Source organism: Neophocaena asiaeorientalis, unplaced genomic scaffold (assembly GCF_003031525.2).
Source record: "Neophocaena asiaeorientalis asiaeorientalis breed wild unplaced genomic scaffold, Neophocaena_asiaeorientalis_V1.1 scaffold177, whole genome shotgun sequence".
Taxonomy (NCBI): Eukaryota; Metazoa; Chordata; class Mammalia; order Artiodactyla; family Phocoenidae; genus Neophocaena; species Neophocaena asiaeorientalis.
This window is the reverse complement of record NW_020172779.1, coordinates 9,714,188-9,786,276: the sequence shown is the minus strand read 5'-3', so window position 1 is coordinate 9,786,276 and position 72,089 is coordinate 9,714,188. Positions and strand designations below refer to the sequence as shown.

Below are 72,089 nucleotides of genomic sequence, written 5' to 3'. Positions count from 1 at the left end.
GCTGACGCAAGGAGGACCAGTGGGTATTTGCAAAGACACCAGCGCCAGCCCAGCCCAGCAAGTGTGCAGCACCTAAACACCTCTCAGCTCCTCTGACTCTGCCACTTACCTGCTGTCTATCCTTGAACCAGCTATTTATCCTACCATATGCGTACCAGCCCAGATAATGGATTTTAAAATGATATCTAAACAGTAAAGTGCTGGGCCAAAATTTGGCAAAAACCACACATATTCCTCAATATCGTTTTCCCCTTCTTCCCTAGCTGGAAACATGACTGTTCAGCATAAAATCACATCTCCCAGATGTCCTTGCAGTTAAGTGTGGTCATGTGACTAACTTCTTGCCAATGGGATGTCAACAAAATGTCATGCGGTAGCTTCTGGCAGATTCTGGGACTTTTTTATAGGTAGTTGGTCCACCCCCTCTGCCTCTTCTTCCCACCTTCCTCCATGCTGTGTTTGGAATGTGGGTGTGACAACTGAAACTCTAAATTGGGCCATGAGGACAGTGGTTAAACCCTAGGGAGAGTGGATGGAAGGTAAGAATAGCTGTGTTCCCAAGGACTTTGTGGAGACAGCCGTCATGGCTGTCCTGGACTGGATCACCTACTGATGTTCACATGAGAGAGAAATCAATACCTATTCAAGCCACTCTCATTTTGAGTTTTCTATAATTTTCAGCTGAACCTCATTCTAACTGATATAGTTTGCTATCGTGACTTGACATGCCACATTGACCTTTCTAACAAGGGCTTTGTACAATAGAATGGGATGCACAAATGAGAAAGTCAACTCCCACCACAAACAATACTGAAGGAAATACTGTACAAACTTCTGATAAGGTTATTAGAGAACAGAATCTCCCATCAGCTGGATTCCAAGAACCAGCAACCCAGGGGGTATGAGACCCACGTGCGTAGTAGGAGTCATGACAGAAACCAACCATATTGTGAAAAAATTCATGTAAAATATATTCCCAAAACACCTACCATGCCAGGCCAGATGCTCGGGCTACAAGGGAGCTAAGATATGGTCCCTGCCCACAGGTGGCTCACAGTCTGGTGGGAGACAAACGATGGCCACACCTTGGGGTCTGTACTATAACAGAGTGGTTTGAGATGCCACAGGAACTTGCGAGGGCAGAGACATGGGCATCCTCGTGAGAAAGCAGAGGGACAACTAGGAAGAGTTTCTTTTTTTCTTTTTTTTTAAATTGTTATTTATTTATTTTATTTATGGAAGAATTGTTGATTTTAAATATTGTGTTAATTTCAAGGGTACAATAATGGGCTTCAGTTATATATATTCTTTTTCAGATCCTTTTCCATTATAGATTACAAGATATTCAATACAGAACCCTTTGCTATACAGTAGGACTTTGTTGTTTACTTTCTACATAGTAGTTTGTATCTACTAATCCCAAACTGCTAACTTATCACTCCCCTCCCCTTTTCCCCTTTGGTAACCAGAAGTTCGTGTTCTTTGTCTGTGAGTCTCAGCCATAAAAAAGAAGGAAATAATGCCATTTTTGGCAACATGGATGGACCTAGAGATTCTCATACTAGGTGAAGTAATTCAGAGAAAGGCAAATATCATATGATGTCACTTATGTGTGGAATCGTTAAAAGTGATACAAATGAACTTAGTTACGAAACAGAAACAGACTCCCAGACATGGGGGAGTTTTCTTAAAGGAGATATTGGAGCTCAGTCTTAATGGATAAATGGAAGTCACCCAGAAAGAGAAGAGCAAAAGCAAGAAGGTGTCGGTGGAAACCCAGAGCAGCATCGAGCGGGGCCCACCTGCCACAGGCCGCAGAGAGACACCAGGAAAGAGCAGCTGCTACCCCAGGTGAACCCAGCCAGCCCTTGGAACACAGCTGCACCCCCAGGTTTCACTTTCCAGGGTGACTCAGAGGATGACGCGCAGCGGCTGTGGGCTCCCTGGTGGTTTTTCGCAGGGACAGCTTCTGCTTGTGGGGTCATCACTGGCGAGTAAAGAGACAGACAGGCTTTATAGATGCAAAGTGAGAAAATATCAAAGTGCTCAAAGCAGGAAGCGAGAGGAGCACGTAGAGCAAAAGAGAAGCGAGCGTTATTGATTCCCTTTTTGGAGCCGGTCCGGCTGCCTTCTTGCCTGCCCCCCCTCAACGAAAGGAGAATCTCAATCCCACAGCTACATTCACCACGGAGGTCAAGTGGAATGTTCTTACATGCTCCCCAGATCTTCTTGTCCTTTCTTCTACGCCAGAGCTGAAGCATCGCCTTCCACAGGGTACTGGGACACAGCTTTGCAGTCTCTGAGAGCCCTGCCCTGCCCTGTCCTGCTGCCCCAAGATCTGCCTTCCAGATATCCAGGACACAGCTCACATCTTCTCAAACCTGCTCACACACTCAGCCCCTGGCCTGGTTGCAACTCCACTGAGCCCCCAGGTAAAAATGGTCTAGGTAAAAAGAAGGATAATGCTTGGAAGATGAAAACATCCCTGCCTCACGTACACTCTTATGTGAGGATTCTCCCAGCAACCCTTGTGGAAGGCGTGTTGATCCACCCTGCTCAGAGAAGAAGCTGAGGTTTAAACTCATGCCAGGCACTGTACCACTGCAGCTCTGAGGAGGAGATGTCAGTGTCTGACCCAGAAAGTCCCGTTTTAGCATGGCATGTATGGCTAGCGGACACCCCCCTGTGCTAGGGACCATGGGAGACCCAAAGAAAGAGGAGGCATTGCCCTTACCCTCGGTGGCGAGGACATCTAAAGGCATGCCCACTGTGTGCCAGGCACTGCGCCAGTCACCTAACATGAACCATCTTAAACAGATGATCCCTTCCAGCAGCTAGTTTGAGGTCGGGATTATCACACCTATTCTACAGACAAGGAAACAGAGACTCAGGGAAGCTGAAGGTGATTCATCGAAGATCCAGGAACAAGTAACAAGAAGATTCGGTCCCCAAAGCTATGCTCTTTCGGCTCCAGGAGAGTCCACCACCGTGAACGATGCAAACTCCGGGGCCCCACCCCAGCTTGGCTGAATCAGAATCTCTGAGGGTGGGACACCAGTGATGTGCTTTTAAAACCATTTCTCTTCGTGATTTTCTGATTGGCAAACTGTGAGAACACTGTCCTCTATCAGGGGCCCTGAGTTGGGGACTCAAGGCCTTTATGTCTCAAAGGTCCAGTAATATGAGACAATGAGCCAGGATTTGTCACCAGGAGGCTGTGACATGGAAGGCTGATGGCACAGCTGTTAGAGCGTAGTCTCTGGAGCCAGGTCTCTTGAGTTCGAATCCTGGCTCTGCTGAATCCTAGCTGTGTCACCTTGGGCAAGCCACATTCTTCCTTGTGCCTCAGTTTCCTCACCTGAAAAATTGTAGTCAAGGTAGGACACATCTAGAAGGTTGTTTGGGGGACTGAATGAGTTAACTGTGTAGAAAGTTTAAAACAGTGCCTGCCACAGAGTAGCCAACCAAAATGCTGTTGTCATCGTTCCATCACCAATTGCCCCAAGTGACACAAGAAAGAAGAGGGTGTTTGACACTGTGGTTCTTGAAAGAGCAAGTCAAAGGGCGGAGTTCCAAAGGATCTGGACGGATAGCGAGAGAAGCGATGAAATAGCAGCTCTTTCTTTAGTTCCTGGTCTGGTCTCATGTCACTGTTTGTTATTCCTCGGGAAATGTCACCAAGAGTAAGTCACTGCAGTGGAGACAGGTGCAGGGCTGAATCACAGCCAAAGCACAACTTCTCCAGAGTCTTCAGGCAAAGGAGACGACGGTTAGTTCTCTTTTAAGCTCTGGAAGACTTTCCCCAAGAAGTGAGCTGTGTATGCTCTTGATGGCCACCGGGGGGAGACAAAGAGGACTTAATCGACTACAAAATGTGAAAGGTATCCTTAAACTCCCTGAAGGTTTGGGCTATTTCCCACTGATTTGTTTTCACTCGTGCTATTTCCCCTACTTAGAATGCGTCCCTCTTTAGCCCTTCAACCTGTTGTCAACCTCCCAGCCAACTTCTTCATATGCAACCTTGGCACTGTGCTAGGGGCCAAGGGAGGTACAAAAAGACATAAGGCATTATCCTCACCCTTGAGGGTAAGGGCATTTAAGGAATGTTTGCTGTGTACAAGGCACTCAGCTGGAATCCCTACAACTACAATGAGGCAGGTTTTATATATTCATTTTCAAGACTCAGTTCAACAGGGATAAGATTCAGGGCACTAAGTGCTAAGCACTTTCTGTGAATCAGCTGATTTAACTCCCAGAACTACCCAATAAGTAAGAACTACCGTTATACCCATTTTGTAGCAGAAAAGACTGAAGCTTGAAGAAATTAAACAACATCCTTGACCAGGGACACAGAGCTAACAAGGGGGATGGAATTCAGATATGAGCCCATGGAGTCTGATTATAGAACCAAAGCCGCATCCTGGCCACCTCTCTGGTCCTTCCACAAACCCTTGACTCAGGCCTGTACTGTGCTCTCTCTTCTCTGAATTCTGATCTTATTTACCAGCAATCCAAAAAAGGGATTTGCACTTATTTCTTCTCACACACACACAGGTAAATTCCACTCTCCTATCCCCACCCCACCCCTGCCAGGTAAAAAGTAAGTTTTTTGATGCCAATGACCCTAACTCAACCTTCTTTCTATGAAGCTGCCAACGTTTGAGCACCTCTGTGTCTGGCTTTATCAAGGCCACATTATTCTTTAGATTTGTTGATTACTAGTCTTCAGGGTAACCCTGGGAGGCCAGTAGCATTATCCACATTTTATAGATGGAAGATTAAGTCTCAGAAATTACGTGACCCTAGACCACTGTCACCTAGATAACAAGCAGAATATGCAGGACCCCGAAGCCTGTGATCTCACCATGACCCTAAGCTACTGTCTCCCCCTCTGCCTTGCAAAGAGTAGCACCCAGGGTGAAGGAAAGCCTCAGAACATGAACTTGAAGGCTTCAGTGAAAGTCCCTGGTCAATGATTGACTAATTGTACAGGTCACTTCACCTCCCTGGGATGCAAGTCAAAAGCATCATCTGTTAATTCCTATCCTGGTACAGTTCCCAGACACAGGCGCCCTCCTGTCCTCAGTGTTGCTCCTTCTTTGGGGGTATTCCATGTTTGGGTCCCAAACATTAGTCTAAGAACCATGTCATATGCACCATCAGGTCCCTGGAGCCCAGCCCAGAGCCTCACACACAGAGTGAACTCAGTATATACTCAGTGAATAAACGGACAAATAAACAAAACCACAAATTAATACATCTGGTCCCTTGGGCACTCTGTACCCAGATCCTCTCTGTGAACTGGCTTGACTACGTCCTGCCAATCTCCTGCCCTCAGTTCCATCATGCAATTTGGACAACAAAAAAGCACTTTGTGAACTTTAGCAGGCTATGGAATACAGTAGATGCCTCTCTCTCACTCTCTTACTCTCTTGATTTCCCCAAAATCCATCCTGTCTTTTGAAGAGAATTCCGCAGTCTTAGGTCATCCCACAGTCACTCCCACTTTGGAAGCCTAGAGAGAGCGAGATAATACCTGATCTATCCCTTGAATCTAGGATGCTGGTAAGGACCTAAGAAAAAGTCTGTCTGTCTGAAACTCTGATATTAGATCAGAGATGCTGGAAGGGTGTAGACATTTTCAAAGTAGTGGTCATGCCAAGAATCCAGCCATAGCGTGGAGTTCAGAGGGGCTGTCACTGTGCTGGTGGCAGTGTTATAGCCATAGTGCCCAGGGCTGACCTTGGCTACGGTTGCAGCAGCCCAGCCTCCCTGGGTTCCCAGCCTGGTCCTCCAGCCCTCTCCCATCCATTCTGTGAACTACTCAGTGTACTCCAGTGAATTCTAAACTGAGGCAGAGTCCACTTCTGTCGCTTGAAAACCATGGCAGAAGCTGGCCAGATGATCACCAATGCCATTTCCTCTTTTCCTGAGCACACAAGACCACTTCTCTCAGCCTCCCTTGCAGTTACGTTAGTGGGGTTCTGGCCAAGGGAGCGGTCATCGAACCCTTTGAGCTATCACCATATTCTCTCTTTCCCTTCCGCGGGGACTTCAGAAGCTACGTGGCTAAGAAGAGAGCATCACAGGATGGGAGGAGCTATGTCCCCAAATCATTGTGTGGAGAAGAGACACCCCAGACAGCATCAAACCATGAAATAAATCTTTCGCTGTTCCACCACCAAAGTCCGAGGGTGGTTTAGGACGGGACATAGAGTTTATCACTCTAACTAATACCATCAATAACCCAGACTAGTTCAATCCATATTATCATTAAGGTTGCAATTATTAACATGGCTCTTCTTAATACCGTGTATATTCGATAGGTACTTTATTGCTAGGAAATTGTGCCATTTTTAGGCACAATTTTAGGCAACCAATAACTTGTTCTTGGTTTTCAATGATGTGCCTCAACTTATACTAGGTGTGGGGATGCTCGGTGACTAAGATGTGACAACTCAAAAGGGAATATGGGTGCGATTTGTCTAATACCCAGCACATAGTACGTGCTAAATAAAGAGTAATATTCTCAGGAGGCAGGAGAATGTCGTGGTGAAGAGGATGATCCCTAAAGTGAGACACACCTGGATTCAAATCCCGGCTCCTCTACCCAACTGTGGGAACCAAGACAAGCCACTCTGCTTCCCTGAGCTGCCCTTTCCTCCTCTGTTAAGTGGAGAAATTCATTATTTCTTCACTAAATACTACACATTTTACTAAAACCTATTATTTTTGGGGATTAAGAGAGACAAAATATGTACATCCTAGATACAGCTCCCAGCACAGAGTAATTATTAGAAAATAAAATATTCACTATTATAAGGTATCCTAATACTGAAATGTTACTCAGAAGCAAAAGTCTAAAGGAGATTTACTTCTCCGGACATTTTTATTTCTTACACAGATACCACAGCTGCTTAAGTGCTAGTGAAGTGTTAACAGTGTAGAATTTCTGGCTTGTTTACTTGCTTCACCGAGGTTTGCTATCTTTATTAGGTGCTGCATGCATCAGTGTGGGTGTGGGCAAGCCCAGCAGGTGCCCCTGTGTTTTCTCTTTAACGCCCACAACGAGCAGTTGGGAGGGCAATTTTACCTCCCAAAATAAGGAAAATATTAACAATCCCAGCAAGCAAACATTACTCTGAGAAAAAAACGTGTCTTCGCCAGGTGAAGACATTCTATCGATTTGTAGATTCTGGGGGTCTTCAGCCAGGTGACAAGTCTTTATGGAACCAGCAGCACATTTCATCTTTGTGAAACACCAGCAACTGTTTATTGAGTATTGGGTACTCAACACGCACCATCCCATTTAATGCCAAAAATAACCATCAGAGATTGAATCCATTATGATCCCAGTTGGAATGAGGTTTAGAGATTTAAAGCAACTCGTTCAAAATCAACATCTAATGAGTGGCAGTGACTCCCCTCCATCCTGTATCATTAGCATCTCACCCAACACCGGGTACACTTAGAAGCAGACACATCTCTTTGACTTGAACGCTCCCTCTTTTTACCTTAAATTTTAACGTTAAGGGCTGTATACACCTGTCAGTGCAGTTATCCAAATTCAAGCTCATCTCCCTGACTTAAGCATCTTCCAGCTGGTCTGTGGGATGCACTGCCCCTACAGGTCTGGCCTTGATGGGCTGGTGCAGTGGACAGGGTACAGTTTAAAAACCTCACGTGCCCAGGTCTCACTCTTGACCCCACCACTTATTAAGTCACATCACCTCTGCAGCTTCAGTTTCCTCATCTATAAAATGGGTATATTCCTACCTCACAGTAAGCTCTGAGGATTAGGTGCAAACCCAGCACAGGCCTAATAAACATAACGCATGCTCCCTAAACAATGGCTCTGTGTCCCTTCATTTTTGCCTTTGCCAAACTTTAGGCCAAAAGATTCGCAGCCCAGGGGAGCTCCCAGCCAATCAACAATTGTTGTTGTTGTTTTCTATACCTGGGTAGGGATTGGGGTGTGGGCAAAAGGTGTGTTATGGCTTTAGGACACATGGAAACTCCCTGAGGAATCTGTTACAAATAAAGAATCTTGGACTCCACCCTAGAGATTCTGACTCAATAAACCTGGATTTTTCACCAGTTTGTAGGGCATGCTGACACAGGTAGTCACCAGACCACCCTCTGAGGAACTCTGCCCTTCAGTCATTCGGTTCCAGCATCACAACACCCACCTTATCTTCACACCATCTCAATATCTTTAACTTATTTTTTATTCATCATGTTTATTCCCATCAACATGCCTTTGTAACTTTCAATGAATCTATTGTTAAAGCATATTTTGTATCAGTTCCTGAAACACAAATATATTGCAAGGAAAGACAACAGGCTGTTAAGGGGCCCCAAAGCCAGAACTGCCTGACTGAAATCCCATCTCTGCCGCTCCCCGGCCACGTCAGCTCGGACAGGCTACCTAAGGTCTCTGTCTCAATAGGCCACGTGTCCAAGGGGTAATAAGAGCAGATACGTTGCAAGGCTGTAGTGATGATTAAATGTTTTACTATAAAGCACTGACAACCATGCCCAGCACATGGTAAGCACTCACAAAATGTAGTTATTCTTATGATAAGAAAAGAAATATCGCTTGCTACAAATAGAAAATAACCACCAAAAATATATGCATAACTGTGAAACGTCATTAAAAGCTCATCCATAAACCATCTAACGTCACTTGCGTATCGGCAGTGGTATACATTCCAGGTTTAGACAAGCGTTGCTCATCCATAAACCATCTAACGTCATTTGTGTATCAGCGGTGGTATACATTCCAGGTTTAGACAAGCGTTACTCCAGAAAGTGTCAGATAGCATGTCAGGGAGGCCATCACGGCACAGACCGACTTGGAGGTTATTTTGGTTCTGTTTCAGACCTAATTTTGCATTTCCAGTTTACCTGAGAGCTGCATATGTCTACTAAAAATTTCCCTTGGCCTCCACTGTTTTGGTTCATCTGGAAGCACCTGGAAGACACTGTCTCCCAGGGATTAGGAGCTGATGTCTGTTCAGTGGGAAACAAAGCCGCCTCTCAGAGCAGGTTGCTCCATACCAGGATCATGAGGACGCTGTGCTTCATGAGGCTCGTTTATCTACAGATCTCGACGCACCTCAAAACACTCAGCGCTCACACCATGACCCTTTTGGCCCAGAAGCGTGGTCCCCATTCTGCAGGTGGGAAAATGGATAGAAAGGGCTATTAAGTGACAACACTCGTAAGTAACTGAGAGATTAGGTGGCTATTTAGCAAACATGGAGATGTGACAAGAGGGCAAGTGGTGACTCTTAAAGGTCCAGGCCTGCTGGGCCTTCCCACACATCTGGGACAGAAACACACGCTCAGCAGAAAGCTACACGGTTCCTTCTGTGGTTGCCATAACAGGGCGGGGCGAGTGGTTGCCGGGGAGACGGGACAGGGTCTCTGGAGAGCGTTGCAAGAGTCGGCCATGCAGTGGGCATTTCATAAGGTTTTATTGGATTAAAGGGTAGAGGGGATGCTCTAAAAGGAGCCCAATGTCTCTGTCTCATCCAATTCCCCATCAGAGGAGTGATGATAAACACAGCAGGGCGCAGAGGGTAGGGCGGATTGGGCTGAGAGATTTATGACCCAGAATGATGAAGAGGTGTGGAGACAGTAACCGGAAAGGCGGCCAAGGGCATGGCCGGCATCAGATCCAGGGAGAATGATGAAGGCTGGGATACAGGAGCTACAGATGAGGTTCAAACTTTACGCTGGGAAGTTGTATATATGAAGAATCATCAAGGACTTCCCTGGTGATGCAGTGGTTAAGGATCCGCCTGCCAACCCAGGGGACACAGGTTCGAGCCCTGGTCCGGGAAGATCCCACATGCCGTGGAGCAACTAAGCCCGTGCACCGCAACTACTGAGCCTGTGCTCTAGAGCCCATGAGCCACAACTACTGAAGCCTGTGCGCCTAGAGCCCAAGCTCCACAACAAGAGAAGCCACCGCGATGAGAAGCCCGTGCACTGCAACAAAGAGTTGCCCCCACTTGCCGCAACTAGAGAAACCCTGTGCACAGCAAAGAAGACCCAACGCAGTAAAAAATAAAATAAACTTTTTTAAATGGTTTTTTTTTTTAAAAAAAAAAGAATCTTCAGAATGCTCATTTCGGGAATTTGTCCAAAGCAAGTAATAGGACAATTATTTAAAGATTTCTAGGGGACTTCCCTGGTGGTCCAGTGGTTAAAATTCCGCATTTCAATGCAGGGGACGCGGGTTTGAGCCCTGGTCGGGGAACTAAGATCCCACATGCTGCGGAGCAACTAAGCCCGCGCGCTCTAGGGCCCACACGCCACAGATAGAGAGAAGACCATGTGCTGCAATGAAGAGCTGACACACCACAGTGAAAGATCCCGCATGCCACAACTAAAGACCCCATGCAGCCAAATAAATAAAATATTTTTTTAAAAAAAGATTTCTATAAAATTATATAAAGATATCTCTAAGGGACATTGTTTGCAACAGTGTCATTTATATTAACAAAAATTTAAACTAATCTAAATATTCAAAATTGGGAATCGCCTTAAAGAGGTTCTGGTACACCCACCCTATGCAACCATTAAAAAATATATTTAAGGATGTTTAATTATATAAAGAAAAGATTGTAAACAAGTGAAATGTCAGGAAACAAAATAATAAACTATTCATAAAGATGTCAAAGGAAACAGAATTCTATGCTTCAGAAAAATTTAGAAGGAAATACTGCAAAAGTATGTGAATAATCTGGGTGGTGGAATTAAATGTGATTTGAATTTTGTACATGCACTTTCGTATTTACTGAAATTTCAGCAATAAGTATGTGTCACTGTTATTTTTAAGATGCTAATTTTTTTTAGACTTTTACTGTGAATGTTACTGGGGCTTTAGTCTGGGACTTGCTCCCCTGGGAGATAGCTATGTGGTTCTAAAACAGATCCACAGACTTTAAAAACTCTCCATCTGTTGGCTGGATACTTCAAAGGATCCAAGTGGCCAAGGTGCTCCCAGACCTCTGAATTTATGAAAGGCATCACAGGGCATGAGAATAAGCCCTGCATTAGGAGTCAAGAAACCCTTAACCCACTCCATGATCTTGGGCAAAGCACTTCCCCTCCGATTCCTCATCTAAAGTGGGAATACCAGTGTGTACGCTGACGACCTCAGAGTGCCATAATTAAAAGGCATGCTCACCTGGGTGTTGTCATCCAATGAAGATAATTAGCATCCTAGACCTTGACCCAAAGAATGACCTCAGGGCCCACCCTTGGTAAGGTTTGCCCATCTATGTTCACCCTCTCCATCAGCCACCTACTGAGAGCTAGTGTTCACAGTTGTGACCCTGGAGTCACATTCAGCTCCCGGAGGACCTTCTGAATCATCCCAGAATGACTAAATCAGGAGTGGAATCCTCGGAAATTTATAAAGCACCCATGTTCACCATGGTGACTCTCAGTGAGTCAGGATGTCTTAATTTAGCTGAAACATCCCACCCCAGATCCAAGTAGATTAATATGAGAGAGCCATTGCTAGCAGGTAGTGGAGTCTACTGGTTGCTTTGAAGAAGAGTACCCACATTCAACTGTTGACACACATTCGTGCGGATCTGGGAGCTTTATCTCTCTGTGGAGCCCTTCCTCTGAGGACTTCCTCCTGCTTTAGTCTTTCATACGGCATGGCTTCCTCTCATAAAGTGGCCAGTGCATTTCTAACTTCATAGAATACTCACTCATGTATCAGCGTTGCCTGATAGCCTACACATCTCAATGTCTCCAGGCTAACAGTTTCTAAAAAATAACAGTGGAACACTAGTTACAAGGAATGATAATTACAAAAAGATTGTCCTCAAGTCACTTTGGGAAGTATACTTTAACAGCAATGTACAATTATAGAGGTCACTGTGATGACCATGGATCATTTTTCCATGGCCAGTCATGTGGGACTATTGGTCCAGGGCACGCTTTTTGGTCAACACTGCTTTGAGTCCCTGGGATGTCTAACGGTACCCAAGCTGGGTTGTCTTTGGAAAGCTCCTGTGTGACTCTTACTGCTTTTGCTAAATATTCTTCAAGGAGATGCCTTTACAATTACTCTGCACTCAGACCTGGAGAATACCCAAGGGGTTCCCTGTCCGCCTTTGTCCCCAGGGAGCCATGCTTCTGAAGCATCTTCAGTAATTAATTCACAGATGAGCCACCATTACTGCCCCACCACACATGTACACTGCTGTTCTTGTTCATGGACTAGTGCTTTTGTTTTTTTTCAGCCATGCCCTATGGCTTGTGAGACCTTAGCTCCCAGACCAGGGATGGAACCCATGCCCCTTGGAACCCAGTAGAAGTGCAGAGTCCTAACCACTGGACCACCAGGGAATTCCCTGGGCTAGTGCTTTTGATTGGTCTTTTCTACTTTGTACAATTGTCTTGCCCGCAAATGCCTATGCATAAGCGACTTGTATAACCTCAATCGAAGCATCAAACCTTGAAACAATCGCTGGATAAAACTCAAGGCCTCAGTGCCATGACACTGGGAAACGGCTTACCTTCTCTGGCCCCATTTTCCTCATTTATAAAAGAAGAAGGTTGAACTTCTTTACTTTCCTTAACTCTCTTCAAACTTAAACTCTATTCATTTTCACTTAGCAGGATTAAGCAAATCCTCAGAGCTGGGAGGAAAGGAAAGGGGGTGTCTGCCAATACCTAATACTACAGTATACAGAAGAGAGGGCCTGAGTGTCTTTGGACAAGTTTGATAACTTCTCTGGGTCCTCATTTATTAATCTGTAAAATGGGTATAGTTATACCTACCTCACATAATTGTTGTAAGGGCTCATTGAGTCAACGCATGTATTAATGCCTGAAATTTAACAATTGACCAAGCCCCTCACAAATAGACCGGACATTGGCAATGGAAAGAAGAGTAAAACATCACTGGATCAAATCACATCACTCCCTATCCCAAATATTGGCCTTGGCTTCCCATTGCCTGAAATTCACACTCTCAGGCATGGCATTCAGAGCTCTTCACCCTTTAATCGCAAACCACCTTCCAGACTTATTTTCCACAACAGTATATTTTTCCTTTACTCTATTTAGGTTAATGTAGAATTCAATTTCTAGCTGTTCTTACAACGAGCACCTCTGTCTTCGTGAAGATTTTCCTTTCATTGCCAACTTTGAAGGATCTGGGTTGAACTTTATTAAAGGAACTGGAAACTCTTCAGCTGAATCCCAGACCACCTATACTGTCCCTTTTCTCTCCCCATCCCATCTCCTCCCAGCCTCCTAAATAGGTCTTTAGGTACAGGGATTATTGAGGAATGAGATTGTTAGAGCTCTAGAGGACACTTGGTCTCTGGCTCTGGGTACTGGCCCACTTCCAGTTATTTTAAATCATCATCGTCATCATCATCCTCTACTTACAGCTATTTCCAAATTGCTCTTGAAACTCATTTCTCCTCTCCCATGATTCTGGAGTACAAATCTGCATGTCACACATTCACATGTGTTGCTCTTCTCCTATATTGTCATAGTGAGCCCATTGTTCTGAGCTACCAGATTTGTGTTCTGATTCTCTCCATCAAGACGCTCTCTGTGTCTCCCTTCTCTATGGCAAACACACAAATTAAAAAAGCAGAGGGTCTCTGTCTTCACCCAGGCCATCGATTAAACTCCTGAAGGATGCATAGCAGGGAGTATGGTCTTAATATCCTCTCCTAAGGCTCATGTTGATTCGCTAGTGAGTACATTTAGTGCAAATGGTTATTCAAGTAACTTAGAATCCATGCAACTGTTTTAACATTCACCACTCATGACCCCAACTTGTCTAAAAAAGACCCCAACTTACCCCTAAAAGACCCCACTGAAGGCCATGCTGAAATCCAGACACTGCTCATGAAGATATCATGAGACAGCTAGTCTAACCACCATATTCCAAGAAAGGCCTTTGGCCTTAAGTGGTTGGCATATTGGTTGGCATATTGGGCAGGATGGAGCAGACTCTTCTGCAATAACAGACAAGTTAGGAAATCTCCGTGGATTATCATAACACTTTATTTTCCAGGCGTAAGAATTCGAGGATGGGTCAAACCGTTCTCCGTCTTGTTATGCTGCATCTGGAGCAGTGGCCTCTAAGGCGGCCACGGCAGAAAAAGGCGCCATGCCAGCTCTTTCCCTTGCTCTCCATCCACGAGCAGGAAATAGCCATGTGGCTCCAACCCAAGTCGAGGGGACCTGTGAAATGTCGGGGAGAAAATGACTCGTGGCACAAACCAGCTCTGCCACAGCTGGGTATGTTTCTATGTGTGATCCCATGATCCTGTTTTCCCTCTTCTGTGCCGGGAAAACTTGATCATCCACTTTAGCCTATGTAACAGTTCTAGAATCCTCCACACTGAAGTCTTTGGACAGATTCCATTAGCACCAACCGCAAGAGTCATAAATGCCAGCACGATAACCTGGATGTTCCAAAATATTGCTTAAGAAGTCCCTTTCATGTCACTGAAACACACACACACACACACACACACACACGCGCACATGCAACCATCTAATCATCTGGCCCCTGGAGGATAAGAAGTCTCAGTTCCCAAACAGCAAGCTTGACCAAGTCTGATTAATGGATTTCTGAAGTTATTTTTGTTTTTCCACCTACCCTTGATGCTATGATTTGCCTGTGGCAACATGCGTGTAGATTAATGAGGCTTTCAGCAGCTAGTTTAAAAACGTTCATTAGCTTAATTATCCACACCTTCAGAGGGAGGGCAACTGGGGACTGTCAGGACACAGCAGAGCGTCTGTGCCAGAGAAGAACACCCGCTCCATGCTGCTCAACGAGAACGGTCTTCCCTGGAGAGCAAGGTGAGGAATGGGGGATACGAGTACGCAGAGGCACAGAAGACAAAAATGACAGGATTTCGTGTGATTTCCCAATTGCATGCTGAATGTGCCTTAAGCACCTAGCACGGGTGATCCTTTGTAAGCAAGCACCTCCTATGCTTCTAGTCTGCTTTATCCGCGTGCATCAGACAGATGCATGAAACCAACCTCTCCTAAAAGTCCATAGCAATGGAATGTATGGATTCTTGCCAAGATCAAATGATAAAACCCCAAGTCCTCCTACTTGTGGACTGATCTGACTTTATGTCTCAGTTGTGGTCAGCTCCCACCTTGGACCTAGGACTTAATGACTCAGAGCTGGCCCAGTGCGCCTGTGTGTCATGCTTTGCCTCCAAAGTCTCCCACTCTGCCCCCCAAGGACCTAGTCCTACTTCTAAGCCCCACGCCAAGGGGTAAGTTTCTCCCATTTCTTCATGCTGCCCCTCTCCTGCTGAGATCTCGGCCTATTCCCTCTCCCAGTCTCCCCGTTGCTATGCTCTGCCAGCTAGGACCCATCTTTTTCTTATCATCCCAGACATGGAGCTTTCACCTTGGCCTTCACACACAGTGGCTTACAGCACTCCCTGCTAGACCCTGTGCAGGACAGAGATGGTCCCGTGGGGTTCATGGGGCTTAGGAGATAAGACTCAGACATGGAGAATGATGACTAAAGGAAAGAGAGCTTCAGCACCTTGTAAATCAGTCTTCCTCAAACTTGCTTAAGCATAAGAACCATCTTCTAAAGGTATAACTTCCAAGGCCCCACCCATGAAGGCTCTAATTCAGAACACCTGAGGCTTAGACATCTTGTTCAAATGTCTTAACAACTTAAAAAATTGTTAAAACATTTTTAACAAGCACCCAGGAGACCTTTATTATGAGGAAAGTTTGGAAAACACTACTAAGCAACTATATGACAGTAGTAGTGACTATTGATTAAAACCTCCATCAGCCAGCCAAGGTGCTAAGAAATGTACATATATTGACTCATTTTAATGATCTCAACAAACTTTTCCATATAGGTGTTAAATTCCCATTCTGCTAATGAGAAAACCCAGATCCAGATACATGGACTAATTGCTCAAAATCATACATTTAGCAAGTGGCAGAGCTAGGATTCAAAACTTCATCTCCCTGACTCCTGACCCACGTCAACTAAAATAACTTGTTTCTAAAGACTAAATGCTGGTGTAGGCCAGTGGTGTCTGAGCATTTTTGATCTAGCACCATATTGATAACAAAATTTTGAGCATGCACCTCCAATGTATGTGTATGTATTTTTAATTTATATATACATACTATTATTCTAATATACTATTGATATTATAAAATATATACAGCAATTCAAGAGAATTAAGCAATTTTAGTAATTTTTATTTTACTTAGCAATACCTAAGAACTTTTTTTGCTTTCCTGAAAAATCACTGATAATAATAAAAAAATTTTTAGTGAGATCAACGTGATTTTGCTTTCCTAGTTTTTTTCAGTCTTGGTTGAATCTTTATGACATAGTGATTAATAGTTTGGTCTTAAATTCAGTTTGGTCTGACACCTGCTTTTAGTTGCTGTCATTGTGGGAAAAGAAACCTCACAAAAATATGTAGATTCAAATGAAATAAATGCAGCATGATAGACTTATTCCGTCATAATACTTATTTCTCAATTCCATCTACCAATTTATTGGATTTAGAAAAAAAAAAAAAACTAGTTCAAGGGAATTCCCTGGTGGACCAGTGGTTAGGACCCCGCACTATCACTGCCAAGGGCCCAGATTCAATGCCTGGTAGGAGAACTAAGATCCCACAAGCCACTCAGTGCGGCAAAAAAAAAAAAGCCAACCTAGTTTAATATCCAATAACAATTCATTTAGAAGCTTAAAACAGGCTAGAATATTCTGTTTCAATCTTTTCAAGAGTAGAGGTATAGGTTATATACGTCATTTTTAACAATGTTAACACTGGAAATGATTCAAATCTTCAGGGCTCAAACACTGTCTTCACCTAAAAAGTATCTTTTTCTTCTTTTCAATCAAGAATAATATGCATACAGGAAAACGTATGTAACATAACTGTCCAGATCGATGTAGCTTTACAACGTGAGCACACCCGGTTAAGGACACAGATCAGGAAGCATTACCTGCAGCCCCGTCATCAAAAGCCCCTTTGTGCCTTTTCCAGTTATTTCCCCCCACCCCCAAGGGCAACCACTCCACTCTCCTAACTTTCAGATTAGTTCTGTGTGTGTTTTATTTAACGTCATATAAGTGGAATCCCATAGGAGGCACCCATTTTTGTGTCTGGCTTCTTTTGCTCAAAATCTCATTTGTGGGATTCATCCATACGACTGAGGTTGTCTTGGTTATTCATTCTCATCGTATGTAGTACTGTCTTGTGTGAATACACAACAATGAGTTTATCCATTTCGCTTTTGGTGGGTGTTTGGGTAAATTCCAGTGTTCGAGTATTAGGAAAACTGCTGCTATGTGCACTCAGAACCATCTTTTGGTAAACACATGTTTGCATTTCTGTTGGGTATATCCCTAGAGTGGAATTGCTGGGTCACTGTGTTTGCTTTTGTTCTACTTTTGTAGATACTGCCAAACAGTTGCCGGAACAGGTTCCATGAATTTACGTTCCCTGCATTCTAGGTGTCCCACATTCTTGCCCACTCTTGGTATTGTCTGTCTTTTTCATTTTAGCCATTTTGATGCATGTATGATGGTATCTCATTGTGGTTTATAAGGTTTTTTTGAAAGGCAGTTACTGTCTCATTCATTATTAAATCATGACACTTAACCTGCAGGGACAACTTATATGCGTGCTTCTGTTTTTTCAAATGTATCTATTATAGCTCACTCCCAACAGTCCCGTGTCAGCCTTGAAAAGGTCAAATAATTTGAAACCCCTGATTTTATGTTCATTCACTGTTTCAAATACTTTGCCAAAAGAGAATAAGAGAATCTCTGCTTGAGCAAAATATTTTCAGGTGCACTCCCTATCTAATTACACAGTATTGTAAAGATCCTGCTACACTTTAAACTTCGTGCCTCTGTACAGTGACTCACATCAGTGAAATCCTATTTTGCTCTGTGCTTTTGTGACTTTAACCTCCTGGCTTCAATAGCTTGCTATGGAAAAATGCAGCAATAAATTTCACATATAGTACTAGCTGGTGAAATTTACCTTTTTTTTTTTTTTTCTTTTCATTCCAGTCAACATAAATACCAAAAACATTGCTTAAGAAATGTTTGAGGGCTTCCCTGGTGGCGCAGTGATTGAGAGTCCGTCTGCCGATGCAGGGGACACGGGTTCGTGCCCCGGTCCGGGAAGATCCCACATGCCGCAAAGCGGCTGGGCCCGTGAGCCATGCCCGCTGAGCCTGCGCGTCCGGAGCCTGTGCTCCGCAACGGGAGAGGCCACAACAGTGAGAGGCCCGCGTACCAAAAAAAAAAAAAAAAAAGAAATGTTTGAAATTTGTTAAGAAATTCATTTACTATTGAAAATGTATTTTTTCTGGTATCTCTTTCCTTTAAGAGCTGACAAGAAAGGGGGTTCTAATGTATTTCATTACTGAAATGAAGAATCTAGAAATAACGTAAGCTAAAATATGTTGGAAACATTTGTACTTTCCAAATTGTAATTTGGAAAGTAATTGTATTGCAAACCTCTCACACTGAATTACTTAAGTTTTCTTCAACTCTTCAGCAAAAGTTCTATGCATCTGCCAACAATATTTAATGACCAAGGAGTCCATTGTAATATATCACTATGTACTTTTTAGATATTTCTTCAGCCATCTCACCATAGCAAGAGTAGCAAGGGTTTGACCGATGGATTATGACATTAAGTAATAAGTTTAAAATGATCACATTTAATTCAATTTTATAAAGGGCTGGGTTGAGTATATTATGGCTTTAACCAGTTGAAAAATTTTCTAAATGTCTTGGCGATTGCAATGGCTTCGCCCATTCACTAGCTATGTCAACACACAATATTCACTCAAGGACGCAGTCATCGTTAATGATAGTGGACCACAGACCCTATTTCAAATATCAGTCTTAATAATTTTTTTAAGTCTTTTGACCAACTTTGTGATTGATATACTTAGACGGCCATTATTTTTCTCTTGTAATTAGCTGAAAAGCCACAAACGCTAGGGGTTGCAGATGGATAGAGTCAGCCATGCTCCTACTGTTCCCTGGGTTGGCATCATTAACGTGGTCCTCAGCTTGCAGTTTCTTCACAGGAATCATTTCAATCGCTTGTCCATTTTGTGAGGATTAGTTAAATTGAAATGAGATCTCCGAAGCTGTAAATCCACTTAACAGGACACAAGAGAAAAACAGGCAAGGTTTATAGGAGGCGTACAAATTCCCATTTCAGGAAGTCTCCTCTGAATAAGGAGTGTTCCCCCGCACTTCACCATGGGAGTTTCCAAGGTCAGAGCTCTCAGGGTTTCTAGAAAGCATCTTGTCAGCCTCCTCAGGCGATAAATGAGGAGTTGGAGGCATCCAGAGGAAGAGTACAGACCATGGAGACTGAGGCGGGCTCTGGTGGTAGACAACAGAGGTTCAAGCCCCAGTCTCTGCCACCTCCTCTCTGTGTATGCTGGAAGAAATTATGCTGCCTCTCTAAGCCTGTTTCCCCACACAGGGCAAACGCTACCATTTGTAAATTATATCTCCATAAACCCATCTTTAAAGGGAAGGAAGGGAGGGGGGAGGGAGAAAAGAAAACATCAATGCTAAAGTCTGAAATTCAGTAGAGATTGTCAAAGGAGCCTAGAGGCTTCCAGTGAGTAGCATTTCTGTCTTGATTACCTCTGTATCCCTGGCATGCTTAGCACACAGTAGATGCTTAAAAGTTATTACTGATTGTAGTGGGTTGAATGGTGGCCCCAAAAAGATACGTCCATGTCCAAATCCCTGGAATCTCTGAATATGACCTTATTTGGTTAAAGGGTCTTTGCAGATGTAACTTAAGGATCTTTATTTATTTATTTTTGGCTGCGTTGGGTCTTTGTTGCTGCACGTGGGCTTTCCCTAGTTGCAGTGAGCGGGCTTCTCATTGTGGTGGCTTCTCTTGTAGCAGAGCACGGGCTCTAGGCACGCGGGCTTCAGTAGTTGTGGCACATGGGCTCAGTAGTTGTGGCTGGTGGGCTGTAGAGAGCAGGCTCAGCAGTTGTGGCACACGGGCTTAGTTGCTCCACAACATGTGACATCTTCCTGGGCAAGGGCACAAACCTTGCCCAGGAAGGTCTCCTGCATTGGCAGGCGGATTCTTAACCACTGCGCCACCAAGGAAGTCCCAACTTAAGGATCTTGAGTTGAAATTATCCTGGAATATATCCAGGTGAACTCTAATCCAATGACAAGTGTCCCTGTAAGAGACAGAAGACACAGAACGCAGAGGAGGAGCTCATGTAAAGATGGGAACAGAGACTGGAGTTATGCAGCCACAGGCAAGGATGGTTAGAGCCACAGAAGTTAGGCAGAAGCAAACGGGGATTCTTCCCTAGAGCCTGTGGAGTGACTGCAACCCTGCCAGACACTTTGATTGTGAACTTCTGGTCCAGAACTGTAAGAGAACACATTTCTATTGTTTTAAGCCACCAAGCTTGTGGTAATTTGCTACCATAGGCCTAGGAAATGAATACACCAATCCCATTGGCTTCATGTGACCGTGCAAATTTGGTATTACCTCATCCAGCGATTTCCAAACTTAAGTTCTGCAGAGCCCTCTGTGGCCCCCATGATGCAAATTTGTATTTAGAGGTACTTCTAAGATTCTTTGTAATTTAAATATTCTGCAGCTTAAAAAAAACTAAATTAGGGAATTCCCTGGCAGTCCAGTGTATAGGACTCAGCATTTTTTACTGCATGGGCACGGGTTCAATCCCTAGTCAGGGAACTAAGACCCTGCAAGTCACGCAGCTTGGCAAAAAATTAAAAAATTAAAATAATCTAATCAACCAACCCCAAATCTTAGCCAACTCTAAATGTTAACACAGAAGATCAGAGAAGTTGCATAACGTGTCCAAGTTCCCCTGCAAACAAGAGGCAGAGCTTCGGTCAGTACCACCGCCTTCTTCCTCCCTCTGCAAGGCTCTGCCTGTTCCCCGAGGAACCACCAGTACTCCAATGTCCTTGGAAAACAAAGAGGAAAATACCAGCTACACTCCCGTTATAGTGAACGACAAGGCAAAGATGCCCTTGATTATCAGCACCACCATCCAGCATTCAACTACAGGTTCCAAACCCTGTGAGAAGTGGGGATGAAGAAAGAAAATGCAAAAAGAGAAAGGAGAATTCAAGTAGTGGGAGCTGCTGACTGTCCACAGGAGATGTGAGGAAAGCGCCCATCGTATTGACACCTGTGAAGGTGGAATATTCTTCCACCATGGACTGAGCATTCAGCTCAAGCTGCTGTCACTTTGGAGTCAGACAGCAGTGAATTCCCACTGCGGCCCTGTCACTTAAGTCTGTGTAACCTTGAGCAAAGTTAACTTCTCAGAGCCTCAGTGCCCTCTGAGGAAATAGCTACCTTGCAGGATGGTTACAGAACGAAGGTTGCAAGAATTAAATGACATGACACAGCCTAGGGATCTGATCCAGACTCTGGAGCCAAGCTAGTAGACCCTTGCCTCTGTGATACTGGCTGTGAGTCTTGGACAATTAGCTCTCTGTGCCTTAGTTTTCTCATCTATACAATGGGGTATGCTACCTGCCTCCAAGGGTCATTGTGAAGGTTAGAATAAGCTAATAGTTATAAAGTACTTAAACAGTGTCTGGAAGAATAGTGCTGTATGAGCATTTGTAAAAACAACATGAAAATGTACCTATGGAAGGGGAAGGTTTTTCTCACCTCCTCACAAGAAGGGACTCCTAAGTGACTTAGAATTTGGTAAAAAGACAGAATTTCGATTGCATAAAATGCATCAATGTCAGTTTTAGCAAGAGAAAAGTTTGCTTCTCTGACAGATGCTCCACTCTAAGAGTCTGAAAGCTCCCTCTCTGCCTGACTCTGCCTGTGGACAGAAAGAGACTTTGATAAAAGTCTGAGAGTTTGGTGATTGGCTGACAGTGAGAATGCTTTCTCTCCGGTGTTGAATTGTCACGTGCCAGTCTTTCCAACACCACGGGCGTAAGTGAGGGGCGTGCACATGCACAGCCCCTGGCACAGCACAGGTGGTGAGTAATTCTCTCCCACTGATGCGATTAGGGTTACTCCAGGCCTGGGACCAGGCATTCCTGGACTGTGGCCGCAGGTCTTGCTAATTTGAGCCTAATTCCTGTGACACTGGTTTGCAGGCATCTAGCTCATGTCAGCTGATCACTGAGCACTCTCACTTCTCCTGACAAAAATAATAATAGTAATAAACACCAAGTATGTATCCAACCCTCTGCTGCTAGGCTCTGGGAACACAAAGATGAGCTCATGGCAAAACAAGATTAACGAACAGAACATTGCAAGTCCTGTTAGGTGGGATCACAAAAGAGACACTGCAGCTAACCAGGGAGTGAGTGTAGAACAATTACGGAGCTCTTGCTACGTGCTAAACATGACTCAAAGCGTTTCCCTTTATTAACACATTCCACCCTTACAGTCATTCAGTGGGGTAGATGGTACGACCCTAATTTACAGTCAGGGAAAATGAAGAACAGAGAGGTTAAACCACTTGCCTAAAGTCACACAGCTAATAAGGGTAGAATCAATGTGCATCCAGATAGTAGGACTCCAGAACATGTGCTCTCTGCCCCTCAGACTGGGCTGAGGTGGCTCTGGTTGGTGACGCATTGCATTTCACCTTTGTGTTCTCAATTCCCTTAGCATTAGAAAAGAGAGTGGGATCTGCCTAGAATGCCAACGCTGGACTCCTGTCCAGAGAGAGGAACTCATCTTCCCCTAGGGGCCCTGCTGCTCAAGGTTATTACTGTTGATGAAAAATGTCACCTGCCATGTAAGTAAACAAAAAATGTTGCAACCATCAAGCCAGCAGCCACTGTAGCTGCCCCCAGCTGTGCACCCTGAGGGGATTCGGGATACAGAAATGTAGGATACTGACCCTAGGTAGTGAAGGTGCACATCAAAGGAATGATTTCAATGACTCCAGACTCTTGCATCTTCCCAGACAGAGAAAATGCTAACTTCATTAACTTGAGAGGTCTGCTTTTCTTCAATTAACAGTCATTTTTTGATGTTCCGGCCACCTGGTTTTTGTTGCAAAACTCCTGTGTATCCTGGCTCCCCCTTACCTCTTAGAAGCAGTCCATCAGAGCCATCTGAGAGGCTGTCTTCCAGACTTCAGTCCTCAGAAAAATCCGCTGAATAAAACATAGTTCTCACACTTCAGGTTGTGCTTTTTTTTTTTTTTTTTTTTTTGGTGACATTGGTATATGTAGGTATGTAGGGTGAAATTTCAAGGACGATGCTTTGATGGTGTAGCCGTGACGCGCATTCTAACAAGATCAGACTGACTAAGGCCCAGTATGATCAGGCCTTGTACCTGATTTCACATCCTATTTTCAGCCCACAACTGGAGATGGGTGTTCATGTCCCCATTTCACAGATAAGGAACACAGAGGATTAGAGAGGCCTAGTGGCCTGTTTAAATCATACAACAAACAAGAGAACTCCAAAGCTCATGCCTTTTCCACTGTGCCACATAGGCCATGGAACCACTAGAGAAAAGCCTAGAGCCAGATAATTCAGAGCTTCTGTTGCTTAAAAGGCCAAAAATCTGAGGGTGAGGAAAAATAAATAACCATGATAATAGTGGCAGGTAACATTTACTAAGCTCTTCACATGCCATCCTAAGCACAGTATCTCATTTAATCTTCTTACCATCGCCGTGACATGAGTTCTTTTTTACACTTGTTTTACAAATAAGGAAAATAAAGCTCAGATGATAAATGATTTGCCCAGTTTGTATGTGGTGCAGCAGGAATCAGACCCAGAGAAGCCTGGATCCAGAGCCCTTACTCTCAGTTCCTCTTGCCTTTGCAGCCAGAGATGAATCCATCTAACAGTCTCAGCCTCTGCACGGCGGGGTGCCCTTGGATGCCATACCTCTCTGAGAGTTGGCTTCTTCGGTTGCAGGTGCAGGACCCATAAAACCTACCTTCCAGGTGGTAGTGAGGGGCCACTGAATCAGGATCCCTGGGGCCTGGGGGCTGGGCATGAGCACTGTGAAAACTCCCCAGGTGATTCTGAGAAGGACTCAAGGTTAGGCTCCATCCACTGGGCCCACATGCGTTGTAGAGTGTCTCACACTTTAACGTGATACGGATGTGCCTTCTGGCTCAGCAAGTCTGGGGTGGGACATGAGGTTCTGCATTTCTAACCAGGCCTCCTCCCCCACCCTGAGGCTGGTGGACCACACTTTGGATACAAAGACTGTAGGTCCTGGTGATGATATGAATTTTATTTTACGTGCCAGGGAAGCCCCTGCAGACTTTTAAACAGGGGAGTGTTACCATCCATTCTACCACATGCAAGGGTCACTTCAACTGCTGTGTAAAGAGCAAAGCCCTGGGTGATGGAGAGGTGGAAGGCTACCTAGAGGCAGGAGGCCCAATGTCTGCCGTGGTCCAGAGACGATGTAAAAGGACTCCTCTCCTCTCTTCCAAGGAGGAATGGATGGGGAACCAAGCACGGCGCCCATGCCCAGCCCAGGAGGCCAACACTGTGTAGGGATGGATGTCATCGAGCCCGGGAAGGGGCCAAGAGTGGGCACGCTCCACTGGCCTCCTCCTGCTTTCCACCTTGGCAGCCTCTAGAGAAGAATGCTTCTTTGGGCGCTGGGTAGACAGCTTTCTCTCCTCGGCTACTGAAGGGCCCAGTCCAAGAACAACACACCCTCTGTGAAGACCCAGCAGGCAGGTTGGAGCGTGGGATCGAGATTTTCCAGAATTCCACGAGTCTATCTAGACCTAGTCCAGAGCCTGTCACGCTGACCAGTGGCCCTTCCAAAAGGTCCAAAAGCCCCTCGGCCTTTCTCGCCCCTTCTTTTGGGTGCTCAGATGAGAGTTCAGAGGGAAAGGATTTTGCTTCCAAGGTGTGGCTGTGAGGGTTCCATAAAAGACTCACCTCTCCAGGCTCTGCATTTTCCTCTGGGCCGGGTGAGTCATGCTGCTGGAAAATGACAAACACGGGTAAATGAGATAATAGGAATGACACGGGTGACTCAGCTGACATCGACACCCATCTGGCAGGGCTCAGACGCCCCACAGAGGACAGGAGGTTCATTCGGGAAAAGAGGATGATTGCGCATGAGGGATCCACTCAGCACATTTTTTTTTTCTTGTCCTGGTTACAGACAGCATTCACAAAGTGCTTCTTTCCACCAGGAGCTGCCTGAGTCTGACAGGCCCCGGCATTACTCACAGGGGAGGGGGGGTCACAGCCCGGAATCAAGGTCCAGGGATGGACAGATGTGCGCGAATCTTCCTTTGTTGCAGAAAACGGCAGCGCCCTTCCCCCAGAGGGCTGGTCTAGGCCTCATTTTCTCCCCCAAATCCTCCAACAGAATGAATTCGGACACTGGGGTGTTTATGTGTAAAATAAGAGGGTTCTGGGATTTATTTTAAAAATTCTATTCCCTACTCTAAAATCACTGGGAGGTGATAGGTGAAATGAGACTGGCAAAATGTTGATAATTGTTCAACTGAGTGAAGGATGCATGGGTCCATGAAACCATTCTTTCTACTTTGGGATATGTTTTAAGTTTCCATAATAAAAAAATGTTTGTGGTTTTCATTTTAAAGAGATTTGGTTCAGTCACCCCTCATTAGCCTTTAAGCTTCTGGAGCACCAAGATCATGCTGGGAACGTTTGACCTCACTTCCCCTCATGGGCCTCAGTTTCCCCAGAAGCCTAGCCGTCTCCTGATAAAGGAGGAGGCATTGGTTTCTCTGAGCCCTTTTCCAGCTCTGCTTCCCTGTGAGCTGATCATCTCCGTGGATTCCAAATTCTCACCGCCCCCCGGGCACCTCAAGCTCGTGTTTTCATAGCAAGTTTGTGTGACCTGTGTAGTTTAGTGGTTAGAGAAGAGATTCTGGAACTCCAATGTCCAGATTAGAATCCTGGATCAACCACGTCCTAATTATGTGACCTCAGACAACTCACTGAATGTCGTGAGATGTCAATTTTCTGATCTGAGAAATGGAGATAATGATATACACCTCATGGGGTTATTATAAAGATCCAATGACCTTAAATTTGTAAAACATTTAAAACAAGTAATGTTCAATGAAGAAAAGGGAAAAGGCTTCCCTGGTGGCGCAGTGGTTGGCAGATGCAGGGGACACGGGTTCGTGCCCCGGTCCGGGAAGATCCCACATGCCGCAGAGTGGCTGGGCCCGTGAGCCATGGCCACTGGGCCTGCGCGTCCGGAGCCTGTGCTCCGCAACGGGAGGGGCTGCAGTGGTGAGAGGGCCACGTACGGCAAAAAAAAAAAAAAAAAAAAAAAAAAGGGACAGGCTGGGAGATTAATATGTAGGCTGACTTTGGGGAATTTTAGGAATATTGGGTGGTCCTTTGGGTTAAGAGGAAAGGACCCTTGGCCACAAGGCTTCCCCAGGCAATCTGGAGGGTACGATTATAACAGATCCTGTCATCCAGAGGCCTTGGAGCAGGAGTGGGTCTAAACTGCCACCATAGGGTCTGTAAGATACTGAAGGGGCCACAGGGTGCAACCCACAGGTAGGGAGCAAGGGAACTGGGCTTTGGGGCCAAGCAGGCCTGCATTCAAATCCTAGTTCTACCCGACTGACCATGTAAGCCTCAGGCATGTCCCTAAATTTCTCTGAGCTACAGTCTCTTCACTTGAATTCCATTTGAATGGTGACACCTCCCTTAAGGTGGTGTGAGGATTAAAGGATGAAGGTCTATAGACTCCAGGCTCTTAGGAGGCGCTGGAGCTGAAAGTACCATTTCTCATCCCTTCTTCTCCCACCAGGTACTAGGGTGCTTCTCCCACTGGGTGCTTATTCCCACTAGATAATAGATAGAAGGAACTGTCAGTAGAAATGAAAAAAATTCACTTTATTTAATGTAAAGGTGTATTTCTCTCTTTAGAAATGGAGACTGCCTCGGAGCAGTGGTTCATATCGCATGTTAGAATATGGATATGCCATCTGGATCCATATTCTAGATAAGGGGAGTTTTTAAAAAAAAATCCCAATGCCTGGGCCCACCTCCAGGGAATTCTGTTTCAAGTGGTCAGGGTGACTATGATGTACAGCTGGGTTTGAGAACCAAGGCCCCAGGACCTCCTACCGCCCACCAAAAGGAGCCCACCCACATAGCACTCACGGGTCAAGGAAGGAACTCTCTCCAGCAGACAGCTGAGAAGGCAGTGCAGGTGACACACGATTATATCTCAATATTATCTTGAGTAGAAAATGGAAAAGGTCTTGTTGAAAAATCCGTTTGCTGATATGTGTCTCTTGGAATCCTAAACCTTGCACACCCTACCTGATTGAAGTAGACTTTTTTTTTAATTAATTAAGAGGCTGGCAAAAAAAGAAAGGAATCATCTCTGTTCTTTAGCCAACACTTTTCCTAAAACAGCTGCAGGGAGAGGGAAGGTAGTTTAAAGTATGAAGAGCAAAAGTGCAAGGAACTATGTCAGAATCCAGCAGGTCCAGAAGGAGAAAGAGACGTGAAACCCTGCTCCACAGACAGATGTGACTCAGTGAACACCAGTCTTTCCCAGTATCCCCAATATGACAACACAGCTGTTCTTCCCATGAGGAAACATGAGTAAAGCAATAGAGAGAGGGAAGATCTGTCTCTAGTACTTCCAACGAGGATGAATATGTTGATGGGATTTCACACGTCTATGAGTCAAGGCAGGAAGGTTAAGAGCATCTGTGGAATATTCCAGAAATCACACCCGCCTCATAAACCCCAGGGCAAACTCTTATCTTCTTTTTATTCTTCATGTGCTCCTTCAATCTTTATTCATGCAGCCAACACTTCCATGTCCCAGGCACACAGTGGGAGTTCCAAGTACCAAAAGGAGGTAGAAAAAGGAATTGGCTTTCACTGGTGCTTTAAAAAAATTCCTCAGAAACTATTATATCAGGAGGAACCAGGACTGGCTGCCCAGAAACAAGGCTGTCCTCACTTTCGAAAGACCCACTTCAGGCTCAAACCACCTGAGGCTCAGCCCCAGCCCTGCAGGCCCCCTCTCCTCTCCCAGCTCGAGCCATCACTTGGGCAAGTCACCTGACTCCTCTGCAACTGGATTCCTCACTGATTAAGATAATGGCAGTTGTTCAACCTGCCTCGCAGGGTTGCAGTGAGAATCAAGTTTGTACAAACGCAGGATTGGGACTTTCGAGACTATGTATGCAGATGAGGGCTCCAGAGAATGGCATAGGAGATGGGGCTCTGCCCTGCCTCCCGCCCCCACCAAATGGCAGTGACGAGGGGAAGAAGCAGCCAGCTGCTGATGGTGCTGTCAAGGACGACCAGGGCCATGACAATGACCCTTGTCGTCTCAGAGTACAGATTCCTTACACAGGCTGAGCAGCGACCAGGTAGAAAAGGGGAAGACTCATAGGCAGACCGCTGTTTCTCCTCTCCCTGGGAGCCTACCTTGGTTTAGGGCATAATCCTAGACAAGGAAACGCACATGATTTAATTTGTTTTGCGATTCCTTTCCAGCATTTTCTTTTTGTTTACATTAAGGATGAGTGTTCCATGGAAGGTGTTAAAAAAAAAATGATCAGATTAGAATTGGGTGGTGTCGCCCACCACTGATAACCAAGGCTCCACCGATGGTGTTGATATCCTGCCTTTCTGCCCAGGTACTCAGCAAACCAGTGCAGATGGGATCTCACCTGGGCACCGGACACTTCCTCTGGACCCACAGGAAAAGTGAGGTACCCCTCCCTCAGGGATGCTTTCCCAAGATGTTGCAGCAATCTTTATGAGCTAGAGAACAGAGGAGCGAGGAGGGCAACTACTGCTTATTGAGTGCTAACCAGGTGATCCTCACAATTACCTTGTCCAATAGAAATCAAGATCCCCATTCTATAGATGAGACAACTCGAGGTCTCACAGATAAAGTAACTCGTCCAAGATCACGTTGCTAATAAGCAGAGGAACTGGAGCTTGAGGAAAGCCTGGCTCAAAGCATTGTATGCTAAGTGCTGTGGGAAATGCAGAAGTAAATATTCCAAGGTTAATATGCCCTTTAAGGAACTTTCAGTCCTGTGAGGGAGAAAAACAGGTGCAACTGACATAAAATATAAGGTGAAGTACAATAAACAGTAACATACCAGCGATGGACTCGAAGTGTCCAGAGGAAGGAACAATGAGTACTGATCCCAGATCCAGATGGCATTTGAAGGGACTCATGAAAGATGGGTAGAACCACAGCAGGAGGAGAACAGGGAGAGGTGGGGAAAGGAGGGAGGGGCCCTGAGGGAGAAACACCAGCCCTGGCGAAGGCCTGAGAGTCTGAGAGTACCTGCCAGGCTGCGCAGCAAGGAGGGCGGAGACCACACCCTGCTTCCGGTTCCTTTTCTTCCAGGAAAAGGTCCAGGCAAGGCTCACCAGGACCTTCAGAAACTGGGCTGCTTCCCAAGCCGTGAACTGCCATAGTTGTGTCAGTCTCCCCAACTTCCTGCGCCCTCTTTCACACCAGAGTCACTCTTGATGGGACACGCTTTCCACTCCCACCGTCCACATCTGACTCTGTCAGTCTGCATCCCAATCATCACCCTCACCCCAGGAAGATCAGGCTTCCCTCCAATGGGCTCCCTCCAGTTGACCCTCCATTTCCCATGTTATGGCACTTACCCAACTGCACGGCCGGCACTCACCAGTGTACGTGTCTGTATCTCCCAGGAGGCCGTGAGCCTCATGAGAACAGGGCTCTCACTTTGTTTCCCAGAGTGTAATGCAGCTCCTGGCACATAGGAGGTGATAAGGGAATAAAGTAGAATGGCAAACTTAATCAATGAACTGACCATAGAAAGAGAGGAGAAATGGGGAAAGAAAGGAAATGGGGGGGGCCAGCTTTCGAGTTAGAGCAGGGCTTTCAGTGCCAGGTGAATTTGCTCCATATTTACCATGTGGCCAATGGGGAAGGGTTGATGGGTTTCGAGGAGGGAAGCAATACCTCCTGTGCGTCGGGATGTAGTGTGGCAGACAGAGAGAAAGCGGGGCTGGAGGCAGGGAGAGTCTTTAGGAGGCTTTTGTGATGGTCCAGACAAGAAGTGAGGAGGTGGACAGACTACTCTCTTGAAGAAGCCTTTTAAAAGCTGGAACCGGAGGGCACAGAGCACATCCAGGCTCTGGCTAAACTGGCCAAGAGTTGTCCTTGAGAGCTGGCAGGATTCCACGACACCAGAGATGACTGCTGTGGACAAGCCTGGGGAGGGGTGAGAAATCACCATGTGTGCATCGGAGCTCTTAAGAAATATTACATGAATAAATGGAAGCCTTGGCAAGAGTTTCCCTGGGAAACCGCCTATTCCATGACTAAGGCTCTGAGAAATCTCTGCTCATGGCCTGGCAGAAACTTCGCCAGCCAAATCTCTCATTGAAAACCTCAGAGGGCTTCTGGGAGCATGTGGATAATGGGCTGTGGGAATCTTGGGGCATAAAACTTTCACCCGGGCTTCCCTGGTGGCGCAGTGGTTGGGAGTCCGCCTGCCGATGCAGGGGACGCGGGTTCGTGCCCTGGTCCGGGAGGATCACGCATCCCGCATGCTGCTGGGCCTGTGAGCCATGGCCGCTGGGCCTGCGCGTCCGGAGCCTGTGCTCCGCGGCGGGAGAGGCCGCAGCGGTGAGAGGCCCGCGTACCGCAAAAAAAAAAAAAAACTTTCACCCAGCTGCTTGAGTGCCTGGCTGGGCAATTAAGCAGGGTGCCCTCAAGCAGATCAAAAGACTCTGGTGAGGCGATCTCCTGCCCTCCCGGTGAGGAAGGCAAGAGTCAGGTCTCATAATCTTCATTTTACAGATGAGAAAAGTAATTTCCCTGGTGACTAAGTCCCTTGGCTGAAGTCAAACAGCCAGCAAAGGGTGGAACCCCAAATAAGCATCACAGTCACCCAATTCCCAGGACATCATTACTCCAGAGCCTCCCACTCCATGAAGGCTGGACGCTCCTGGGAGATCTGGACCCACATTTGGGATGTTAGGGCAGGGAGTGGTCCACAGGGTCTATTCCAACCATTTAGCACCCACAGACACTTCCATGAATACAAGGCGACTTGGCGTCTGCCCTTGGCAACATCAGGATGTCTTGATGGTCTTCTCACATTAGCAGTTTATGAAACCCAGGCCCCCAGCCTAACAATAACAACCCAGTTACCCCTTGGCCCACCTATACGCAAACCGTTTTAGAGGGCATACTCAATCTTAGCGGTCATCTTACAGAACTTCTCAAGTTCATAAAGTCGCACCTGACTTCAGATCCCAGTTCTGCCCTTGCTATTCCCAGGACCTAGGCAAGGTACTTAACCTAAGTCCCACTTCCCGCATATATGAACTGGAGATATACAGAATACCTCTCTCATTGGGTTATTGTGAGGAGTCGGTGAGGTCAGGCACATAAAAAGCATAGCAGAAAGCCCAGCATGTGGTAACCATTCAATAAATGTTAGCAATTATTAATAGCATTGCCCACATGAGTGATCTGAGTTTGAAAAGTAATTCTTCATTCTCATAGTCTGGCTATTAAGTTCAAATCTTAGTGTTTGACCAATTCCTTCCCTTCCGGGACAAGGAAGTTCATTTTTACTCTTAATAATCTCAGCTACTTGCCATGTTTTAAACAAGAGATGACTCATTACTCTTAATGCAAAGGATACCTGTTACAGCAAGAATGCTCTAAGAGTCACAGAGATGCGTCTGGCTTGTCATGGCCTCAAAATTCTTTCTGGGGTCCTGCCTTGTACTTCCCTCATCTTGTCATTGCCACCTGGTCATCCACAGGTCCAGGGTCCAACAAATTAAAGGCAGCTAACAAAGAGAGGCCAGAGGCTGGGCTTCTGAGACAAGGTGGCATGCGCAGCTGTGGTCCCTAACTGCAATAGCATCTTGGCTTGAGTCAGTTTTATAGTGTTTCCAGACCTGGAAGGCTGACTCTCCAAATGAGCCCGGTTACTCAATATGCTTGAAAAGGCATGTCCTATTGTAGGCTCCCATTCTTTTTGGATATTACTGTTGCACTTCATACACGCCAACGTCCTACCCTCATCCCATCAGCTCATCCCGCAGGTCACCTGCAGTTTGGTGACAGTTCCCATATACTCCTCTGCCTACTTACTCCAAACCCCTACATCTCTTGGTCTGAGCTCTTTCTCGGCCACAGGAGTGCACCCCCCCTCTCTCAGGGCAGGCCAGGGAGATAATGCTTCCATGAGTGACCCTCAACTAATACAGGACAAGAATTAGTAAATAAATACCCCAGTTACCTCATCCCTCAGTGCAGCGATTTCGAGATCAGCCAATACTGCCTCTTAAAGAGTCCCTAGCACGACTGAATCCCAGGAGCCCACAGTGACAACTGACTCATTCGTACACCTTCACTGGCTTCCGCCTTTCCCTGGATGACTGCCTTACTCCCCTAAGGAAGCTTCCTCAGGTCACCTCCGTATTGACTGCTGGCACCCAAATCTCTGCCTGGGGTCTGCTTTTGGGAGCACCCAAACTAAGGCAGATTCTTCAATGAAAAATAGTTGTTATACTAAAAGTACACAAATCATTTAACTCTTAATATTAAATTAGGCAGACACTGGCACTGAAATATGATATGGAGCAAGTCTAAAATGAATAAAAACCCTGGTTACAATGTCTCTGTCTCAACAGACTCCCCTAATGCCGACCACCAGTTAAATCAAGGCCAGGGCCTTGCCCACTAGTCATACCAGCCCCAGCCATGCATACGATGTGAGTCCTTCCAAAGCCTGTGACCAGCCAGTGCTGAGCTCTCAGAAATAAATTAATTAGACTCTCCAAGGCCAAGAGACAGCTGCTTTTTGGCCCACTCAGTGTCAACTTCCCGCCATTCTCTTTCATCCTTTTTTTTTTCCAGATCACAGACTTAAAAGGAAAAAAATCAATGTAGCCTCTCATCTTTTTCCTCCACAATCTTCACTTAGCTGAGGAAAGGCATCTTCTCAATGACTTATTCAAAGAATGTCCTCCTCCTAGTTGCATTCCTCATCTGTATCAAATAAGTACCCTTTACTCAGCTCTGCAGATGTGGCTAAGTTGTCTCTTGACAGACTGATTTTCCACCAAGACTTGTTAAAATTGTATTTGAGGGTTTTGTCCTTCTGAAGATTTCAAAAATATTTGGAACCTAACGACAACTGTTAAACAAAATTAGATAGTCAAATTTGCTGTGCCCTGAAATGTTTTCTAGATTTTCACATGTGTCTTAGAGGAGGTGAATTAGATTTTTTCTATTGCTGTGCAGCATGTTACCACAAACTTAGAGGCTAAAAACAGCACATATTTATTTCCTCACAGTCAGGAATTCAGGCATTGCTTAACTGGGTTCTCTGCTTAGGGTCCACCAGGCTACAATGCAGGTGTCCGCTGGAATGCGTTCTCATCTGGAGACTCCTCCACTGGGAAAGAACCGACTTCCAAGTTCATGCAGGCTGTTGGCAGAATTCATTTCCGGTGGCTGTCTCACTGAGGGTCCTGGCTGCGTACCGGCTGCCAGCTAGAGGCTCTCCTCAGATCCAAGAGGTACCCACAGCTCCTTGCCACGTGGGCTCATCTATCATGGTCGTTTACTTCTCATCTCCTGTTATTCAACCCTTGTATAATCCCCTCCTGATTATGGGCTGAACCTAGTTACTTGTTTCTAATTAATAGAAAAAAAAGTGATGGGATGCCAATTCCAAGATGAGATTGCAAGAGACTGTGACTCCTGTCTCGTTTGCAGTCTCTCTTCCTCTCACTTGTTCATTTTGATGAAGCCAGTGCTGTGTTGTGTGATGCTCTGTGGAGGGATCCACATGGCAAGGAACCAAGGAGGGCCTCCAGCCAACAGCTCCTGAGGAACTGAGGTCCTCAGTGCAAGAAACTAAATCCTGCCAACAACCGTAGGAGCGAACTAGAAAGCAGAACCTTCCCAGTCAAGCCTTGAGAAGACTTCAGCCACGTGAGAGTCCCAGAGCCAGAGGACCCAGTTAAGCCTCTCTTGGATTCCTGACCCAGATAAAGCTGTGAGATACTAAATGATGCTGTTTGAAGCCACTAAGTATTGGAATAATTTGTTACACAGCAATAGATAACTAACACACCCCTCACCAATGGTTTGTGCCCAATACCTTAGTAAATGTCATCCTAAAAGAAGAGCGTTGGGGCACTGTTCCAAGGGGATAAGTGGGGCAATGCAGAAAACAAAGGGACAGCTTGAGTGCAATGGCTCAGAAATTTCTCAGTAGCCTCTTTACATCTTGGAGCTTGACCCAGAACCTGTGAGCAGAGAAGTTGAAACCGAAGCAAACAAAAATTAGAATTATTCCATTAAAATCTCCTTGTCTATTAAGAGGCAAGGTGGCCTTGTCTTGCAGACAAGATGCAAACAGAGATAGGCATTCTCCTCAAGTCGTCAGGAACACAGTGAGATGCTAGATGGAGACAGTAGCCCTGATACAGATACCAGTCACACCAGCCTTGGCAAGAGCCACCAAAACTTGGCTGTAGACATCAGAGCAGAAAGCTGGAGACGACAAAGCGAAGAGTAAACACTACATGGGAGCCAGAAGGACGGAGTTCACATGTACACATGAGCCATCCCCTGGGACTTCCAGAAATAACTGAGGTGAGAGCCTTGGCAGGGAGGAAGAGAATAGCACAAGGTGAGCATGGGTAAATATAAATATTTATTGACGGTGACAAAGTGATGGATGTGATGGATATGGTGACCCTGAACCTTCCCCCAATCTTTGATCCCTGAAGGCTTAGGAATATAAAATCATTTTCTTCCTAATGGTTTTATAAGTCCCTACAGTACAGAAGTGACGAATATGGATAGAGAGAAAGACACAGTGGTCTTTCCTATTTAATGAGTTGAATAGAAATAAGTTTATGTTTCCTCCACTTGTCCCGTCCCTTGGTTACAGGCTGCTTTTTGGGCCGGGTCTGCCGAGGGCAGAAGCCTGTGTATTCGGGGCTGCATGTCAGCCAACTCATCAGCACACCACAGCCAGGCCCCATCTCAAACTGTTGGAAAGTACAATCTCAAAGCCTTCCCCTTCCTCAAAGCTCAACCCACTCTTGGTCCAGCTCCAAGAACAATCAACCCAGAAAATGTGGAATGGAGACAGCATCAATGCATGCATGGACCATTTCCAAAATAATAAATGATGCTGTTTTAAACCATGAAGTGTAGGGGTCATTTGTTACACAACAATAGATAATTAATACACCCTCAGCTGATGGTTTGTGCCCCACGCTTTAGAAAACAACATCCTAAAAGACCAACATTAAGTCACCATTCCAGTGGGGTGAGTGGGATAATGATGAAAAAGAGAGGGACAGAAAGCTAGATGAGAAATCAAAAGCCTTGGGTTCTGGTTCCAGCTCTATCAAGACTCCCCAGCTGTCTGAGCTCTGTGAGATCATTTCCTCTTCTGTAAAGTAGAATTCATGATAAATGCCTTTCTTACATCACATTGTTACTGTGAGACTCAGATTACAGAACCCGAGTGAAAGCTTTGTAATATGTGAGGTTATATCCCAAGTAAGGGGTTATAATCATCCACATTATATCATCACTTTTATTGCTGGCTGTTACAAGGTAAAGCCAACAAAACTTTGAAAGGCTCAGTCAAAGTCCAACCAAGTGACTAGAAACCATTCTAAGTATTTGGAACCGGGAGAGATTAATATAGGAAGTGGGTTCCACAGGTGATGGAAGGGTTGGAAAGCCCACCAGAAAATAATGGGGGTGACCCAGAGATTAGTAATAGCAAGAAGGGCTTCCCGGGTGGCACAGTGGTTAAGAATCCACCTGCCAATGCAGGGGACACAGGTCAAGCCCTGGTCTGGGAAGATCCCACATGCTGTGGAGCAATTAAGCCTGTGTGCCACAACTACTGAGCCTGAGTTCTAGAGCCCACGAGCCACAACTACTGAGCCCATGAGCCACAATTACTGAAGCCCGCATGCCTAGAGCCTGTGCTCCACAACAAGAGAAGCCACCGCAATGAGAAGCCCGCGCACCGCAAGGACAAGTAGCCCCCGCTCGCAACTAGAGAAAGCCCACGCACAGCAACAAAGACCCAGCATGGCCAAAAATAAACAAAATAAATTAAAAAAAAATAATAATAATAGCAGGAAATCCCTTTGCTGGAGGGATAGAGGAAGGAGGCAGGACCATAACAACCTAAGGCCTGTGGTCACCCTATAAGAAGCTGGAACCATAGTGGGAGCCAGAGGCAAGGAAGAAATGCATGAAATGCCCTGGTTTCTCCCTTCCCAATGCCCTTCAATAATTGTCCAGTGCCTCCCGTTGGCCGGACCCAGCTAGAAACCAGCTGACACAGGAATGACAAATGGAACTGAAGCCAACAAGCCCTGGACCAAAGAAGCAGTCTATTTAGCCAGAAATGCAATAATATGCTAGAAATGAAAGTAACATAACAAAGGGACTCAGAAGTCCCAAAGACTCAGACTCCAAAAGAGCATGGGAATTCATCTGGCCCAATCCCTCATTCCACAGGGGAGGCCTCAGAGAGGAAAATGACGTGACTTGCCCAGAATCAGCTGGCTAGGGGCAGCCGAAACCCAGGCATCTGAATTCCTAGTTCGTAGCTTTTTCCACAGCATTAACCTTACAATGATGACTAGCAGAGGTGCTTCAGCTTAAAGGGATGTACTGCAATAGCTGATTTCTAAGATGATTGTGGTCCCAGTCCGGATGTTTAGCCCACCACATGGGAAGAAAGGAACCTTTCTTCTCTGAATTAATGTGAAATCAGGAGGCTGGCGAGCGTCTTTCTCCCAGGGCAGAACAGAAGAGAGTCTCTCCCCCATCTCCTTGCTCTGCCATTAAAGGGGTCCTGGGGGCGGGAACCTCCTGCTTCATCACTCCTCCTTCATCACTGCCAGACTTTCCCACAGTGGTCATTCCTGTGGCTGCAGGGTCAGCCACAGAGTGAGAGCTCCCAGAGGGCTGGAAGCAGGTTCTTTTTTTTTTTTTTAACACCTTTGCACCCTCGGCACCCTTCTAGTAACTGGCCCAACCAAATCCTGTGATTGTCACCATGCCCTCCCTAGTGGGGTCTGAATTAGCATCTTCAAAGTATAGTCATTATTCTGCCAATGCAGGGGACACGGGTTCCAGCCCTGGTCCGGGAGAATCCCACCTGTCTCGGAGCAACTAAGCCCGCGAGCCACTACTGAAGCCCGCATGCCTAGAGCCCGTGCTCCGCAACAGGAGAAGCCACCGCAATGAGAAGCCCGTGCGCCACAACGAAGAGTAGCCCCCACTCACCGCAACTAGAGAAAGCCCACGCGCAGCAACGAAGACCCAACACAGCCAAAAATTAATTAATTGATTGATTGATTATTTTAAAGTATAGTCATTATTATGAAATCATTTTATATTTGGAAAATGAAAAAAATTGCCTTTTGTTTTTCTACTCTAAGTGAAATAAAGTAAAATTTGCACACACACACAAAGTGCTCTTAGATAGTGAGGAGAATGAGGGGAGATGTGGAGAGACGGGGTGCTGTTATCTGTGAGATGAAGGCTCCCGTTCTCTGGGGCCACTGTGGGGTCACTGTCCTGTGGTTTGTTCAGAGAATTCCTTAAACAGCTACAAGGTTGCCCATACTTGATCTTCCTGTTTTAGACACACCCCCTGCAATCGGTGAGCTCCAATTTAAGCAACCAACCACCCAGAAAGAAACTACCCATCCACCCAAAAGTGAGAATGAAGGCAAATTTCCCAGGAACTTAAAACAAAATGCAACTCGGGAGCTAATGCAAAAATGGAAACTGAAATACACTTTCTGCTCTACAGGTTGAAACACAGAGACAAATTTCCTCAAAACTTAACCCTACTTCCCAGTTGAAGAGAACAGGAAATCCAAGTCTGTACAGCTTTGGCAGCGTTCACACTCCAGTGCCCTCTGCCATGAAGTTCCCCTACCCTGCAAAGGCGGAAGTGATTGGTCCCCATCCCTCTCCCCTGTGCCCCGTCCCTTGTTCCCATCCCACTGGGTCAGTGCCACCATATACAGTCACACAGGCAGCACACTGCCCAATTCAGGGGGTGCCATCCCATCAGCGACAGTATGAATGGCGCCCCCTGGAGTTGTGCCATGCTTCTATTAGAATATCTTGCCAATTGCTATGTCTTAAGACTGACATCTACAAGGCCACAAGGTTCTAGCTGAATTACAGTCACCTCTGTGTCCCTAGCACCTAGCACAGTGCCTGGTACAGAGTAGAACGTCAGTATAAACTCCTAGGGATTTCAGAAGCAACGAATTTGAGAAGAGAGTCAGCACCCCATTTAGACAGGAAATAAGTAATTATTTTAAATAGCAGTAGCATCCTAATTAGAGTATGGATTCTTCTTGAACTAACCTTGGATACTTTAAAGAGTAAATACAACAGAGTGATTAAGATCTCTGGCTCTGAGGTTAGAAGGATCTGGGTTTGAATCCCTGCTCCGCAACTACTGAACCATGCTGGGCACATTCGTAAACCTCTCTAAGCCTTAGTGTCCTCACCTGTGAGGACCCACTGAGATCATGCTTTAGCCTAGTGCCTGGTACACAGTAATGTAAGTCTTAGTTGTAATGATAAAGTACATTGTTAATGGCAATTAATCCATAATTAAACATTAATCCTAAAAGGCACATTTTAACTATCGATATTTATATCCCACCAGAATGAATATGCCCAAGACATATTGAGTGCTCAGTTAATGCTTACTGAATGAGAGAGAGAGAAAGAAAGAAAGAAAGAAAGAGGTGAAACACAGAGAATGAGAATGTGGGGAGGAAGGTGGAGAGGAAGAAGGGAGGGTGGGAGGGAAGAGGGTACTGAACTGGGAGTCAGGAGAGATACAGCTTCAAATCTGACATCACTAACAGTGTGACTTTGAGTAAGTTCCTGTCTTTGTCTCAATCTGCTCCTTTTTAAGATCAAAGGTCGTTAGGTGACGTCTCAGGTCCCTTCTCCAGGATCCCCTCCCACCTCTCGCACCTGATCTTTTTATTGCAGGGTTCACTCAGATCCTGCAGGTGGTGCTGCTGAGTTAAGGAGAAGACCTGTTTTTCTGCAGCCTGGTGCCCAGCTGCCAAGCCTCTGCTTAAAGGGCAGACTGGGAATGAGGGAAATCACTTACTTGTTGCTGAAAATGCCTGGGGCAGTAAACGAATCATTCCGTTTCCCTTCTTGCCTACTTGGCCTCTCCCGGTGCCATGAAAGCTCCGTGGATGCGGGGAGACAGCCGGCCCTGGATTCCAAATCCAGTTCCACCACTTCCTGGCCAGTGACCCTGGGCAAAGGCATTTGCCCTCTTGGAGTCTCTTTAGTAGTCTTCGAAATGAGGAAAATAATATGGACGCTCCTGGAGCATCGGGAAAATTAAATGTTGTTTGTCAGTTGAAGAGCCCAGTGCCTGGCACATAGTAGGTGTTCAAGAAATAACATTCCCCTTCCTTCCCTGCCTTTAATTCACTAAGGACTATGGCTAGTGCTTGAGAAGAAATGAACAAGGTGTAATGATAGAGTAATGAGGACGTGGGCTTTCCGAGGGGATCCCCTGAGGAGAGGACACGTCATCTGAGGCAGGCAGGATAAGGAGAGATGTCCCAGGCAAAAGGACCAGCACGTGCAAAGTCACAGCCCATCTCATCCAGCTCCCCTGCCCCCTTCCTTTACAAACTGATTCTCAATCCAGTGGTTCTGTCCCCTAAGCCCAGAGCCCACCTTGTTCATGCCTCTAGAACAGCAGTTACCTGCCTGTGTCGTAAGTTTTATGTACCCAGTCAGGTCTCCTCAAGGACCAGGAGTGCATTTTATTCATCTCTGTCTCCCCAGAGCCTGGCACAACAAATGCCTTAATGAATAGATGAGCTGATGAAAGTGCCACACTGGCATCACCCTATCTCTTATTGGCAGTCTCTGTACACAGGCATCCTGACCTTTAGCTCTTCCCCACCCCCCACATATCTTGCATATCTAGCCCTTGGTACCTGGTAGGTCCTCGATACATGCTCACATTGTTGAAATCCAGTTGCATTTTCCTTTATTGAGCACCTGCTGTGTGCCAAGCACTGGTGATAGTAAGCACTCAGTAGATGTTGGATATTATACATGTGCGCTACCATTGAAAATATACTCTTTATTGAACACCTACTAAGTGCCAGGCACTGGGCTAGAAGCAGAGCGTTTAGAGATATTAAAGAGAAAACCGCAGGCCCAAAACGGGGTCGCTTGTGCTAAATCTCATGATACCAAATCTGGATTTAAAACATGACTTCAGGCTTCCCTGGTGGCGCAGTGGTTAAGAATCCACCTGCCAATGCAGGGGACACGGGTTCGAGCCCTGGTCCAGGAAGATCCCACATGCTGCGGAGCAACTAAGCCCGTGCTCCACAACTACTAAGCCCATGTGCGACAACTACTGAGCCTGCGCTCTAGAGCTCATGCTCCGCAACTAGAGAAGCCACCGCAATAAGAAGCCCGTGCACCACAGTGAAGACCCAATGCAGCCAAAAATAAATAAATTAAATAAATAAATAAAAATTTAAAAATAAATAAAACCTGACTTAATTGCAATTTTGACCTTCCCCCAAAATGTAATCTTAATCAGCCAGTCTGGAATTTTCTGGTCAGCACCAATGAGGTAATCTGTCACAGGGGCCTTCTCCATCCCTCCCCCAAAGGAAGAAGAGTCAGTCTGCATGACGCAGACCCCTGCTGGTCCCTGTTCCCAAAAGAAGACGTTCTGCCCTGAAATCATCTTTTCTTTTCCTTTGCAGATACCTTTTTGCCCCTCCTTCTGCCTATAAAAACCTTTCATTTGGTCCAACGCCTTGGAGTACCTGGATGGCATCCTGCCTGATTCATGAGTCTTTGAGTAAGGCCAATTAGATCTTCACATTTACTCAGCTGAATTTTGTTTTTTAACAGAGATGAATAAGACCATGGCCACTGCACTCCAGTAGGGCAGAGTCTAGTAAGAGTGAGGCTTATGACGAAAGTGATTACAACAGAGGAAAACAGTCCTATATTAATAATAATAATAATAATGAGGAATTCTCATACATGGTGTGATTCGTGGGTGCAAAGCACTGTGTAAAGCTGGCTGTATATTTGATCCTCCCCACAGAGCTTTACGCAGAGACCATCGTTGTCTCTAGTTCTGCTTGAGGAAACAAGATTTCTCAGCAAAGGATGCAGCTGGTGTCTCAATTCAGACCGGAGGCCACGCTGCTAAGGAGGATGCGCAGGGCTAGGGGGGCACGAGGAAGGAGCAAGTTCACCCTCCAGTGGGTGAGAGGGGAGGCCACGCAGAGGCGGTGACGTCTGAGCTGTGCCTTTAAGGATGCTGATGCTGAGAAGCAGAAGGGACTGGGGGGCCGGGGGTCTGGGGAGAGAGCACATGACACAGAGGTCTGGGGGTGAGAACAGTGTGCAGGGCAGTGAGACGCCGCCCTGCCTGAAGCGGGGGGCGGGCAGGTGTCAGAGCTGCGTCTTGAAAGAGGCCTTGAGTGCTGGGCTATGGAGTTCAGACTGTTCCTGCAGAAGATGGGGACTCACTGCAGGTTTCCAATCAGGGGGATGTCCTCTCCACTCGCCCCCCAGCCCCCAGGAATCCCGGCCAAGGCAGGATCCTCGGGCTTCTCATTAACGTGTCGGTCAAGGAGCCTCTCCGGCCTCCATATGGCGCGTAAATAATTTACAGTGACGGAGCGTGTTTGTGCGGGATACCAGCCAGCCGCCTCGCTCCTTCAGCCTCAGTGCTTCCTTTTGCTCCTGGCCGGCAAGGCCCCGCCCCCGCCCCACGGGGAGGAGTCAGAGGCCGGGGGGGCAACCCCGGACTCCCTCCAGCGCCGCCCCTCCGGTGAGAGGCAGGGATTTTATGGTCCGGGAAGGCTGCGGAGCCCCCTCAGTCCTGGTTCCCAGGGAAATCACATCCAATCCCAACCCCATGAAGGGGCCTTTCCTGTTCTCAGCACATTTTCCAGAAATAAGTTAGAAAGGGTTGACGTGGCCTAGGGGACAGGGTGGAGAGCTAGGCCTGGAAGTGAGGGGCAGGGTGGGGGAAGCACGTGAGCGGGACTTCCTGCCTGAGCCTGCAGGGACTTGGGCTGTCCCTGCACAGCGGTTTCCCTGCCCCGGAGTCCAGGGTCCCCAACCAAGGAAAGCTCCTCAATCCCATGAACCAGCTCTCCCCGCATGGCAAAAATGTAATCAGTCTGTGTCATACAGAGTGAAGTCAGAAAGAGAAAAACATCTATGGTAGAATATCGCTTATATGTGGAATCTAGAAAAATGATACAGATGAACTTCTTTGCAAAGCAGAACTAGAGGCACAGACGTAGAGAACAGACGTATGGATACTGCTGCCAAAATCTTGGCTCTCTGTACACCGATGTTGAATAGATGCACGAAGACAGTTTGGATACAAAGGGGGGAAGGGGGAGTGGGATGAATTGGGAGAGTTGGATTGACATATATACACTAATATGTATAAAATAGATAACTAATGAGAACAGACTGTATAGCACAGGGAACTCTACCCAATACTCTGTGGTGACCTAAATGGGAAGGAAATCCAAAAAAGAGGGGATATAAGTATACATATAGCTGATTCACTTTGCTGTACAGCAGAAACTAACAAAACATTGTAAAGCAACTATACTCTAATAAAAATTAATTTAAAAAAAGAATGACATCAGAGGAATGTAAATTACTATTAAATCAGAAAAATTAAAATGAATGACACTAGTTTTTTTCAATAAAAAAATTTAATCGGTCTACCAAGTGCAGGAATTACGTAGCACAAATGTGACTGTGATTTCATCCTGGTTCCTTACATAACAGTCCTAAAACTCTTGGAATTTCCTAAGTGAAGAGAGTGATCACGGTGTCTTTTGTTATTTAAGTGAGGTAACTTTTGGAAAGCCCCTACTTCACCTAAGGATGGGGGCTGGTTGCCATGGAAACCAGCCAAGTGATTACGGGGTTGGAAATTTCAGCCCCACCCTCCAGCCTCGGGGGAGGGGAGAAGGGCTGGAGATTGAGTTCTGTGGCCGAAGGCCAATGATTTAATTAATTGTTCTGACATCCTGAAACCGCCATAAAAATCCAAAAGGATGGGCTTTTGGAGAGCTTCTGGGTTGATGAACCAGAACTCCTCCACGTGCCATAGTGGTGGCCCCCAAACTCCACAGAAGCTCCCACATTTGGGATTTCACCCTACCTGTCTCTTCATCTGGCTGTTGATTCATAGCCTTTAATATTCTTCGTAATAAACCTGTAATCTAGTGATTGAACTGATTTCTGGAGTTCTGTGAGCCGCTCTGGCAAATTAATCCCCCCAAGGACGGGGTCATGGGAACCTCCGATTTATTGCCAGTCTGTCAGGAGCACAGGTAACAACTTGGACTTGCAATAAACATCTGAAGTGGGGGCAGTCTTGTGGGACTGAGCCCTTAGCCTGTGAGATCTGATGCCACTTCAGATAGCAGTAGATAGTGTCAGAATTTAGTTAAAATGCAGGACATCCAGATGGTGTCTCGGAGGATTACTTGGTGGTGTGGGAAAAAACACATGTCCGAACTGGTGTCAGAATCATAGGGGTAAAGCCAAAATGATATCCAATTTAATACGGTCCTATGATCTATATTGAAGTCGCATTCAGGTACACTGTGACACCAAGGTCTGTTACATGTAAATTTGTATCTGAACCAAGTTGGTGAGATGTTGTGAATTCAGCTGGGTGTTGAAGCTGAGGATAAGTTCAGGGTGAATAGGAAGAAGCCTTTTGCTCAAATCTAGGCAGAAGAGGAGATGGCTAAATTGGATAAGGATTGCTACCAGTTAGGATTAGTAAGAAAGCTTCCAAAATTTACCTAGATGTTGGGATTTTATTAAATCCTTGCTGCAACTCTGAATTGTCTTGTTAAACATACTAACTTGTCATACTGAGCAAAAGAAATACTTGGCAGTGGCTTCACACACACACAGATTCTCATTATTCATGGAACTGTAGTGATGTTCTATAAAGTTGCCATGACCACTGAATTAGTTAATGCTGTACCACTGTTCCTAGGGGAAATAGGTTAGGTTCCTATGAGCCTCTGGTCACAACATTTTCATCAACCCATCAGTACCATAACCTTGCTTTATATATCAATATGTTTCTGTTTCAAGACACTTTATTTAGTATGTATTGTTGATTCATTAACACTGAGCTCATGGCTAACAACACTATAACCCATGCCTGAAAGAAGCTTAGCTAATACACCTATGTTCCCCATAAGGTACCTCACAGCCTCCTGTGCTTAGGACACTACACAGCACGAGGCACTATGCTTGGGGGTGATGTTAAACAGCAAAATCACCCAAAAGATGTACAAAAACGCTCAAAAGATGGCATTAAATAGACTACAAAAGAGACCCTTGGGGCTTCCCTGGTGGCACAGTGGTTGAGAGTCTGCCTGCTAATGCAGGGGACACGGGTTCGAGCCCTGGTCTGGGGAGATCCCACATGCCGTGGAGCAACTGGGCCCGTGGGCCACAGCTACTGAGCCTGCGCGTCTGGAGCCTGTGCTCCGCAACGAGAGGCCACGATAGTGAGAGGCCCGCGCACCGCGATGAAGAGTGGCCCCGCTTGCGGCAACTAGAGAAAGCCCTCGCACAGAAACGAAGACCCAACACAGCCAAAAATAAATGGATGAATAAATAAATTAAAAAAAAAAAGAGACCCTTGTTTACAATACAAGAGCTGAAACAAGAAGGCAGCACACGGCTCAGGTGGGAACATGAGGGTTGGGTGAGTCAAATGTTTTCACTACTCTGCACATGACCACAAATGATTGTGAAAGAGCCATGAATATAGATTTGGGGGTTACAAGCAAGTATTAGCAAGTTGGCAAATTTACAAATACAGAATTCACAAATAATGAGGATCAACTGTGTGTGTGGCAGTGGGCGGGGGGGGGTGTATATGTTGTACCTCACTGTGGTCCCCAGGGATGCTGGCCTAGCAGGAGCCCCCTCCCCTGGTTTCCCCGGGCCCTCCAGGCAGATGGGGAACAGCTGCAGCTGTGGTTGGTGGCTCCCAGAGGGCAGAGCTGGAAGACGGTTCTGAGCAGCATTCACATGCAAAGAGCACTTAGCCAGTGCTTTCTCTGTGGAGTATTTAAAACAGCCTGTACTGCTCTCTGCCCAGGGTCGTCCCCCTAACACATCCTCCCAGTTAGTGACAACTTAGGCCCAAAGGCTCACCCAGCACCCTCCTCCTTGAAGCCCTACCTGACTCCCACGGGCAGCTGACCATTCCCACCTCTGCGTGTCCCGCATGTACCCTGTGTGATAATGGGATCCATTGTCCTGTCTGTATCCCCACCTAGAGTGCTAGACACAGAAGGCAGAAACCATGTCTAGTTCCTTTTTTTTTCTTTAATTCCCCACACCTGGCACAGTTCCCAAAGACCAGGAGTTGTTGAGTGTTTTGAATCACTGAACAGCAGAAACAACAGGGTCATTCAAGATCATCCAACCCCAGGAGACTCAAAGTTGGGACCATGACCAGTCAGCAGTCCCACTGGGGAGCTTGGAAGCAATGCAGATTCCCTGGCCCTTCCCCAGATCTTCAGAATCAGAATTTCTGGGGAGGGATCCAGCAATTGGTATAATAACAAGTGCTCCAGAATATTCTTATGCCTACTAGATTTTAGAAGCTCTGAGTTTGTTCGACTCCCCTCCGCCCCCATGCCTCTACAGATAGGAAGTGGCGAATCGGTAAAGAGACAAGTTTCCCCAAAGACACGCATTTGGTTAAGGACAGGAGTGGAGCAAAAGCCCACTTGCTAACTCTTGATCCCGTGCTCTCCTGAGCATCCCACCGTGGGGAGGCCAACAGGTGCCCTCGCTGAAACCAGCCCTTCACAGTGTTTCTCCACGAGACAGGTTCTCATTTTCATTCTCATTCATGGGTTTCCTCCTCCTCTTCCTCTCTCACCTTCTCTCCCCACATCCCTCAACTTGCGGAAATAGCTCAAGCTCTCTGGGCACCGACTTCCTTTGCGTGTCAAACGGGAACAACCATCCCTCCCCTGGCCAGCTCAGGTCAATCCAAAGAACACAAGTTACCTCCAAGGGGATGCTCTGGTGATGACTGAAATGATGCAATTTGGGGAAAAGGCCTTGGGAAATTAGAAGGGTCCACACAGAGGGCAGGAGTCACCTGTAAACGCTGCCTCCATCAAACGGTCCTCCTGATTCCCACCGCCAACCCTCACTGCTCCCACCATCCTCTCCCTCAGCTGTGACAACAGGATTTGTTTTTCTCTGCAGTGGGCTCTGGGTTATACATACAGGCAACTAGGTGAATGTTCTGTGAGGCCGTTAGGGTTTCTCAGAATGAGTCATTTTTTCAAAAATAACAAAACCTCTCGACATCACTTGATTTCAGCATTCTTGCCAGGCTCTTGTAACCTCTTTTGCAATTGCATTCCAAGCACTCCTGACTTTTTTCTCAGGCCTGATGGCAAGTCCCCCCTCCCAGCAGAAGGACTGATAAACAAAGAAACCAAGCTCAGGATCTGCCCATCCTGGTCCAAATACGTTTAGGTTTCAGAGGCTGGGAAGGAAATGTCTGGAGGCTCTGGACGGCAGTGGGGGAGGGAGCACAAGATCAGAGAGGCTGCCGTGGCTTCCAGCCCGCAGTCACTCACTGGACTCTGACCAATCACCCTGCTACATCACCTTCTCTACCGCAGTTAGGACTGGCTAAGGATGCGAAGAGCAACAATTAACAATTGCTTAATGTGTCATGGTTTTACAAAGCACATTTCACTTCCATCACCGGCACAGATGAGAACATTCAAAGCTCCTGGAGAAGTGGAGAAGGTGGCTGTCTTGCCTGAGTGCTGACAGTCAATAGTGATGAGTGTCTCTGGGCACCGAGTGAGCCAGGCACCTTACCAGTGGTATCTCAATGTTATACTCTTCATCCACCAATGCCCACAGGTAGGTTGTTACTCTCCCCGTTTTCTAGATAGAGAAACTGAGGCTCAGAGAGGTTAAGTAACTTTCCCAATGTCTCACATCGAGTGGCAGACCTGGGATTGAAACCCAAGTGTGCCTGGTTTTAAAGCCTGTGTCTTTTCCAACCCTTCACAGGCAAATACTGCTCTCAAAGAACTTTGCACGTTATTCCACTGGCACTGATCGTGAATTTGAATGGACACTCTACATCTCTTTGTCCTATGAGCTCCTCAAGGCAAGGAGAGTACTTTATTCATCTCTGTACCCTCAGCACGCAGCTCACTTAATTGACATAGACGCGTGCACCCATTGTTGGATGAAATCCATGAAGGACTCAACCTCTGGCCCTCACAGGGCAGACCTGGGCGTGTCTCCTGTACTCACGGCCACTCCCATTCCAGAGCCCTCAGAGCCTGTGGTCTGAGGAAACCCCAGACCTAAACCTGCCCCCTGTACTTCCTGACCTTGGTAAAGACATCTCACCTCCCCCGGGTCCACGTTTGCACTGGAGAAGCTTTCTCATCTGTGCAAACATGTTATTGGACACGAGGCACTCAGAGGGACCTCTAGGCTCTCACAGGGGATACTTCTGAAAGTGTGCTGAGTTTTCTCAAGAGGACAGGGCCTAGCACATTTGTTGCTTGAATAACACTTGTTTGCAAAAAGGGTGCGGCAAAACTCATTAACGGAGTCCATAACATTGATCCAATAGTATGCTTTGCATTTACTTTTGTCTCTATAAGATCCTTGCACAAAAGGGGAAGTGGAACCTCAGAAATCTTAACTCTGTGTGACTAAAATCCCATGTGAATGAAATATATACACCCAGTATCACTATTGTGTTTGCATCTGCTTTAAGACTCAAGCTAGGTGTCACTTTCCTACAGTCCCCACCCCCTCCTGCCATCCCATCAGCAGGCAGGGTGGGATCACCCTCCACCATGCTTACGTCAGGGCACACATCACTTTTGCATTAAAACTTCCTGCTTATTTGTCTCTCTTCCGGGAGGCTGTGTGCCTGTGTTTATCTATTTCCTACTACACTTTGTGCCCGATGGTTCTTTGCATCTTCAGCATTTAGCCAGAGTGCAGACCAGAGCCACGACCTAAATGTTCGATGATTGCACGACTTCCCCAATCCCATACTCCTGCAGAATCCTTTGCTCTTCTGAGAGCACATCCACATAATAACCCTGGGAACTAGGTAGTGGTTCTCTCCTTGTGCCCATTTTAAAGATAAAGGCACTAAGACTCAGAACGCTGAATGACTCATCCAACACTGTCCAGCCAGGAAGGGGTAGCAGCCACACTAGAATTACAGAACCACGGGCGATGAGATTTGGGGAAGCCTTGAAGGCCACGTAAAACAGAGCTCTTCCAACCTGGTTTTAGCAAAGGAATCTTTTTTTCTTCTTTCCCCAATGAAATCTTACTCGAAATCACAATATAAATTGTTCTCCAGGAGAACCTGCTCTTGATAAAGAAAAAATAGAAATATTGAACCCCCATCATTTCAGCCCCTCAACTGGCCCTCAGGAGGAGGGAGAGGGTTCACGAACACCCCTGGAAAGCCACTGATCCAAATAGACATTCTAGAACATCTACGTTTATGTTCTAATCTCGTGTTCCTTCAACTGTAGCACCCCACTTCCCCGAGGTTGCCCTCCTCATTCAAAAACTCCCTCTTGGCCACCATTGTGTCAAGCCCAGTGCTAAATGCTACCAAGGATGCCACTTATGTTGGACCTGGGGTCCAAGGATCCACTCTGATCCCCAGTCCTACCATTTCCTGGCTGGGAACCTTGGGAAAGTCACTTGATCTCTCCTTGAGCCTTGGCTGTTTCACCCGTCAAGTGGCCCCAAGGCTTGGATTGAATGAGTTTGTTGTCCCATGAGTGTAAACACACTGAGCATGGATCTTGACACCTGCAGGTGCTCCTGAAGCATTGACGGTGTCTGCGGATTCAGGGCTCTCCAAGGTGTGGAGCAGAACCCCCAGGAAGGACCTGAGATCCCTTTTGTTAGGATGTCCACACTCTTATTTTAATGATCACACCTCATCCTGCAAGTGAGTGGGGTTTAGGTTTACAGTAGCAATGTCTGTGCTAAAGACATGGATTTAAATGAAAGAAATGTGGGTGGATTTCATCTCAAATACCAAGTTATCAGCGTTACAGGTGAGAAACAGCAAGAACACCTGAACGACTGGCGCTCAGGAGCCTGAGAACCCACGAGGCCACAGGTAGAGCAGAGGGTGGGGCGGAGAGCCACCCTTCGTGTGCTGGGCTTCTGTTTCCCCAACCCCAGCCAGCTATCTCTCTGGAGGTGCTGACAGGTGCATTATTCCATCAGGCAGCGCTGTCTAAGTTGGAAGCCTCCCAGATCCCCTGCAGGCCTCAAAGGGAAAAAGGAGACGACGAGGTCTCAGGAAAGAAGCCTCCAGGAGCAGCTTTTCCTCTCTGCCTCTCCTAACTTCATCTCTACATGAAAGGCAGCAGCCGGCTGGCAGTGGCTGAATTCTGCAGGGGCCTCCAGGTTCCAACTTCAAAACCATTTGTTATTTTTAACAACAATGATAATAATCCTCTAACGTGTGCATTGTGGACCCAGTCCTTTCACTACATCACGTCATGCCTTTGAAATCCTCGTGTCTTGGGGAAGAAGAAAGCTGGACAGGGGCCACTAGCCCTCCTTTGCAGATGAGGCAATCGAGTCTTACAGTGGCTGGAGGTCACGGAGTGCCCAGGTGGCAGCATGTGGACTGGATCCTGGGGTCTTCCCTCGAATTTCAGTCCTCTTTCTAAAACCTGTTCCTTCCAGAAACATCCAGTAACTTATAAGGTGGGTGGGAAGGAAAAGGACCGGTGCCCCTGGCCTCACAGCCTCCCCTCATCAGCCAAATGGCTCTGGCAGGTGTGTGGCCTCCCGGCATGATGACATTGCCCAGGGCATCAGAACAGCATGGTTGGCCAGCAGCATCCTTGTAAATTCCTGGCTCGGTGCTCTGAGCCCTCACCAGCACACCCGGGTCTCTTGTCTTCCTTCCGTGGTTGGGTCACAGGAGGTAGGGTCCCCTGGGACACCCACTGCCTTGCCCTTTCTCTCAGTCCTGGAGCCCATGGGCAGACTAGGTTCAGAGGTCTTGGGGCCAGAGCGGGAGGGTCCCCACAGAGGGGTTTCAGAGTGGTAGATGCTGCGGCTCAGCGTGACCTGAGAAGCTTGTTCAAAATGCATGTACCCACCATGCTTTTCTCTAGATGCGTCACAATTTCTGGGTGAGCTGGGCAGGTGTGTTTTCTACAAGCTCTCCAGCTAACTCCTACTTGCTTCACCGGCAAACTCAGAGCCAAAGAAGCTACTTCATCTTACAGAGAGGGAAACTGAGTCCCAGAGAGGAGAAGTTTCTAGAAGTATCAGAGGAAATTGGGGCTCCATGACTCTGGGGCCCAGAACCAGCGGTTCTCCTTTCTGAGCCTCAGTTTCCCCACCAGTGAAAGGCCACCTTTAAGCCCAGGGTCCTTCCTTAGCAGAACAAAGACCAAGCTCTCGCACTTGCACCCCAAAGCTCAACTTAAGATCCTTCATTATTAAAAGAGGCATAGAGCATAGAGGAGATAAAAAAAGATGACGAGGGAAGGCATAACATGGGCAGTTGTGGTGCCTCCCCAGGCCTCATTCCTGTTCTCTCTTCCCACTGGTTTCCATCGATGGCACTCTGGGAAAGCTGACGCTACCTCCCATCCCAGGAGTGGGACCTTGGCTTAAGCCAACCACTGAAGTCCACCTACCTGCAAACAGTGATTGGTCCAAGGGTAGGCATTGATCTAAACTGAACCAATGAGAGTGAATCGCAGGATGTGTGCTTAAAACAAAGGAGAAAAATCATTTTCCGTCTCTATCTGGATATGATACAAACAAAGTACATAACCAAGGAAGTGCTGGAAGCCATACTGCAAGAAGAAAGAGAGCCAGCATTAAAGGAAACTGATATCACAGTAGGCAGGTGAAGAAACAGAGAGAGGTCTTCAGGGGCATCTTTCACCTAACTGCTGGATCAAGCACTGCCTGAAGCACACACTCTAGAACTAATCCCCTAACCCCCAGTGTGATGGTACTTGGAGGTGAGGGCTTTGCTCTCTTGCTCTCTCTACTATTCAAGGACACAGCCAGAAAATGTCTCGGAATCAGACACCCCTTCACCAGACATCCGATCTGCTGGCACCTCCATCTTGGACTTCCAGCCTCCAGAACTGTGGGAAATAAAAGCTTACTGTTTAAGCCACCCAGTCTATGATATTTTGGTTATAGCAGCCCAAAGAGACTAAGACTCCCTGGCATGAGTGCCTTATTAGTAGAGATGAGGATGAGCAACCGAACCCATCCCAGCTTCACATCAAGAGAGTTCATGGTTGTCAAGGACTCTCTGCTCCCTGCCTTTCCCAGCATCTCTTGCAGTTAGATGGGGCCATGTAACTACTTCTGATCAACGTATTGTGAAGATAAGAAGCAAGGATGTTAAGAACTAGTGCCCCTCCTTTGTCACTCTCTTCTCCTCCATGAGAGACTTTGGTGACCATGTGTTCCAGGAGATGCTTGTATAATTGTATAAAGCCACAATATTTCCAGGGTTTATCTGTTATCACAGCAGAGACTATCCCATCCTAACCGATGTACACTCAAGAATTTAAAGAGAAGATACACACAGAGAATTGGACACAAAAAAGTTTCACCTTAATGTCAAAGCTCTAGGGTAGGAACCCAGTGAATTTTTGCTACTAAGTGGAAGATAACTCAGTTATAAGAGGTGGGTTCTGTCCTGAGCAATTTTATGGTATCCAACTACCTTCCGTCCTCTGTGAGGCCTGGCTGTCCTGAGGATTGTGTTCATTCTGTGTTGCTGGTTGTGGTGTATTCCTGATTCCCCAAGAAGTTTGGCCTGAATTCTGGAAGCTCCTTTATTCCTATATGTACCCTCACAATTACCCCGTTAGTTGAAGTCATTTGAATGCCTCTGCAACCCAAAGAGGCTGCCAACACAACAGATCTTTATCATCTGGCCCCTGCGGGCTTTTCCAAGCCTACCTCCTCTACATGCTTCTCAGGTTCCCCTGAGCACCAGCCATGTTTGCCTGACTCACCCAGGCCTCTCGTGCCTCTAAGCTTTATGGTTCTCACTTTAGCCAGGAATGCCCTTCCTACTGCTTCCTCCATTTATCAAAAGTCTGTTCATCCTTCAAACCCCAGCTCAAGGCCAGCCTCTTCCTGAGGCTGCCAGTTTCTCCAGCTAGAATTAATCACTTCCCTTTCTTCACTTCCATAGTACTCAAACTCCGAGATTTATAAGACGGGTATAAGAATAATTTGTACTTCACAGGGTGGCTGAGAAGGTCGAAGGAAACAATGTGTGGGAAAACGCTTAGAAAAACATCACAGACTATGTCAACATGAATTGGTATTGTGACAGCTCTTCCCTCCAGGAGAGCATACTGCATTCTCCCTGATGTTGTGGTTTGCTTTGTACTTTCCTCCCTTCCCTGTATCAATTAGGGTATTTTTGGTTGTGTCAAGAAATTCTGCCTACCTCAAGCACCCTCCCTATTAAAAAAATGCAGATTCCATATCAGTCAAGAGGTACATTTGGCTACAAATAACAGAACCCCTAAACATAGTGGTTTAAAACAGGGAGGGGTTCTCAGCAAGAGATCCAAAGGGGAGGTGTTGCCTGATGTCACTAAGCAGGGCTGATGTCTCTTCACTTTTTCCTCATGCTCATAACTTATCTGCTACAGCTCCAACCACCATGTCTTTCCTAAAAGCCAGTAGGAAGAAAGAGAAAGGGGAGAGACATCCCCAGCAGATGCATCTCATTGGCTAAGCCACGCAGCCATCCCAAACTGCGAGGGAGCCTGGGAAAGTGAGCTTTGAGATTTCCACCTTCCAGAATAGAGAAAGCATAGTTTGATTGGAGTTGGGATGTGTGCCGAGTGAACCAGCCTATATTATCTGGCACAAGGAAGCTCTCAGGAAAAGAGGGAAAAGCTGAATAGTCAGATGGTGGGAACTAATATGCAGGTATCTTCAGGGTGCTGCCAACCGGATCACTCAGCTCCAGCCATTTGAAGCTCTTGAGTCATAATTTGCTTTCCCATAGTCTGATTTTCCAGTTTGAGGCACCTACCCCTTGGCCAGAGGACCACAGGAACGCTGATGAGCAAGCCCCACAGTGTGGCATGCAATGAGGGAAAGGGAGATCCCAAAAGGAGAATGAGAGAGCTGGGCAGATGAGAAACAAGAAAAAGTCCTTACATAGCCCTTATTAGGATGTGAGCTCCCCAGAGACAGAACCCCTGACTTTCTCTTCTGCACGTCTGCGGTTCTACCCAGGAAAATTATGCAGTCAACCAATCCATGATTTCATTCTTCAGCCAGGAGGCTGAGTTTGTTTTCTCCTCTTTGTTTTGATTTGTGTCACTGTCATTTGAATCCTCATGGAAAGCATGGGTCTTGAAGACAGACAGACCAGGGATGGAATTCCAGCTTCACTAACCCTCCTTCTGTGGCTTTGGTCAAGACAGTTAATTCTCTATGCCTCAGTTTTCCTATCTGCAAAATAGGGAGATTGAAACCAATCTCATGAGGTTGCTGTACGAATGAAAGAATATAGTGCATGTAAAGCACTTAGCCAGTGCCTGACATACAGTAGTCACTCCAACACCAATGGTCTATTGTTATTTTTATGTGGGAATTTTAGGCAATAGGAGCACAATGAATAACTCCCCACATCCAATTTCCCAAGAATTCCTGCTTGGATTCCTACAGATTGCAGGTTTGATATTTGAGGAGAGAGCAAAGTTCTAATCTTTCTAGCTCATCCTAAAAATAGTTAGCTCTTCTGTGTACATTCTGTCAGCTCAGCAAAGCCCCATCTAGGGAACCGGGAGATTGTGTAAGGCAATCTTTCTAAACCGCGGTCAAATGTTCTTCTCTACCCGAGAGTAACTCACAGAAGATGCACATGAAGATAAAGGGCTGGCCCGGTAGTGTGTGTGGGAGGGTGAGGAAGTTGGGGGGTGGGTCTTCCCACCCAGGCTGGGGTCTGGCGTCTGGAGCCTCAAGGATAAAAGGCACGTGCATCCTAGAGAGAAGGGATATTTTACTCATTCAACCATTCAAGTCATCTGAAAGACATTTACTGAAAACTACCAGCTCAGAAACTGGTAAATGCCCAGATGCAGAAGTAATTAAGTATACCTAACCCTAGAGATCTCACGATATGTTCAAGCTTATTTATTGAAATCTTTAAGCATTCAATAACAACAACAACAATAATAATATTTATTGAGCATTTATTAGGTGCTCAATAAATAGTTCTAAAGCTTTACATGCATCATTCACTCTTAATCCTTATCTTAACCTCATGAGATAAGGACTTTATCCCCATCTGCTGATGAAAACATCAAGGTACCAAGAGGTTAAATAAGTTATCTGGGCTCTTTAGAAACTGTCTTACCTGGAAAGCTTTCAATTGTTGCCCCCAATGTGGGGGGCATCTAACATATGAGGCATCACTGGTTGTCATAGAAACAGCAAAGGAACGTAAACCTAGTGCACTTTGCTGCTGGCAAACTAATTAACACCCTCTGTGGACTTTCTTAAGTCCCTCTCCAGGCTCAGACTGTTCCCTCCCTGAGAAGGTCTTCCCCTCTACTCATCCTTCAAAGCTCAACTCCATCGCCACCGCTACCAAGAAAATTTTCCAGAGCACCCTTACCATACCACCTAGGTACAATCTCTCATACCTTGGTGTTTGTCCAACTCTGGTGGCGCTTACATTCTGCCAAAATGTATGATCTGCTGTGTATCTGCCTTATTTGCCTACTAAATGAGTTTTCCTCCAAAGCAGAGACCTTGTTTAGTCAACTCTCTTATCTCCAGGGCCTGGAATTCACGCGTGGATTAATGGGCACTAAACCCATATGCCTGGCTCATAGCAAGCCCACGTAGGTGCTTGACAACCGTTTACAGAATGGAATTGGAAATTGACAAAATGAGACAACACGAGGAGAAAATCTCGCATCCCAGAGTTGAAGCGTGAGGAGGAGAGTCAGCAGATGCTATGAGCAAGAAAGGCCAACAGGTTAGACAACCGAGACTTCCTAAGATTTAACAATTAGACTGCCCTCCAACTTAATCCACTCTGTCCTCTCAAGCAAGCTGCTGGATTCCCCAATCACCACCCAGAGTAGATGAAAAGCAGAAGTCATATTATTATTTTGTGCAACTTTGGGGGAAAACCACAGTTTCTACTCCTTTGGCTTCCACGCCCTGTGCTGCCCATCCAACTGTTTCCTCCCATCCACACAAGAAAATCCAAAATGCCTCTCTTTAAAAAGCATATGCCATGAAAATCCCGATTTACCAAGACTGTAAATCACTTAGGAGTAATGATCTGCTCTGCCAGAAATGATTTACTTTTATTTTTATTTTTTAAAAGTTTTTTTTTTTTAATTGGGGTATAGTTGTTTTACAATGTTGTGTTAGTTTCTACTGTACAGCGAAGTGGAGTCCCCTGTGCTGTAGAGCAGGTTCTTATTAGTTATCTATTTTATACATATTAGTGTATATATGTCAATCCCAATCTCCCCATTCATCCCACCCCCCCACCCCCCATTTCTCCCCCTTGGTGTCCATACATTTGTTCTCTACTTCTGTGTCTCTATTTCTGCCTTGCAAACTGATTCATCTGTACCATTTTTCTAGATTCCACATACATGCGTTAACACATGCACCCCAATGTTCTTTGCAGTGCTATTTACAATAACCAGGTCATGGAAGCAACCTAAATGTCCATCAACAGACAAATGGATAAAGAAGATGTGCTACATATATACAATGGAAGATTACTCAGCCATAGAAAGGAATAAAATTGGGTCATTTGTAGAGACGTGGATGGACCTAGAGACTCATACAGAGTGAAGTAAGTCAGAAATTATTTACTTTTAAAAAAGGATTCTGTAACTGGCAAATTGCCAGTGTGGTGCACTGAAAGTGAACTTGAATTTTCAGAGATTCAATACATAAGTTTGTTTTTTCCTGGCCACATGCTAGGTGCACTGCAGGGTCAGTGGAGTCGGTGGTGAAGTGATGGTGGGATATTTGAGGGAGAACTAGAATGGGGGAGGGCTAGTGAGAACCTGGAACTTGACTCCTCCCCCAAAACCTTCCCACCTGAAATCCCTTTAGAACTGATTTTCACAGAATATGTCTCGAGCTGATCCACCAGAAGTAAAGAGTCCCCATGATCAAATGAGTTTAACCAGTGCACCTGCTCTGTCCTGCTTTTAAAAAGCCTGATCATCATTTGGTTATGCAAGACTCTGAAGAATCCGAAGGTAAAGCAAGTCATTTCATTTTATTTAACCCTAACTTTTAGAAACTTATTTGGTCATGGGACCTTTTTATGATAGAATTTCTAAAAACATTCCATAGAATTCCTTTCCAGAGGAGGCTATCTTGAGAAAGACAGAAAAGTGAAGTGTGTGAGAGACTGGTGTCTGCAGCCAGACAGCCTGAGTTTATGCCTCGCACTCTCTGTGTGATGGAAGCACAGTACTCTACCCATGCTCTGTGCTTCCATTTCCTCATCTGCAAAATGTAGATGATAAGAGGACCACCTCATCAGACAGGGGGGATGTGAGAATTGAAAGCATTAACATAGGTACAGTTCTTGGAATGGATCCCATATTCAGTAAGCGCTCAATAAATACCATCTATAATTGCAATTATTTAGAATGTAGGACGCACGTGTCATCTAACAAGATGAAGACCCAGGTACTAAACATCTCAGGATATTCTTCCAGCCCAGCCCCAACTTTCTGGGAAATGGTAAAGTGTAACTAATGTGACAATATTAGGTAAATAGAGTTACAGGCTAGATGGGGTGTAAGAAAGATACAACCAGCTCTTGGTGGTGTTTCATGTTGACTCCGAAACAATGGAGGAGAGAATGGAAATGGTCCAAGGCTCTGGGTTACTAGCGTGACCTGTGGAGGACAATGGCTGAGGATAAAGCTCAGTCACACCACGTGCATGCTGTGTGATCTGAGGCAAGAAACCTAACCTCTCTGTGCCTGGGAAGTAGAACAACACAGACCTTTTAGAATTCCTGTGAGGATTAAATGAGCAATGAAATGAACAGTGTCTGGCTTCTAGCAAGTAAAGGTAGTCTTGATTATTCTCGTCTTAAAGTGGTAATGTCAATTTTTTGCTTAGTTTTGTTTCTTTTTTTTTTCTTGGAAATACATAGACTCACAGACTCAGAGCTAAGGGATACCTGAGAGGTCATCCAGAGAAATATCTTTATTTTGCGGACAAGGAAACGGGGCCCAGAAAGAGAAAGTCGTTTCCCCCAGGTCACATGGCAAGGGAGAGGTAAGGGGAAGAAGCAACCTCCCTTCAGTGACACAGAAAAAAATGGGTACACTTTCCCTGACTGCGCAGGCTCCTGGGGAGGAAGTGAGTCTTTAGAGAGACGTGAGGATAGTAGGAATGGGCATGTGTTCGAGGAGAGCAGAGGACAGCTGCTCGGGAGAACGATCCAAACTCAAACGGTGTTCTATTGGGCCATTTCATCGCAGCAGTGCAAGTGTGCTTGGCCATGGATAATGGAAAGAATAACTGTGATTCACTTTTGTCCACTGCCATGCAGCCTTTGAAGAATGTTTGCCATCAACATCTCACTTATTTTATCTTCCTATCAAGCTCATGTGCTAGGTGTCGTTATCCTTGTTTTTAAAAATATTCAGAGAGGTTAATGACAAGCTGGTAATCAGCACAGAGAGGCTCCAGAGGCAGCGCTTCCTGACTCCAAGCCCCTGCTGTGGGGAGCCGCGCCTGACCTGGAGCCAGCCGCCCCATAGGCGTGGGATGGTAACTCTTAATACGTGGATTTAACAGACTTTAATTTCTTAGAGCCACAAAATATTGGGGCTGGCCAAAAAGTTCGTTCGGGGTTTTCCATAACATCTTACAGAAAAACCTGAACGATCTTTTTGGCCAACCCAATAATTCCCCCGTGATGTCCCTCCAATTCATGTCTCCAGTCCCACATTCTCTGAGGAAGCTTCTCTGACCAGCCCAATCCACCAGCCCTCCTGGCTGCTCTGAACAACTCCAGGGTCTGCCATCTACACCTTGATGGACACCTGTCAATCACAGCCTGGTTTCAGAGGAGAAAGGCTCGACATCTTATCATTCCAATGATAACAGTCCCTATACACCCACCAGGAACCAGGCTCCAAGTCAGATGACCTCCACACCCGTAGAGGATGAAGGGGGTAGGAGACAAGTTACTGCCTCAGTTATAGGTTATGGGAAGAACAGTTATCACATCACTTTCTATGAGGATACGGTTTGCGAGTGATATAAATCCTCACAGCAACCCTGAAAGGTAGATATTATTATCGGTATTTTAGGGATGGGGAAACTGAATGTCAGATAGAAAAAATAATTTCCATAAGCTCACACAGCAGGTGGGGTGATAACGATGTTGATTGTGAGAACAATAGGACCTTGGGCAGATTGCCTAAACTGGACTGGGTTCCAGTGGATACAGTGGTGGTGGCGGTAGGGGTGGGTTTTATTGTCACTGTGATGGTCCCTTTCTGGTTCCCTGCTTCCACTCTGCCTCCTGTGTTCTCCACTCAACAGCCGGAGGCATCCTTCAATCTCCATCCTTTCCCTGTTCCTCCCCAGACTTCCCATTTCACTCAGTGCAAAACCCACAGGGCACCCCTGCGGCCTTTGAGACCTTACAGGATCTGTTCCCACGCCTCTCTGACCTCACCTGCCCCCCTCCCCTCCTCATTCACTGCACTCGCCTCCAGCCCTCTTCCTGGAATACACCGGGCAGCACGTTCCCTCCTCCAGGCATTCACCCCTCCTGTCCCCTCTGCCTGGTGCACTCTCCCCAGTACATCTGCAGGGACCCCTCCCTTCCTTCTCAGTGACCCCTTCCATGAGCACGTTTATAAAATAGCTCCCATACCCCATCCCATAATTTTTCTAACCTCCTCATCCCACTTTACTTTTTTTTTTTCTGCAGTACGTGGGCCTCTCACTGCTGTGGCCTCTCCCGCTGCGGAGCACAGGCTCCGGACGCGCAGGCCCAGCGGCCACGGCTCACGGGCCCAGCCACTCCGCGGCATGTGGGACCCTCCCGGACCAGGGCACGAACCCGCGTCCCCTGCATCGGCAGGCGGACTCTCCACCACTGCACCACCAGGGAAGCCCCCACTTTACTTTTTATCTAAATATCACCTGACAAATTAGGATCGTACATCTCTGTTTGTTATCTATCTCTTCCCACTAGAATATAAGCTCCATGAGGGCAGGGGCATTGCTTGTCTTATTGGTGATGTACCTTCATTGCTTAGACCAGGACCAGGCATACAGTAGGTGTTCTATGCAGATCTACTGCATAAGAGAATGAACTATTAGGCTCCTTTGGGCATCGTGGGCAGAGGGAGAAAGAAGGCAGAAAGCAGGGGCTGAGTAATGTGGGGAGGGGAGGGAGGGGCGCAGAAGAAGGAACTGGGAGCTGCTGCCAGATGCCAGCGGGTGCCCCTGGCAGGCACAGCTGGGTGCAGTGGCTGATCTTCCCCCTTCTCCTCCTCAGAGTGGAGAGCACCCCGAAACCACCCAGAGCTGACCGCCACCCCAGAGCAGGCAAGAAAACTGAAAGCCAAACCGAGAATCTCCCTAGGTGAGGCCAACCTCAACGAGTCTCTAGCCTGCTGATTTGCTACTTCGCTTATGCCCAAGAGATGAAATCAAGGTAGGGGGAGCTGGGAGTTCATCCTAAGAAAAGGAAACTTCAGCCTAAAAAAGCGTCCATAATAACGTTAGGTGTACCCATAAGAGTGCCAGCAGAAAACAGAACTTACCCCAGATGGTGCAGATGGAGAGCATTCGACGGAGGGACCATTTACAGATGTGGGCTGGAGCTGAGGCCCCCGGGGCCAGCAGCAGTGTGAAGCCACGATGCCCCCTGAAGGAACAGAGGGAGGCAATCGTGGTACTGGAGGCTTCGGAGAGAGTGATGGGAACCACCATGGAACCACCATGAAAGATGCTAACCTCTCTCTCTTTCTGCCCTCTGGTCTCCTGCCAGGGCCCTCCAGAAGACAGGTGGCTAGGGAGCTGGGGGCTGCAGTTGGCAGGGTCGGCCTCCAGGGCACAGAGCACGGCAGGGAGTGGATCTGGTGAACTGCGGAGAAGAACCGGCAGAGGTGACTGTTTAATAACCGTTCAGAGTTTTCCCGCTGCTTGGTGCAGAGCCCGGCACAGACTAGAACTGAATAAATGCTTACCAGGCATCCTGCAGCCCCAGCTCCCAGGGTCCACAAGCTGCTCTGTCCTCAATACTCAGCACAAGCACCAACTGAATGCGCTTAGATCACACACATACACACATACACACTCCGACTGAGTTCTTACTATATGCCAAGCGTGTCAAGCCCTTTGCATTCATGGTATCATTTACTCCCTATGGGGTAAGTTTGCCCATCCCTATTTTTTCAGATATGGAAACTGAGGCTAAAAAATGTTCATAGCTTTCCCAAGGTGACTCAACTAGTGAGGGGCAGAGCCAGGGATCCAGCCCAAATGAGCCTAACTCAGCGGGCCATGCCTTCAACAACCAAGTTCTCCATCCCTGAGCCTAGCACAGGGCCTGCCCGGTGATGGGAGGTTAAGGAATAGTGACCTATAGTGGGATAGTGGAGGGGTAGTGGAACTCTTCCTACAGTTCCCACGTGAGTGGGAGATTATGAGTTCTGCACATCGGTGGTCTCCAACCCAAGGTTACTAGGTACAAAGTGGAATTGCTCTTCGCTGATCTGAGATGGTCCCCACAAGTCAGGGTGAGGGCAGAGGAATGGAGCTCAGGTCTTCCAATGCCCTGGGTCACTCTGACTCTAAAATAATCAGGGAAGCGCTTGCCTCCCTCCTCACTGCCTACTGACGGATCATCAATTACCCCATCAATGCCAGCCCAAGCTGATCACCTGGAAGTTCCAGCTCTGTGGCTAGAGTTTGGGGGAGTTGGTGATGGGGAAACAAAATGCTGGATTTGTAGAAACCAACCTACTCAAAACTCAGAAAATGACCCCAGAAGGACACTGCATGGATGGTGCAACTCTAGTTTGCCTACCATTTGACTTCTAGCAGGAAGTATTTTTAAAGGGTGTTTTTCTGCCTTGCTGGCCAGTTCCTCATTGAGAAATTCTTTGTGACACTTGGACATCTCAGCTCCCAAAGTGATGACGGGACTTTTTTTTTTAATTGCCACTTCCAGGTTTGGATTCACTTCTTCATTCATCTGGAAGAACAGAAAGGATTTCCAAATGCTTACCAAACGTCTCCTCTGAGCTCTGAAGACTGGCCTTGTCCCTAGGCCCTGACTGTCACCACTTGGAACCACACGGCACAAGACGGGGTGTCTCCACCTCCTCTTTGTTTCCCCCATCGTCAACTCACACACTCAACACAGTTTATCAGCGCCTTCCATGTCCCTCCTACGTTATGAAGCAACATGATACAATCTCCTCTTAGGTTTAGTAAGAAATAGAATGTAACCCGATGGTGAAACCACAGTGGGCTTCAGAGCTGAATGGGCCCCAGATGATGCTGGAAACTTCCTTACTCCCTGCCCTTCCTGGGGACCAAGCAAATGGAAACCATCACCCATTATGGTGGCCCATGGACAGGGTCCCTGCCATCCCTTACACTGCCTACTTACCCTGTCACCCTCCTGCCAGGTCCCTCTGTGCCTCAGTCTTCTCGGTGACTATGAGATGTTAAGTCCTGCTTACTCTGCTGGCCTCCCTCACCTTATCTTTCTTTACTCAGACTCCATGCCAGGCAACGCCAGGTCCCTGTCATGTCTTGCATAGGCTGTGCTGTTCCATCGCTCTACCTTTGCTCATGCTGTTTCCTCTGCCTGGGACACCGCTCTCCCTCAGTCTCACTCCAGCAAACTTCTACTTTTGCTGGAAGACTCAGCTCAGGCTGACCCTGAATGTCATTTCCTGAGCCCCAAGATGAGCTGTGCCCCCACTGGGAGCCCCAGGTTCCCCTCTGCCTCGACATTTAGTACCTTGTGTTAGAGACATCTGCTTTCTGGTCCACCTCCCACAGTGGACTCTGAGTTCTGGGAAGACCCTCTCTGACCTCTCCTGATCCCCAGAGCCCAGCACAGGGCCTGGCACGCGGTGGATGCTCGAAGGACCTCTGTCTGGCATTTGGCTCGACACCCTTTGTTTGCCCTCATCCTCTAAACAGGCATGTGAATGGGCTCAGTCCCTGCCCAGAGAAACAGGAACTTAGAAATAAGTACAAAGCGACTGAACCTCGTGAGCCCACAGGCTCTTCCACCATTTGTAGCGGGCTGTGAAACAGAGAGTGGACAGCCCAGAACGGGGGCCCCAAGAAGCTGTTGGTGGTGGGCGTCCCCAGGTAGACCCAAGTGGTATAGATTTCATGGGTTTCAAACCATCCATCCCACCAGAAATTCCAGCACTAGAGCAACTTACCTTTAGCTGAAATCTCTCTCCCTGGTTAAAAGGGAAAGTCTCATGACAAGGACTTCTAAGCTGTCTTTATCCCTGCAGCTTTCTTTATAATCATAAAGTGATACACCTATGCCCATCAACTCATTTAATTTCACAACAACTCTATGAGATTAGTATTATTTTCCCTATTTTATGGATAAGGAAACTAAGTTATTGAGAAATTACGGTGCCCAAGATCACACGTCTCAGAAATGGAAGAGCTAGACCAGCTCTGTCTGGCCCCATGGAGCTTCCTCTTACCCAAAATGTTAAACTGCCTACTTGAACAAGGGAAAAGTCCCTGAACAGGAACCAGGAGACCTGCCACGTGACTGGCCTGGTCACAATCATTCTGACCCTTGATTTCCTCATCATTTCCCTCTAGGTCCAAGGTTACACTAAACTCAGGACACATGTATCATCACTTCCTCTACAGAGCCTCTCCCAACCACTCCAACTCATGGTCAAAGGACAACTAATAATTCTTCCTTTGTGTTCCCACCAGTCCCTTTGTCACAGCACTTATGTATCAGTTGTTATCGCTGTGTAACAAAGCGCTCCCAAACTCAATGGCTTCAAACCAGCGGTCAGAAACCATTTTCTTAAAGTGACACATAGCAAATATTTTAGGCTTTATAGATCACACAGTCTCTGTTGCAATTATTCACTCTGCCTTTGTAGCTCAAAAGAAACTAGACAATAAATAAATGGGCACGACCGTATTCCAATAAAGTTTTATTTACAAAAACAGAGAGCTGGCTGGCTCACAGGCCATAGTTTGCCAATCCCTGCTTTGAGCAGTAAGCATCTGTCATGGTTCACGAGTCTATGAGTTGGCTCAAACAATCTGCTCATCTGGGTTGGGCTCCACTGATCTTGGCCGAACTCACTCATGCATCTGTGGTCAGCTGGCCAGATGCCTGAAGGTTAGCTGGTCTAAGATGCTTATTTGCATACTTGGTAATTGACTTTCTATAAGTGAAGGTGGCAGAGATAACAGGGCTGTGTGTCTTTTATCATCAGGGAGGTTAACCTGGGTTTATTCTTCTAGAAGCTCAGCAAGTTTCCTAGAGACGGTGGAAGCACGCAAGGACAATTGAGACCTAGGCTCAAGACTGGTACAGCATCACTTCCATCACATTTTATTGACAAAGCACCTCACAAGACCAGTCCAGATCCAAGGGGTAGGAAAATAACCTCAGTCTCTTGATAGGAGGAGCTAGGAAGTAACATCTCAAAGAGTGTGGATAGAGCACAAGCCAAAGAATTGTGGCCATGTCCACAGTCATGCCATCAGAGCCAGTGGCACATGTATGTTACATGTACAGCTCCCTCTTTTTAGACTGTAAGACCTTTAAAGATGGGTTTAATCTTTGTATCTCCAGTGCCTATCGCAGTGCCTAGAGTAGTCTATTTTCACCTCCTAAATCAAACCTATCCATCTCCATCACCACCACCTCCACCCCGGTCCAAGGTATTGTCAGCACTCGCCTGGTCCACTGCCCTAGCCTCCTGACTGCTGAGGGGGCGGTTAATATTCACTTGAATTGGGAACCAGTTCACATCCATGGGTGCAGAGCAGCCTAGTGTGGAAGAACAGTACCTGGGAGGGGAGGTTGGAGGCTTCCAATAACTAGGAATTGGGCAGAAAGTCCACGGATGCTGATTCCCTGGCCGTGATTCTGCTCAGTGTTGGTCCTGGTGCAGCTCCTAACAAGACACCTGGATGGAAGTCTCAAGAACTTTGGTGCAGGGGGACTAATAAAACAAGCCAGGAGCAATGCGGGTTTAGCATCAAAATCAACCCACCGCTCTGCTTCTTTACAAACATCTTAACTTCTCTGTGCCTCATTTCATCATCTGTAAAATAGAAATAAAAATAGAGAACTCCCTTTCATCATAAAACCCAAAACAAAAGAGCTTCTGTTACAGGATGTTGTAATAAAGCTAACACTCATGGTGTGCCCAGAGTGGCTCTAAACCTTTTACCTGCTTTGCTCATTCAATCCCCTCCACAGCCTGATAAAGCAGGTCCTACTATCATCCCCATTTTACAGAGGAGGAAGCAGAGGCTCAGAAATGTTTAGTAACTTGTCCAAGTTCACACCGCTAGAAGGACATAGATCTGGGATTTGAGTTCTTGTTCTTTTGTTCCAGAGCCTGTGCGTGATATCACAGACACATTGAACAAACTCCAGGTGACGTTATTATTAAGGCTCCCAGCCCTCCCTAAAGTCAGGCATGCCTTCCTCTTTCCTTCCCATCTGCACTTTCGAGGCCAAATGGCAAAACAGAGGTCCATGTTCTGAGCTTGCCTCTGCCAGTTCCTTACCCCCTGACCTTGAGCAAGCCAGGTCACCTTTCTGAAACTCAGTGTTACCGTGTCCATAAAATGGGTCTAATAATTCATGCCACCCTGGTAGCAATCATGAGGATTAACTGAGACCCTTGTGGCAGCACAAAGTAAGTTACCCAGCAAGGCCCCACATGAAGGGGCTACAGGACGGGGCACTTCCAGGCTCGAAGAATGGGGACACTGAAAGGCCCAAATCTTGGTCAGCGGGTTGGCTCTTACAGAGAAGGCCACCCCCGCCTGGAAGTCACCTTGTTTCTGCAAAGATCAACAGAAGCTGAAATCCAAGAGGCTGCCATCTTCCCTCAGAGCAGACCTGGCCGCCACTTTCCTTTTTATCTTCATCGGCTTCAGGTGGTTTGTTTCTTTACAAAAAAGTTTGGCAAGAGATGTTGTCCCAAAAATTTTAAGTGGTTTCGTTTTCTTTTTCTTTCTTTCTTTTCTTGTTTTTTTTTTTTTTCCTTTGATTGCATGTAACTTCAAACTATCGTGTCATTTACGGACTCCAGGTGGCCTCCTGCTGTGGGTCCCACACGGAGCTCTGCTTTCTAAATCTTTGGCTCCTGCCACGCTGACCCTGAAACCACAGCTCTCCTTTGAGGTCGGGTCACATGGCATCTGAGGGCTCCATAACCTTCAAGGGGCGGTCTGGGCTAGCCCGGATTCTGATTTTTTATTTTAAGCTCATCCCTGTTATTAAACAGTGGTGCGTTTAGGCTTTGTAGATCGCACAGTCTCTGGGGCAATTATTCACTCCGGAAGAGCTAGACCAGCTCGGTCTGGCCCTGTGGCACTTGGCTCTCTCCTCCCAATGCGTCTCCCAGATTTTCAGTGTTAAGTTCCGTGGGTCTAACCCTCCCACTCTTGACTCCTTATTTTGGGAGACGTGACAAATAAGGCTGACCAAGATCTGCTGCACTTGGACGTGTAGAACATGTATAACATATGCTTCCCGCTCTCCTGGATTCCTGAAATCAGGACACTTCATGTTAAGACAGTAATTTTGGAGAGGAGGCACATTAAACCCCAGACGTCATTTACACTAGAGTATGATTGGCCTGTTAGCAGATCTGAAAGCAGTTGTCAGGTGGAGAAGGTGGAGAAGATGAAACTTCTGGGAGTTACAAGCAGGACGAGATACCACAGCGGGTACAAAAGGAGTAGGAACAGGATTGTCACGTGCTGACAATGAACTTGACTTCTGTCATGACTTTGCCTTGTGCTGGGACCATGCCAAAGCTTCACTCTGAAAGGAGGTCACCGTCTAATAGACCTCCATATTGTTTATGAAATTTATTCTTTATTTACTTTATTTAATAAGTTTCATAGAGTACATCTATCAACTCTGTGTTAGGGGTTGTTTTAAGCTCTCTACAAATATAATCGAATTTAATCTTCACAACAACCTCACTAGATAAGTAACATTAGCATCCCCATCTTACAGATGAGGAAAGTGGGGTCCAGACGAATTAAACGATTTGCCAGACGTCACGCAGCTTCTAAATGGCAGAGCAGAAGTTCAAATCCAGGCAAGTCTTGCTCTAAAGTCCACGCTATTAACTTTTATGGTGTAAAAGCGAAAGGATACAAAGCCATGAGTATAATTTTATCTTTTATGGGCAAATAAATGAATAAACTCTTGTGATGAGTAAGTCATTTCAACATTCAACTTTAAAAGCATTTTCAAGATTCTCAGAACCCGTAATCAGAGACTGGCTTACGAACTGGATGATGACATTCATTAATGCACCTTTCTGACGCATTCAACAAGTATTAACAAAGCACCCTCTGTGCCTTAGTCTAGACACCGAGTAGACAATCATTAATGAGACAGTCGCAGCCCTGCCTGCCTGGAGCTTACAGTCTGGCCAGCAGTCAGGGCCTCAGCTGGGAGTTGTAATATAGGTGGCAGGTATGGACCAGCTCACCGTGGGAGTCCCAGGGTGGGGGGATGGGGCAGGTGTAGAGAAGTGACGTCTAAGCCGAGGCCTCACAAAGAAGTAGGAGTCTGCCAGATGAGAAGGCAGAGGCACAATGAACCAAGAAGCAGAAAGCGCAAGTGCAAAGTCCCAGGGGTGATTGAGAGCTGGATGGCTAGGAAAACAGAAAGTTGAGCGAGGCTGTTGGCAGGAGGGAGGTCAGCTGTGGAAGCTGACGGCAGACAGACACCACAGGGTCATGTGGACCCTGACGTGAAGTTAGGGTTTACCCTGAGGTCAAAGGGGAGTGAACCGGGGAAGGCACTGAAGCCAGGGTGGGCCAGGTAGAGATCTGAGGTGGAACGGACTGGAAGCAGGGGTGACTTCCAATAACCACAGAGAGCAAAAGCCACATCTCTCCCCCTATACGGGCCTCTAGATCTGTGGGTTGATTAAAGGGGACTGAACCTGATTACCTCAAGTTAAATACAACAGTTTACCTTTCAAAAAGTGTCTGGACCCACTTCTCCTTGAAACAATACAGACTTGGCAAAAAACACATGCCTGTAAAAGAAATAATCCCCAGTGATGAGAGAAACCAAACTGAAGAGTCTTCAGGGTTATGGACTAAAAGATATTTGATTCTATTTAACTTTCATTTCCCCAGACTCCATCAGTACAGGTCAAAAATGAAGACAAAGGGGGACAGACAAGTGGGGACACTGTGACAGAAACAAAGTGGTGCTAGTGGCTTGTCCCACCCCAACCAGGGGTGTGTTGAAGCCTGTCCATCCACCTTCCCTTTGCCTCTCGCCTGGGTTTTCGGTCATTTCCATTGTGGCCACCATCATTCACGAAAGCTGAGCTCATGCCTCCTGGCCGCCCACCTGGCCTGCTTCGGAGCTGCTTTCTCTTCCACACTGTAAGTCACGTGATGTGAAACCCTCTGATGCAGCCACAAGGCTGAGCAAATGCGCTGCCTTGGAAACCTTTCGGCACAGCTTCTTCATTCCCCAACAGTGTCATTTTGAGTGTTTGCCGGATGCCAGGCACTGGGGACAGAGGGGTGAATAAAACCCAGTCCCGACCCTTGAAGAGAGTCTAGCCTCATGGAGGAGGGGAGGGCGCTTACATCGGGTTCTCCCATTTGGAGGCATCTCAAAGCCTGATGCCCGGGTATCGGCACAAGTGGAATGTCACCAGGTGAAGGGCAGGGGGAAGGCATTCCAGGGAGAGGGTACAAGCAAGGTATGGCCTCAGCCTGGCCTGTCAGAAGGGCAGATCTCCCCCTTTAGTGCTGGAGAGAGCCCTGGTAATTTGCTCCAACTTGAGCTGAGAGAGAGAAGCAATAACAATAAGAATGGTAGTAGCTTACTATATTCTAGAACTTTCTGTGATGATGGAAATGTTCTGTATCTGTGATGTCCAATAGGGTAGCCACTAGCCACATGTGGTTATTGTGCCCTTGAAAGGTGGCCAGTGCCATAGATGAACTGCATTTTTAACTTTACTTTATTTAAATAGCCACATGTGACTAGTGGTTCTAGATTACACAACACAGTACAAGTTATTGTAGTCACTGAGTGCTTTATGGGTAATATATCAATTCTAAATCAAAGATGAGATAAGCGTGATTAATTATCACCTCCACTTTACAGATGTAGAAACTGAGGGCCAGAGAGGATAATTTGTCCAACTCGCTCAGTTAGAAGTGTCAAGCCAAGATTCAAATCCCAGCAGACTAAACCCAGAGAGAAGAAATGGTTCCCTCATCATTCATTCATTCATTCATCCCAGAGACGCATAGTCATTGTGTGTCTGACGTAAATCAAGCACCGAACCACGTGATGGGGATACAGACATAAAAGGGGTGTGGGCCCTGGCCAAGGGGAGCCAAAAATCTATAGAAGGAGACAGACAAACGAAAGGAAGCCTCACAGCCAAGTCACAACTGCCACGTTCAAGTTCAGTTCACAGTTGTAAAATGAGACTATTGGCCTTAAACTTGGTAATCTGACATACAAGTGCCTACTGAGACAGTGCAGGGAAAGAAAATGGGCCAAGGAAACCTAATATGGGGGCATCTACCATTCAACTCCCACTGACACTTGTCGCATGGGAATTCCGGCCTACTGTTCCCAGATATTCTGATTTTCACCAAAGCTGGACATGCCATTTACAACCACCTGGATGGTCCTGGAGGGCATTAGGCTGAGTGAAATAATTCAGACACAGAAAGACATATACCGTATGATCTCATTTATATGCAGAATCTGAAACAAAACAAAACAGAAAAGCAAGCTCCTACATATAGAGAACAGATCAAGGGTTGCCAGACGCTGGGAGTAAGGTGGGAGAAACGGGTGAAAGGAGTCAAAATGGATTTTTGTAAAAAAAAAAAAAAAAGTCGGGCTTCCCTGGTGGCGCAGTGGTTGAGAGTCAGCCTGCCGATGCAGGAGACATGGGTTCGTGCCCCGGTCCGGGAAGATCCCACATGCCGCGGAGCGGCTGGGCCCGTGAGCCATGGCCGCTGAGTCTGCGCGTCCGGAGCCTGTGCTCTGCAGTGGGAGAGGCCACAACAGTGAGAGGCCCGCGTAACGTAAAAAAACAAAACAAAAACTAAAACAAAAACAAAAGGTCTTGCATTAAAAGGAGATGGTAACTCTTTGCATCGTTAAATCTTATCAAACACTGTAAAGTGAAACTAAGCAAGTCTTCATGTCAAGGCTGGTCCAGTGGCTGCCACCATGGCCTCTACAGGCCAGGTAACCTCTCAGGACCTCTCAGCCCTGATGGGCAGCAAATCTGCTCCTTGGGGCCTCCGAGACGCTGCCCCTCCACCCCTGCTGCTCCCTTTGCCTGTTTCTGAGAAAACACATCTTTCAGGTCCCCTTTTCGGTTCCTTCCCCCACACACGTCACAGACCTGTGAGGCCACAGAGGGTGTCCCTCTGAGGGCTAGGCCTCCTGGAATCTCACACTGATGCATCCTGGCAAGTTCTCCTTGCATTTCCAGGAGGCTCCGAACCTCTCAATTCCCAGTTCCCGTTTGTGATGATTGATTTCTTACACTGACCTCACTCCCCGCTGCGCCGAGCAGAAAAGGTTGATGAAATCATCTTGTCAGCCACCACGTAGGAGAGCAGGTGTGAAATCCGAGGCTGAGCTGACAAGCCAGAGGGTGTTAAGAGCCATCCCCGTCAGGCACTGTTCAAAGGATGTTGTAGGTGTTTAATCAACTTCAGCTTCGTAGCACCTCCGCAAGGTAGGTACCGTTATCAACATCTTTTTGCAGAGGAGAACACTGAGGCCACTGAGGTTCAGTAACCTGCCTGGGGTCACCCAACTAGCGCTGCTGAGACCCAGGTGGTCTGGCTCCAGAGCTCCAAGCTTATAAGTCATATTCTCTCTGATGTTGAAATACAGCGTCAACCCCTCCAGGATGGGGTTGAAGGATGAAGCCCAGCCTCCATGGGTGGGCTGTCTGATTCAGCCAGTCTTGCCCTCCAGTATCATATCTAACTCCCTTTGTGAAATCACGTGTGCCTCTGTGCCTTTGCACGTGCTGATCCCTCTGCCTGAAACGTTCTTCCCTCCATTCTCTGATTGGTGGGCACCATGGCTGACCCTTCGAAGCATGTCTTCTGTGAAGTCATCCCGGACTGTGGATTATTCCCTTCCCAGGCCTGCATCTGCATGGTGTGTATTTTCATCACTGAAGGACTCCCACTGGACAAGCTATATGTTATCTCCTTGTAGGATTAGGAGGTCCTTGAGGGCAGGGCTAGCCTTCATCATCCAGCCCTGACAACACAGCAGGTTCAACACATGGTGTCCAAGGTGACCTACACTGAACCCCTCCCTTTGTCTTGCCTGAGCTCCTTTCATGTTTGGTTTAGCCGCACCCCACGAGGACCCAGATATCATGGTTGGGGGACAGTGCTGTGGAATCAGCCAGTGGTGTCACCCTGTATCAGTTTGCTAGGATTGTCACAACAAAGGCCTACAGACTGGGTGGCTTAAGCAACAGAAATTTTTATTTTCTCACGATCCTGGAAGATGGAAGTCCAAGATCAAAGTATTGGCGGCAGGCGGATTCTTCTGTGGTCTCTCTTCTTGGCTTGTAGATGGATGTCTTCTTCTAGTGTCTTCACATGGTCATCCCTCTGTGTGTGCGTGTCTGTGTCCCAGTCTCCTCTTTTTTTTTTAAATTAAATTTTTTTAAAATTAATTTATTTATGTATTTATTTTTGGCTGCATTGGATCTTTGTTGCTGTGTGCGGGCTTTCTCTAGTTGCGGCGAGCGGGGCCACTCTTCATTGCGGTGCACGGGCTTCTCCTTGCTGTGGCCTCTCTTGTTGCAGAGCACGGGCTCTAGGTGCGCGGGCTTCAGCAGTTGTGGCTCACGGGCCCAGTTGCTCCGTGGCATGTGGGATCTTCCCAGACTGGGGCTTGAACCCTGGTCCCCTGCCTTGGCAGGTGGATTCTCAACCACTGCGCCACCAGGGAAGCCCCCAGTCTCGTCTTCTTATAAGGACACTAGTCAGGTTGGGTCAGAGCCCAACCCAATGACCTTAATCACTTTTTTTTTTCTTGGCCATGCTGCACAGCTTGCTTAATCACCTCTTTAAGACCCTATCTCCAGGGACTTCCCTGGTGGTCCAGTGGTTAAGAATCCGCCTTCCAATGCAGGGGACGTGGGTTTAATCCCTGGTTGGGGAACTAAGGTCCCACATGCCAAGGAGCCCCCGCACCACAGCTAGAGAGAAGCCTGTGCGCCACAAAGATGCAATGAAAGAGCCCACGAGCTGCAACCAAGACCCGATGTGGCCAAAAATAAATTAAAAAAAATAAAAATAAATAAAAAAGACTCTATCTCCAAATACAGTCACATTCTGAGGTCCTGGGGGTTTAAGACTTCAACATAGGGATTTGGGGGAGATACAATTCAGCCCATAACATACCCCAGTTCGCCTCTTTCCTCCTGCCCCCTCTAGGTGACCCATATGCAGCTTGAATCACTACAGAGCAGGCTGGGAAAGACTTTCATGAGTATTCAGCTCAACACTGGCATTTCACAGATGGGGAGACT

At 46.7% G+C, this 72,089-nt stretch overlaps 1 protein-coding gene across 1 annotated transcript; it reads right to left on the bottom strand.

The window, feature by feature from the left end:
- Positions 1-22,585: 22,585 nt before the first annotated feature.
- On the bottom strand, positions 22,586-61,337 carry LOC112397140 (uncharacterized). Its single transcript, XM_024741264.1, has 8 exons — positions 61,328-61,337; positions 60,253-60,382; positions 60,060-60,163; positions 30,019-30,270; positions 29,720-29,805; positions 27,198-27,274; positions 24,972-25,016; positions 22,586-24,743 (listed from the first exon to the last, which is right to left on the bottom strand). Exons 3-8 carry the CDS (start codon positions 60,082-60,084, stop codon positions 24,437-24,439), a joined length of 792 nt encoding a protein of 263 aa, XP_024597032.1. The 5' UTR covers positions 60,085-60,163; positions 60,253-60,382; positions 61,328-61,337; the 3' UTR covers positions 22,586-24,436.
- Positions 61,338-72,089: the final 10,752 nt, after the last annotated feature.

Coding starts and splice junctions, on each gene's coding strand:
- LOC112397140 (XM_024741264.1), bottom strand. CDS start 60,084: ATGCTCTCCATCTGCACCATCTGGG. Junction 29,806..30,018: donor TACATCCCGACGCACAGGAG/GTATTGCTTCCC, acceptor CCTATGTGCCAG/GAGCTGCATTACACTCTGGG. Junction 27,275..29,719: donor AGATACAGACACGTACACTG/GTGAGTGCCGGC, acceptor TTTCTACTCAAG/ATAATATTGAGATATAATCG.